Raw genomic sequence first — 71,280 nt, 5'->3', positions numbered from 1 at the left:
TCAATCAGAGCTATCATTTATTGAAAGCTTACAATGCACCATGTTCTAAGCAAGGCCGTTCAAGGGGGCCCTTCACAAGCCACCCCCACCAACACAAAACACACACACACAAACCATGGGGTTGCGGTATTCTCTTCATGACAGCAATGAGACATGCCTAGAGATGTGTCTCTAGCTCAAGTCACAGAACAAGTAGTGATGAGCCGGGATTCAACCTTGGGCTCTGGATGGGGGGTGGGGGCTGATAGTGACCCTCATTTGCTATTAGGAATACAGGGTCCATCTGACTCCAGAACTCTTGGCAGAGTATGTGATGGGGGAAAATGCAGGCAGGAAAATGAATGCCAGCCAAAAACCTGTCCTGGCAACTGTCCCACTCGCTGTCTTTTTATGCCCTCTCCTTGGTCTGTAACTGGGCAGAAAACAAGGGTGAACCTGAGGGGCACTTGAGTGATGTACTGGTAAGTATTTAAAAACTGGCTTTGTTGGGGGGAATCCTCATTCGTGGCATTTTTCAATGTCTGTGGTATAAATATTCTCACTGTGGCCAATTTCAAGCTACCAACTTGGCATCAACTACTTCACAAATTTCCTAATAATTTAACACAAGCTTGTTGTCTGAACTGGCTCCAATATACCTATGGAACCGATTTGGTCGAAGAAAATAATACTGGGCAGTTAGAAGTAGGGACCACCCCATCCCCCGGTTGGTCCAAATAACCCACAGTGTTTCAGCACCCTTCAGTGATCTCATTCAGGTTTCTTCTCACAAGGGCTAATGTGTAATTTACTTCATTTTGGCAGACCCACACAACCGGGTTTTGCGACTGGCATTGTGCACAGAACACTAATGAATGAAAGCTCTGAGGTGCCTGGGTGGTTCAGTGGGTTAAAGCCTCTGCCTTCGGCTCCGGTCATGATCCCAGGGTCCTGGAATCGAGCTCCGCATCGGGCTCTCTGCTCAGCGGGGAGCCTGTTTCTCCCCTTCTCTCTCTCTGCCTGCCTCTCTGCCTACTTGTGATGTCTGTCAAATAAATAAATAATATCTTTAAAAAAAAAAAAAAGAAAGAAAAAGAAAAGAAAGCTCTGGGTTCCATAGGCTGAAAATCCAAGTGAGTGACATTCCAGACCAGAGGAATAGGTTTCATGAATCAAACTGGAGAAAAGATCCATCCAAGTCAAGACTGGGTTCAATGGATGAAGGAACAAATTAGAACCCTTAAAAATGAAAAAGCAGAGTGAGAGTGGAGATGAACTACATATGTATGTATGTATGTATGTATATACTCTCTCTATATGACTCTCCCACTAGGGGAGAGGAGGTCACAATGAATATTCGTCTTTGAAAATCAATATAAACCTAAACAGATAATAACAGGATTTCTATAAAAGAAAAAGGAGTAAGGGGCACCTGGTGGCTTAGTCAGTTGAGCAAGCAACTCTTGGTTTCAGCTCAGGCCATGATCCTGGGGTCATGAGATCAAGCCCCACATGGGACTCCTACACTCTGTGCAGAGTCTGCTTGAGATTCTTTCTCCCTCCCCCTTTGCCCCTCCCCCTGCTCATCCTCTCTCACTCTTTCTCTTTCTCTCTCTCTAAAGTAAATAAAATCTTTAGAAAGAAAAAGGAAGGAAGGAAGGAAGGAAGAGAGGAAGGAAGGAAGGAGGAAGAGGGCAGAAGGGAGGGAGACAGACGGACTATGGTAACCGGGAATCATGCTTTCCTTTGGATTCAGATTCACTTTGCTCCTTCTTAGAACACTGGGTTAAGTTTGGTCTTCCTGGGAGGAAACAGTGGAATGCCTACCTGCACAGGCTTTAGAGGGATAGCCTGTGACACTGATCAAGTCACATGACATTTATAAACCTCAGATTCCTTGTCTGTAGAATGGTGGTATTGATGATACCTTCAAACCCACTTCTTAGGTAAATCAAGTGTGAACATTTATCCACATTTTATTTCAAATTGTCGGCAAGGGAAAATACTTCAAGAACACTAGTTCAAAGGTTTTCTTTGCGGAGGAACACAAATGTGATTTAATAAACATTACTTGACTGGAGGTTTAAAAGATGAATGTGTGGTTTACAGATTATTAGAATAGCATCAGGCTTAAAAGAGCATTGTACCTTTGAATATCTGGTTAAAAGTTATTGCATGTATCTAAAGAACAAGAGTTAGCAGAATGGAGTCAATCTAACTTCCCAGAAGGACTCTAAATCACATTAAACTCCATCAGAAAAAAACACCAGCACTTTATCAGGAAGGCTGGAGCCTTCCCAAAGGGGCTAAAAATCACATCAGCCCACAAAGTTCTGCCCCAGATCAGATTTGGAGTGATTTCCTTTCGTGGTAACCATCACACTGGGCTGGTGTGAGGATTAAATGAAGTGCTAACAGCAGTTAACTTCTACTAAATGTGTGTCCTGTGCCTGGACCAGTGGTGAGCACTTGACGTCCATTAAAAAATCATGTCATTCACCAGTTTAAAATTCTCCAGGGGCCTTTCCTTGCACTTAAGAGAAAACACATCTCCTATCCTTGATATCAAAGCCCTACATGGTCTGATTTCATCTGCTATCCCTTTACCCCTTGCCCAATATCCTCCAGCTGCAAACCTTGTTTCTGCTCCTCAAACACAATAAAGCTGAATCCTGCCCCAGGACCTTCACACTAGCTGTTCTCCCTGCCAGGGCTGCTTCTCTTCCTTTTCTCATGGCTGGCTTCCCTAGGACCTTCAGATTCGAGAAAGACCATCCCTAACCTGAAAGCTGCTAGTCCCTCACCCTCGAGCATATGGCTCTACTTAATCTTCTGTAGGGCACTTATCTCTGTCTGAAATGTTATTTTTGCATTTATTTGATGACCAGCTAATTCCACTGGGACAGAAGCACTGTTAGGACAAAGGTTTATCTGTCTGGCTTACCTGCATTCCCTCCGACATCTAGAACATCTCCTGAGAGGGCACCTGGGTGGCTCAGTCAGTTAAGCTTCTGCCTTTGGCTCAGGCCATGATTGCAGGGTCCTGGGATGGAGTCCTACATTGGGCTCTCTGCTCAGCGGGGAGTCTACTTCTCCCACTCACTCTCCCTTTGTGCTTTCTTTCTCTCTTCCTCAAATCAATAAATAAGATCTTTAAAAAAAAAAAAAAAAAGAAGCATTTCCTGACATGTAGTAGGAGCCCAAAACATACTTGAGGAATGAATGAATGATATCAATCATATCTTCTCCTAAACCATATGGTTGCTCTATTATTCTTTGCATTAAACAAATAATAAAACAGCACAGAGAGATGTGGAACAATTTTCCCAGTCAGACTGCTAGAACCAGCAAAGCTAAAAATGCAAACCCAGCTGTTGCTCCAAAGCCCCCAGGCTCTACCCGTCCATAGTCATGCCTGTAAAAACAAGCTTCTTCACTCATATAATCTATTTTATATATTACACATTTAGTCTAGGAAATTGGTATAGATCTGCCCTTGCTTTAGACTTTAATCTGTTCTTCTGCATTCATTAGTCAAAGAGCTATGTACTGTTTTATGTTAATCAAAATTAAGAAACAAGCTCACTTCAGGGGTGAACATGCCCCTAACTTACTTGCTCATGCCTTCCACACCCCCTGCCCACCCACTGACTATCATTTCTTTTAAAACCAGGTTCAAGGCTGCCTTCCTACAGACTGCTTGCTTCACCTCTGAACTCAGCTTACCCCAGCACCCTTCCATATATGTACACGTTCATTTTATTCCCATGTTGTCCTCATTTTTTACATGATCTGACTGCATTTATTTTACTTCAAATATATATTATAATTTAAATTGAAGTTTAAAAAGTAGTTATTGTTTGTACCTGTCAAGCATGTTTTGTCTTTACAGTGAGCACTCTGGCTCCTTGGGAAAGGGGCCCATGCCCACGGGGCTTCCTGTATTAGGCAAATGTACATGAGACCAACAAGATAGTGGAGAACATCTCTTCAGTTGCCTATTAACAGAAAATTGAATATATAAATAAAAATGCACTTTCTTCTCTCTTCCTTCCTTGTTGAAATGTCTAGATTTAGGGAACAACACAGATATTTTCTTTATTGCAAAACTCACTGTTTAACCATGACTGTAACTTGTTCAACATATTTACCACATCAAAGTATGTATTTCTGATCACCTAAAATAGTGGAAATTCAAGTTTACATTCAAGCTAAAAGAATCTTGAGACCTAGTGAGGCTTTTTTTTTTCTTCTTTGAGAAATGTGGTTGGGGAGGCACAGAGGGAGAGGGAGACAATCTTAAGCAGACTGCATGCCCAGCACAGAGCCCGATATAGGGCTGGATCCCATGACCCTGAGATCAAGACCTGAGCTGCAATCAAGTCAGCGACACTCAACCGAGCCACCAAGGTGTCCCAGCTACTCAGGCTTTTATTATCATTTTTTTAAATGGTTACCTGAATCTCACCTGTTAATTATGATCTCACTCTTTTTCACAGAAAGAGTGTGCAAAACATTTGAGTAAGTTCCTAACTTAAATCCAGAGAAGCACAACCATTGCTTTAGTATTCATTGCCAAAAATAATTACTGATGACTATTTTATTGTTTTTTTTTTGAAGTGAGCATTTGTCTTGTCTTTCTCTAACTAACTTTGATATATCTTGAGGCATATGGTTCAACTCCATGGAAATCATTATCTAGGGACACCTGGGTGGCTCAGATAGTTAAGCATCTGCCTTTGGCTCAAGTCATGATCCCAGGGTCCTAGGATCCAGTTCTGCTTCTCCCTCTGCCTGACACTCCCCCTGCATGTGCGCATCTTCTCCTGCTCTAATAAATAAATTAATAAAATCTTTAAAAAAAAAAAAAAAGAAAGAAAGAAAGAAATCCTTCTCAAGTCAAATATTTGTAGTGAGAAAGTTCCTGCATTTTAAGAGTTGTCCCCACCCAACCCATGGCCTCTCTGAATAACTGAGGCACTAATATGGAAAGAACAATTCATCTGCCTTGAAAAATATCACATTTGTATTGACACTGTGATGCACATCCGTATCGATTAGGAGGAAGTGTTGAGGTCAAGGTGGTTTACAAAGGGGTAAACACTGATGAACACTGGTGTTCATTAGGCTCCTGCACACCTGACACCACTTTTCAGCATCCCTTCTCATCTGTGGGAACATCTAGGGGAGTTCCCTCCCATAAACATAACACACATATTCCATACTAAACAATAGGATGTTCATCAGTTAGGATGATTTTTGCAGTTTGTCTCACATAATCAAAGATGACTAGGACAAGTAACTGGGTTGCAGGAAGATGGGGAATGTGGGCAGAGCCTTCGCCGCCGATCTCTCATCTGTGCTTCACTCGGCGGGTTCACCGTTTTTGTTTTTTTTTTCCCCCTCTCACAGACTGACTCTGTCCGTGTGGAACAGGACCTGGTGGTTGACTACTCCAGACGTGTGTTTACATCATGGCCACCAGAGAGGGACACCAGTTACCTTCAAATGTCACAAGTTCTAATTTGTGCAGTTCAGATCAACGGCTTAACCCTAGATTGTTAACGGTTGTCTATAAACCTCTTTATTTTCCTCATTGTCTATAAAGAACATGAGTCAGCAGTGTAATCAGCGCCAATTGAATTTAAAGCCAATAAAACTGGCCAATAAAATTGGATGTAACCTGAGATAGCCTAGCTGATCACCCATACTGCTCCCTATGGCAATGGCTCAATTGGTTCACTATAGTGTGGGGCGACCCTTCAGTCTTGCAAGGCCAGAAGGTGAATATCAGGTCACGAAGAATGGATGTGAATCCCAGTAGTTTGACAATTAACCAAACTCTTAGAGCTTTGTACATTAAAATAACTCCGGGGACTGGAATTGGATAAAAAATTAAAATCATTCATGGGGAGAGATACTTCCACCCAGTGGAGAGATTACTTTGAATCTCTCCAGGTGTTGACAGCATCTTTTCTTCCTATAGTAAACTACCCTCCCCCTTTTTTTAAAGATTTTATTTTTTTTATTTGACAGAGAGATAGTGCAAGAAGGGGTAGCAGCAGGCAGGAGAAAAGGGGGAAGCAGGCTCCCTGCTGAGCAGAGCCCAATGTGGGACTCAATCCCAGGACTCTGGAATCATGACTTGATTCCATGATTTGATTCCAAGGCAGACGCTCAACCAACCGAGCCGCCCAGGCACCACCACCCCCACTTCTAGTAAAATCCAAATGTGAAGCCAAATATGCCCCAAATGATCACAGAGTCACAAGAGGAACAATTAAGATCATCTAATTAAACTTAATGGCTTCCACCTAATAGCTGAAGGGGTTCAGAACAAGTGTTTCCAAAATATGCCACTTTGTCATGAGGATTATTTTGAACTAAAGGTAGTCAAGACCCAGCAGATTCAGGCAAAGCTCTTTACCTCCTCAGCTGCCTAAGCTTACACAGGAAAGGAAGCCTGTAACACGAAGAGAACTATTACCAGTTTTTTTGAAAAGTTCAGCTTTTTATTGAACATGTTACAAAAGAGGTTTAGTCAAAAAGACCGAAGTCCCCGTCATCATCAGACTCCTCAGATTCTTCTTTCCTTACTTCCATTTCTTCTCCTCAGATGGGACAGCAGGGTTGAAAGGGGCAGGAGCTCCTGCTAGGGCAGTGCCAGCTGATGGGGCAGGTCTACTAGTGCTGACACTGCAGCTGTGCTGACATTGGCCAAGGTCACTGCAAACAAGCCTGGCCAGAAAGCTTCAACATTTATACCCGCTGCTTTACAGCGGGCATTAATCTTATCTTCTGTGACTGTCACCTCATCATCCAGCAGAGTGGATGCAAGTGAGCTCCAGGGGGAGGCCAGACTGCAGGTAACTGCTGGATGGGCTCTGCCAGGCACCATGCTAGTCACTGATGAAGGAGGACCTCACCCCAACATGGCCTCACCTTCCTTTGAATAGCTGAGCACCTTAGTGGCAGCTGAAGAAAGGGGTTAGAGATCCCTTCTTTCCTAAGAAAGGTACCTGCAGAGCAGGGCAAGCTTTGTTTTCCAAACATCTCTAGCCTTTCCATGAATAGCCTTCCTTCCCTTCATATCCGCAGACCTCTACCACTTTTCTCAGCTGTTACCTGGCTGCCCTTCGGGTCTCATATGTTCATAGGGTTCCTGTATGTACAGAATGATATTTGTTTTTCTCCTGTTAAATCTCATATCCATTTAGTTGTTTGACCAGCCAAATAACCTAGCAGGGAAGAAGGGATAATTCTTCTGCCCCTACATACCAAACATATTCTCTCCATAGACAATGCCAATTCTAGACACTTTGGATCCCTTCCTTTCACAGATGCCTGTCAACCATCTCCCCTCTGAAAATATTCCTTACTCTAAGGTCAAATAGTCTTATTACTTAAGTATGCAATTTCTTGCTTAAAATCACTGTTTTCTCCTCCTCAAAATTTCTACCTAGAATTTCTACCTAGATTCCACCTAGACCTGAATTGGATTTAAGGTATTCAGATAATATCACATAATTTCCACAGATCTTCCTTTCATTTCCACTTTCCCTAATTTCCTTCCAGGAGGTGTGACTTTTAGTTTTCAGGGCACCATCTATCATCTAGAATATTCAAGAAACATATATATACACTAGAGCTATTTTTAAGATAAAAACAACTGGGTGCCTGGGTGTTTCATATCATGATCCCAGGAGTCCTGGGATCGAGTCCCACATCATAGTCCCACATTAGGCTCCCTGCTTAGCAGGGAATCTGCTTCTCCCTCTGCCCCTCCACCCTGCATCCTCCCTCTCCCCCCACCCTCTCTGTCTCTTTCTTGCAAAAATAAATAAAATAAAGACAACCATCATGAAGACTAATTCTTATTACTGTAAAGCTCTTTTCTATCTTTATAAGCACATATAGAATATCTTTTATTTAAGCCATCTGCTATGTCACCCCAGTTGTCAAAATAGCCAGCAACTCAGCAACATTAATAGATACTGGCTCCTTAACTGCATAATAAATCTTAGTTTTGTTAATCTGATCACTATCATTACCAGTTTAAATCTTAAAAGCTGAGTAATATGAAAAAAGTGATGTCATCTGCGTTAAAGGAGTATCTTCTTATGAAAAAAAAAAAGTGTTCACACCAGAAAGCATGGAACAAAAATATGATAAAAATACTCATTTAAGGGAAAGATAAATGGCCATCAGAGTTCCCCAAACACAGATGAAAAATTCATATTCTAAAATTCTATCTTGGTATACCCACCATCTCCTTCCCCCAAGGCTAAGAGCAATTTTTTCACAAAGTAGCAAATCTGCATGTATCTTAATGGACAGTTTAATGTTAACTGATGGGCTACATCACAGAATATTTCTTACAGAAATGAAATAAACATCCCATAATAAATTAACATCTATTATGCATATAGTATATACCCAGTACCATACTAAAGACCTTGTTTTCTACCTTGATTATATTCTCATTTATGGCACACTTTGACCTTTTACTTTATACCCTGACCTCTGCTCAACATGCAGAGCTTCCCCCTTTCTCTCTGTCCAAATTCCACCCATTCTGTTGGGGAAGGGGGATGCGGCAGGGAGGCAGAGGAGAAAATCCCAGATGCCAGGCTTGATCTCACGACCCTGAGATCATGACCTGAGCCGAAATCAAGAACCAGAGGCCGAGAGGCTCTTGGGTGGCTCAGTTGGTTAAACGTCTGCCTTTGGCTTAAGTCATGACCCCAGATTCCTGGAATTGAGCCCCAGGTCACATTCCCTGCTCAGAGGGGAATCTGCAGTTCCCCTAGCTTGTGTGTGTTCTCTCTCATGAATAAGTATCTTTACAAAAGAGAGATGCTTAACCAACTGAGCCACAGAGGCATCCCACAACTCCAACCATTCTTAATGATTTACTTCATATGGGATGCATTATTACAAACCACCGTCATTTATATGACTTGGCTACCCTGTGAATTAAGCATTATTTCCTCTGTTCAGAAAAGTAACTTGTTATCTAGTGAATGGCACTTCTTCAATACAGACTTCCCAACTGAAAGGTCTCACAACCACACCTTTTGCTGCCTCCTTCCAGCCCAGGGATTGGCAAACATTTCCTATAGATTGCCATATGGTAACTCGTCTTACCTTTGCCAACCAGTCTCCATCTCAACTGTAGCCTTGCAGCCAAAGAAGCCAGACAATTGAAACCAAGCAAACCCAACAGGTGTGGCTATGTTCCAATTAATATTTATAAAGACAGGTAAACAGGATTAGGTCCATGGTTTGTCTAGTCTGATGTTTCTCAGATGGTGATCCCTCAGCGTTTGCTGAAAAGTGAATCTCGGGTCATGACCCAGACCTACCAGATTAGACTCTGGGCATGGGGCTGGCACTGTGTGTTGACCAGCCCTCCAGATTTGTGAGGCATGCTAAAGTTTGAGAGCCACTGCTAATGTTCCTGATTACCCCCACAGGACTCTCCTATTGCATAAAGTATGAATAACTAAGGTGACAGATATGTCCCACTTCACCAGAAAGTGTCCATTCCCTGCCTCCCACCCCTCCTGACTTCTCTCCTCCTCTGGATTTCCTGCCCCAATATTCCAGGGGCTTATGTTGCCCAATCCTGGTTCTCTGCAACCATTCCCACTATCTTCCCAGTTCCATCATCCATTCTACCAGCTAGGTCTCAGCTGCCTTCTTGAATTCTGCAGCTCTTCCAGCCCCCATTTCCAAAGCACCCCTACTCTTGAGCACTCCTAGAATGGCAAGGAATGAGGTTTCCAGTGTCTGCCAAATGTTGCCCAGGAACCACCCATCCCCCTCTCTAGCTTATCATCCCCCTGCACCGCCCCACCTCCATATTCTGACCCCAGAGCAAGAAGGCAATTCTTCCAAGCTCCTTCAAGACAAAAAGCAATCCCCCTTCCAGATTCACATTTGATAACGCTCTGCCCAACTATTACCTCCACCTGTACTGGTGATTTTATACTGCAGCAGAAATAAAGAGATAGCTGTGAGCTTGGAGTTTGCTATGGAAAGGCAAATAATACTTGTCCTCTCCCATACAACCTTACAAAAACTGTCACAAGAACTTAATGGGAGTTTGAACCCCACCTAAAAACGTGTTCTATTCTCACTGAAAACATGAACTTTCGAGGTTTCAACTGGGATCAGTGTTGATGGAGAGTCATTTAGGAAATGATATTGGTCAGTCTTTTGATTATGAAAGGCAAGGCCTAGGGCCTGATTTGGAGTGGAGAAGCCCTGGGGAGGGGAGGGAAAGGAACCAATCCTGCCCAATAAGCCAATGGGCTTCGTAGGGGGTTAGGAGATAGCCATAAACCACTGACCTTCACTGGATTAACCCTCAGAGACAGAGTTTAGAGGATGGGGTAGAGGTGAGCGGTCAGGCAGGCTGGTCTGTAAAGAGGGGGAAATCACAGGGCCCTGTAAGGGCCTATTTAGCCAGAGCGATTCCATCCAGTTAAACAGTGATTTTGTTGTTTATACAGTAGAACTTAAACTGTCCCTGCCCCCTCCCTGCCCCACCCCCCGGGGGACTTAAACAAGTCCTAGAAACCAGTCCCAGGTAACAAAGCCCATATACAAGGATGGGTCAGGCCAAGTGGAGGTATCCAATCAGTGGGGGCCCATACTGTCTCCCTAGCAACCAAGGAGTATGGGCCCTGCCCTTTGGGCACCTTTTGGACACCAATTCTGACTAAGGTGATAGGCTAGTTCAAATATCTACTACAGGGTAAATTGTAATTCAATTGGTCACTTATGTGTGACCTAGCATGACTGTGTAGCTTTCTCTGTGTGTTACAATCTCATTGGCCACCTGTGTGTGGCCAGGCCCAATCACAGAGCCTTTACCCTTAAAAGCTAGTCTGTAAGGCAGAGAGAGGTCACCTCTTTGTAAGAGATGGCCCCGACCGGTCAGTTTGACAGTCAGTTTGATTCTCAATGCTTGGCGTGAAATAAAGCTTTGCTTCACCCTTTGCTTTGTATCAGTCTCACTCCTTTGATTATGGACCCAACAGCCCAGACACCTGGCAGGAGTATGGTGTCCAAGGATATAAATGGCGACCAATGAGTTGCTGCCATAATAAATAACATACACTTAACAATATATCATTCCCCGCATTCCCAAAGTACTCATAAAATTTGTTAACCATCATCTTAGCATCAGACTAAGGGAATAAAATCGCAATCATGTTCTTTGAGAAAAGCAATTGATCCTTATCAGAATGTTCCAAATTCCGACACAGTGGGGTAGGGGAACAATGGCATTTTTTTTTAAGACCTCACATCACTATTGTCAAAAATTATATAGACAATTATATTGTCACAAGAGATATCAAAGCAAAGAGGTCATGGTAAGAAATGATGACTGCTTAAAACAGATTTAAAAAAAAAAAGATTTAAATATATGCCATTTCCCCTCCAGGTATTCACAATACTCATCTCTAGGACCTGTCTTCAAGAGTAAAGAAAAGTACCTTTGAAGAGCCAAAGCAGTGAGGATTAGCGACCCTCATTCTTTCAATGTAACTAGTTGACAAGGCTGCAAAATTTTCAAGTTACACTGTATCTAGTATGTGTATACCCAGTGTAACTTGAACCCATGGATACAAAGTTATTTTTTTAGATTCAATGTGTATTATTGAGTAAAACAGTTATTTCTTTTAGATTCAATGTGTATTATTGAGTAAAACAGTTAACACACATTTTATAAAATTGATTGTGAATCATCTATTTAGATTATAATCAGTTCTCACCTTATTACATTTTAGAAAATATTTAGGATTTTCTATAGGTTACTCACAAAACAAAAACAAAAAAAAATTAAGATTTTATTTATTTATTTGAGAGAGAGAGAGCACACACAAGTAGGATGGAGGGGCAGAGGGAGAGGGAGAAGCCACTACCCACTGAACCAATTTATTTTTGCCAGCAAATGCCTTATTGTCTCATTATATTTTTAAAACATAGATCACTATGCCTAATTAAATTTATGGAATTTTGCTGAATGTTTATGGGTGATTCTTAGTTATTCCCCAAAAGCTGAATAAATTTGATACATGCACATAAATATACCAAACAAATGCCATGTCTTTTATCATACTATACACGTAGTAAATAACACATATTTAGCACCATATTGTATTGCATTGTTGATAATTAAGGGAAACATCATATTTGCATCTTATTTTCTCTAATTTTAAAAATGGATAAAACAATTATGTCTTACACTATTTTAATTTTCATTGCTTCTAGTAATCTTTTAAGATTCATTCCATGACTTTTTCTCTCTGCAGTCTTCATTATGATCCTCAAAAAGCATGACACTTTATTTGAACTGAAACAATGAAGCCAAACTGTTTCTCAGAGAAAGTGAATCCGATTTGGCTAGTTTTATGTTGAAAACAGGCTCTGTTAACAATGGCCACAGTCGCCAAACTGTGGAAAGAACCAAGATGCCCTTCAACAGACGAATGGATAAGGAAGATGTGGTCCATATACACTATGGAGTATTATGCCTCCATCAGAAAGGACGAATACCCAACTTTTGTATCAACATGGACAGGACTGGAAGAGATTATGCTGAGTGAAATAAGTCAAGCAGAGAGAGTCAATTATCATATGGTTTCACTTATTTGTGGAGCATAACAAATAGCATGGAGGACATGGGGAGTTAGAGAGAAGGGAGGGAGGAGAAGGGAGTTGGGGGAAATTGGAAGGGGAGGTGAACCATGAGAGACTATGGACTCTGAAAAACAATCTGAGGGTTTTGAAGGGGCGGGGGGTGGGAGGTCGGGGTACCAGGTGGTGGGTATAATAGAGGGCACGGATTGCATGGAGCACTGGGTGTGGTGCAAAAATAACGAATACTGTTATGCTGAAAATAAAAAATAAATTTAATAAAAAGAAAGAAAGAAAACAGGCTCTGTTAATTAGGGTATATGACACACTTTCCATGGTTGACAAAGTTTCAACCTGAATGAGCTGTATCATTAGCAGAAAAGTTTTGACTATAACAAAACTGAAGTATAGGATAACAAAACAAAATTTAAAAAAGCACTTTAACTGAAACAATTTATGAAAATTAACAATGTCTAGATTTTCCCCAAACTTTGGAATATATCAGGTTAAACAATGTACATCTCATTGGAAAAAAAAAAAAAAAAGTCTCATTTATAGCCATTTGATATTTTAATAAAGTCTATTTGGTTTATTTCCCAGAAACTGAAAAAGTGAACAAGGACTAGATAAACAAATCCTTTGGCAAGTCAGGTGGTTTTCAATTCTTTTGCTTTGAAGGAAGGTTGAACAGTGAATTCATAAGTCATCAAATCTAATTTTTTGATACCAAGAATTGAACGGCATTGCTACAATAAAAGTCCATTCCCGGATATAGTGCCTGTTTATACGAATACGGTTTTTCAGGGCATACAGATGTAAAAATTAGAAATAAGAATAAAAGCTAAAAAAAAAAAAAAGAAAGAAAAAAACAGAAGTGATGCTCAGCTTTCCAGAAACGAGACATACTCAACCATACACATATGAATTTGTAAAAGTAAAATATCCACTTCACCAAGAAAGTATTTTCCAATAAACTTTACATTCCACTAAATAATTAGGAAAAATACTTATTCTATTTTGACCACCTACAACAGTAATTAAAAACAAAAAAACAACAAAGAAAAAAAACCTCAGTCCAGAATCACCCGATTTGCCTGCTGTCTGTATAATCTTGGCATTTTACTTAATGTCTCAGTTTCCTGATTTTGCAAACTGAGGACAGTACTTACTAAGACGTAGCTCAGTGTTGTTCTAAAGACTGAACGAATTAATGCGTATAGGAAGCGCTTAGCGCCATGCCGGGCACAGAGTGCGAGCTTTATAAGCGTTACCTGTTACTACTATTAAAATAATCCATAGCAAACCCTCAAAACTATAAGCTTGTGGGTTTGTCTTCACCGTTAGGAAGATGCTGGAGGGATGGACCAGAGGCACCCTCGGAGAATTAGAGGGGGATGTCCCCGGGAAAGCAGGACGTAGAGAGGGGAAGAGAGACAGGAGGCCCCTGGCGCTCCCTGCTTGGAAGAGAACGGGAGCGGGTCACAGGCTGAGAGCGCAGACGGGTAGGAGAGTTGAGATAAGCAGTTCCACCTACGGTTCGCATCATGCCAGCGGATCGCGACTGCTCCGTGAAACAGGAGCAAGAGCGTCAGGCCTAAATGCCACCGGGAACCCGGCCAGCTCCGCACCGGCGCCCCCTCGGCCCCCGGCCCGGGGAGTCGCTTGGCTCACGCGCCAGACCACCCCCGACTCCGATACTGACCTTTGGCCCAGACGCCGCGGCTGGCTCGGCTTTGTCGCCGCCACTTCCGCCGCAGCCCGGCCTCGCGAGGGCGCCCGCGGGCAGCCGGAACTGGCCCCTCGCGGCCCCCGTCGCCGCACCTTCCTTGTTATTGTCACCGCCTTTACCCCCACTCTTCCCCTGGTTCCCTTTCACTTCCGGGGTTGCTCTGGATCCGCTGGTTCCGTAACAACATCCCGTTGGCTTCCCTCAGGCGGCGGGACCGGTGCAGCCGCCGCCTACCAGGAGCGCCCGCCCGCCCGGGCCTGCGCCTTCCCTGGCCCAGGCCTCCATGGCCACCAACCCGCAGCCGCAGCCGCCTCCTCCGGCGCCGCCGCCTCCCCCGCCGCAGCCGCAGCCGCCGCCACCGCCGCCGGGCCCCGGGGTTGGCCCGGGTGCGGCGGGCGGCGCGGGGGCCGGTGCAGGTGCCGGAGACCCGCAGCTCGTGGCCATGATCGTGAACCACCTCAAGAGCCAAGGGCTCTTCGACCAGTTCCGCAGGGACTGCCTGGCCGACGTGGACACCAAGGTTCGGGGCGCGCGGGGGCTGCGGGGGAAGGGGAGGACGCCGAGGGCCGTCTTCTCCGCCACTCACTCTCATTCGTTCATAGGCAGGCTGCGCTTTGACTTCTTCAGCTGGGGCTCCTCCTGAGCCCTCCCCAGGTTCACTGTGCCACTGCTTCCTCTTTGAGAGGCTGCCAAGCACCAGGCACTGTGCAAGTCTCGGTGCGTTCATTCATTCGCCGATCCTTTCGTTCGTTTAACCGACTAGTGTTAATAACCTACTACGTGCAGGCACTGCTTAAGCGCGTGGAATATAGTGGTGAGCAGCACTAAGTCATTGTTCTCAAGGAGACTCGTCTGAAACACTAACGCTAATCGGGCTTTCATCTCGGATTCCCCCCCCCCACCCCCCTGCGCCTCACTTTGTATCCAAGTTATTTTTACCTCCTCTTTTGAAGACTTCTGGGCGATAAGAGTCTTGTCTTTGTCCTTTGGGAAAATGTTTAAGTGATAATGAATCAACTTAACTTGCAGTGTGCCTTGCTGTACACTGTGGGGATGCAAAGGTAAGGAGGCAGACCTAGATGGCTGGAAGGTGGCTTAGGGAGATGGGGACTCTTGTTTCTACCAATGACTACCTGATTAAGGTAGTTTAGGTCAGGTCACTTCTCTGAAGTGGCAAGGGGTTGGGGATACGGTGAAGGGTTGGAGGAGAGGTGACAGCAGGTACTGAAGGGGAAAAAAGACAGGAAAGAAGAGTGAGTTCTGGAGAATAATGGGAAGAGGGGGAATGGTCAGCAAAGTGCTTCCGTGTATAGAAAGAGTTAGGGGCTAGAAGGGGAAGGATTTTGTACCAAATGTCAGAGTGAAAGGGGTGGTAGCAGGAATGGGTACACTGAGCTGGTTCTGCGAAAAATGAGCAGAGAACACCAGGACAGAACAGTCAGTGAGACAGATGGAAAAGGGAGTCTGGAATTCTGGAAACTCTTGAAAGAAACAATTAGAAAATTGGGGATTTGGTCTTATATTTGGTTGGGTCCATGAGACTGTAGTTTTGATGGAGTGAGGGTTTTCTCAGCAAATTCAGCTTTTTTGAGGAACCTCGTTTCTTTGAGAAAGTGGTGTTTGCAGCTTTCATAGATGCTTCCTTGTGACTTGGAGTTCACCTGGATTTGATGAGAACAGCACACAATTTCGCTGTCTCCTCTGGGAAAACCCTTCGGACAGTCTGGGGGTATCTTCTCTTATAAGGGCTCTGGTCCACCTTATACACCAGGAGTAGAATTCAGAATTGGGGTCTTTACATCACAGAGAATTAAGTATACTTGTGGATGTTTTTCTGTGTAGGAAGTATATAGTTTTCTTACTTTGTTGTAGGGAATATGCACAGCCATCATTTTGAAAATAATCCCTTTTGCTCCTTTTTTTCCCCCCCAATGGGAGATTAGACAAGTCCAGGTAGATGTTACCTAAATAAAGCTGGTTATTTGTATCCATCAAGTAGAGATCTCAGTTTGCTGTTCCGAAACTTAAAGATCCGTATGTTATCCTTGTGTACCCACATTGGAAATTTAAATATGCTGAAAGGGGCGCTACATTATCTAAGACTCAACTTTTTTTTTTTTTTTTAAGATTTTATTTATTTATTTGAACAGAGGGAGAGAGATCAGAAGTAGGCAGAGAGGGAGAAGCAGGCTCCCTGCTGAGCAGAGATCCCAGTGTGGGCCTTGATCCCAGGACCCTGAGATCATGACCTGAGCTGAAGGCAAAGGCTTAACCCACTGAGCCACCCAGGCACCCTAAGGCTCAACTTCTTCTTTCCCACTAAATGTTATTGTTGCATGTCAATAATGTCCCTGCCAGATCCTCTCAAAGTAGAATTTGAAAACCTTTATTGGGGGGAAGGAAGGAAGTACTTTTGTCTTGACAATCTAATGAAGCTAGGACCTTCTCCCAAGAAAAATGCACGTACATATTAAAATACAGTTTTTGTAATTCAGAAATGGTCAACTCCAGACAATTACATGTGGCTTAAACTAATACATAGTTTCAAGGAGTTCAGCGGCCACAGAATAAGGTCTCTTGTTTTAATGTTTGATACTAGGGAAGAGTAGAACCGAAATGATACCCCTTCCCTGGCAGAAGAGTTTGCCTGGGTATGGTGGAAATTCCGCAGCCCTCACGTCCTTTCTCTTTCTTTATTCTTGATGGCTGCCTCCCTCTTTTTCTCTTTGTCTTTCTACCTCTGTGAACTGCTCTTTCTGGTTATCTTGCTCCTCTCCCTGTGACTGTCTCCCTCTTCCTCTTCTTAGCTTTACAAATAATTATGTCAATTTTAATTTAAGGTATTGCTTCTTATTTTATTATACTCCCTTTTCTTATTTAAAAAAAAAAAAGGTCTTAAGTTTGAAAGTCTCAATAAACATACAGAAGGGGCGCCTGGGTGGCTCAGTGGGTTAAGCCTCTACCTTCAGCTCAAGTCATGATCTCAGGGTCCTGGGATCGAGCCCCACATTGGGCTCTCTGCTCAGCAGGGAGCCTGCTTCCTCCTCTCTCTCTGCCTGCCTCTCTGTCAAATAAATAAATAAAATCTTAAAAAAAAAAAAATACAGAAGCCAAGGTTTTCTTTGGTATGAGTTTAACATCTTCCCAGTGTGCTGAGTGGACCAGAGTAGGCCTGAGATGCCTCATGCAGAGGCACATCACGAATAGAACTGTTGAGTCTCAGCTGTAAGAACACCTTACAATTGAGACCTCTTGTGGTATGGTGCTTTTGGTCACTGAACCCAGAAGACTGACCTGCTTTGTGTCAAACTCTAACCTACAGTATATACTTTGTAGGGTTGTAGCAATAACTGAAGTGTCAGTCACATGCATATTTAAGAATCAAGACATTTGATACCTATCAGGTGCTTTCCAAGAGCTGAACTGTCATCCAGCCCAGTGTGTTTAAAACAAGGTGAGAAGTACCAAAGTCTGTCTCCATTCCAGAAGACTGTAAAACCTTTCAAACTGTCCTGGGGTCCTTAGCCAACCAAGAGAGGGATCTGACCATAGCAGACCAAATCTCCTACCCAAAGAATTGGAACCTTGGACATCCTAACTAATGCTAAGGCTCCTGTGCTGTAGATTACAAACTGTCAGATCGCTGGAGCAAACCGAGAGGTTACAAAGTTATTCTGACCTTTTGCTCTGAGGTCACACTGGAGAGTATGAAGAGGGAAGATCAAGAGAGGCCCATCATTCTATCCCAGGCAGGGAGCTCACCAACCAAATAAATGTAGCACCTTTCTCCCCAGGTAATAAAGGTCAGTTTTGGATACTTTCTCAGTTACAAGTGTCTCCTGCTCACTGTGATTATTGCCTGTCTTTTTCCTTTTAGATTTGAAAGGAATATCAAAGAGCATATAAATTTATTCACCCAACAAATATTTGTTACATACCAGGCACTATGTTAGGTGCCAGGATACAGCATCCCTGCTGTTATGGAGCTTGCATCCCAGCAAAGAGAAACACAGGGAATAATGTGTAATAGGTTCTGTGGAAGAAATAAAGCAGGGTGAAGGTGGAAAGGGATGCTGATTTGTTTTCAGTAAGTTGTCTGGGGAAGATTTCAGTAAGATGATACTTGAGCCATCACTGAATGAACTGAAGAAGCCATCTAGCTATATGGGGCTGAGCATTCTAAGTAGAGACCACAGGTGAGGGGGAAAGTGATAGAAGATGAGAGAGAAGTGGCCCTCCTGTCCTCCCTTCACAGATCTGACAGGCCCTGGAAGCTATCATAAGAGTTGGGCTTTTACTAGAGCAGAGAAGCCACTGGCAAGTTTTGAGCCTAAGGGCATGATCCAACTTCTCTGTTAGTAGATGGATTGGTTTTAGGAAATTATTAGTAGTCCTGATATGGTTTGGATAATGAATTATATGATTACCCTGATTTTAGAAGATTTACCTAACTGCTGTATGAAAAATAGACTTCAGTTGTTTAGGAGTAGAAAGAAGCCAGGAGATCAGTGACAAATCTAGACAAGAGATGAGTGCCTTGGACCAGAGTGGGAGAAGGGGGTGGGTCTGCCCAGATTCAGACTGTATTTTAATGCTAATGATGACAATTTGCCAGAGGTGTGAAGCTGGGGAGAATCAGGGATGACTCCAGGTCTTTTTACCAGAGAGCACTGGCAAAGAAAGAAAAGAGAGAGCATCTCAGAGGAAGGTTGGAATCCAAGATACTGCTGGAATCACTAGGCTTTTTATTGAAAGGAGAGTGTGGCAACAGGAAGAATTACCTATTATCCTCCTTCACATTGGAACTTGCCATGGAGCCACTAGAGGGCTAATATGCTGTGATGTTTGAGCCCAGTGGGAAGGATTATGTTTTAGAATCACTGGGTGAAAAGAATTAGTTTTAGTTCACATTGATGTTGGTTAAATGGAGGGGGGTGTGAGAGATGATCATGAGTGTTTCTTGTAGGATAGAAAATAGGTATCAGCAAAAGTCTGGAACTTGGGGAGGGATAAGCTGACATAACAAAGGGATGAAACCTTACCATCTGTGCTGGAGATAGTTATCTAGCCATCTCCTCTAACAACTGCATTTTAATTGCTTATCTGCCAAGCAATGTTGTAAACTATGTGAAAGCAAAGATTAAGGGAGTGGGAGGAGGAGGCTTCCATTCAGTGGAGAGAGAAATGCCGGCCCCAACCACCTACAGTAACAAGAGTTGTTGGAAAGATGGTATATATAGAAGGAACTTGGGGGAAGGCTAGGGGAGCCTAGTATGGGTGTCGGAATGACATCGCAGAGCTTACCCTTGAGCTCTGAAGGTGAGAAGTTTGCCAAATGGAAACAGGGAATGGTAAGTATAGAAGATTGAAAGGCATGAGAATTTATCGCAGGAGTATAAGCTTTGAAGGATAAAGAGAGCAGCAAATGGCAGAAGATGAAGCTGTAGTGTTGCTGAAAGTCATTCAGAGATGCTCAAACTCATCTACATAAAAAGCCACATGAAAGATAGAACATGAGTTGGGGGGGGGCAGCCTCTAGGAATGGAGTGTGCAGCCTTGCTGGGGTGAGCAAACATTCCTTCTAGGCAGTGTCCTTTTAAGAAGTGACACAAATATGGGGCACCTGCCTGGCTCAGTCTGTTAAGCATCTGTCTTTGGCTTAGGTCATGATCCCAGGGTCCTGGGATTTTGCTCCCTGCTCAGCAGGAAGCCCACTTCTCCCTCTCCTGTTTCCCCTGCTTGTGTTCACTTTCTCTCTCCCTCTCTCTCTCTCTCTCTCTGTCAAATAAATAAATAAAATCTTTAAAAGAAAAAAACAAAGAAGTGACATAATCTGTGTCCTCTCTTCTGATTCCCTTATCTTAGGGGTTCTCAGCCTCAGCACTGTTGACATTTTGGGCTAGATAATTCTTTGTTGTTCTGGGTTCCCTTCTGCACTCCAAGATATTCAGCAGTATCCCTACCCTTTACCCACAGAATGCCAGTAGCAGCTTCCTGAGCTGTGACAACCAAAAATGTCTCTAGACATCATCCAATGTCCCCTGAGGTGAAAGTAGAGGGCGAAGTTGCTCCCAGTTGAGAACCACTACCTTACATCAAATTAATGCCCAGTTCTAGTTTTGCCCCTTTGTAACTTCTCTTGGTTCCATGCCTTTCAGCCTATTTCTGCCACCCCAGTACAGACCTTCATCACTCGAGTACTGCATCCTTTCCTATATATATTTTAGGTCTCTTTACTCTCTCACTCTTGGAAGATTAATCATCAGAAAACTCAGCTGTCACATATCACTCTGCTCATGTGCACTCAGTTCCTCTCCTCAACTCCATAATTTCAGGCTTCGTTTTTTGGTTTTTTGTTTTTTTGGGTTTTTTTTTTTTTTTAGATTTTATTCATTCATTTGACAGAGATCACAAGTAGGCAGAGAAGCAGGCAGAGAGAGGAGGAAGCAGGCTCCCCACCGAGCAGAGAGCCTGATTCAGGGCTCGATCCCAGGACCTTGGGATTATGACCCAAGCCGAAGGCAGAGGCTTTAACCCACTGAGCCACCGAGGTGCCCCAATCCCAGACTTCTTATACAGGTACCCAAAGTGCTCCAGCCCCCAGCCCCAACCTGTTTCCAACCTCCTATCTCTGCCCTTTTATATTCTCTTATCCAGACAAATTGGATGCCCACAAATGCTCCTGACCCCACATTTTCTCATTCAGTTGCTCTTTGCTTCTGTTGTTGGCTGTTTGTTCAGGGCCCACCTTTCCAGTTGCCGGTTGCATTGGGGAACCTTGAGGGTCCAACTCAGATGCCACGTTATCAGCAAAGACTTCTTCCTTTGCTCTTCTCCCTTTCTTTGCTCCAAATCATCTAACATTAATATTTATTTGTGTCTTATTTTCTAGTCCCTTGTCTACAAATAAGACATGTCTTTCTTCTTTGTGTTCCTCCCATCTCCAAACATCTTGTCTTAGGCAAAGAAAGTAGTATTTGAATGTCTAGGTTATCCTAAAGCAGCATAGGCATAAGCTGAGAAACTTGGTTGCCACTATGTTTGATACGGTAATCTAAAACACATTGACACTGTTAAAAATACTCAAATTCCTAAGGCTATTAATACTGATATTGTATAACATTGAAGATTTTTAACATTTGTGTTTTTTTTTTTCTTCCCTCTCTAGCCTGCCTATCAGAACCTGAGGCAGCGAGTTGACAACTTTGTTGCGAACCACTTGGCAACTCATACATGGAGTCCCCACCTCAATAAGAACCAGCTAAGAAACAATATTAGGCAGCAAGTGCTCAAGTAAGTCTCAGAAGGGCCCAGCCCCTGGGCAGGCCTGACAATGTCCATCTACTCTGTGGAAGGCAGGGATGTTACATGGAGGTCTGATGTTATTTTGTCAAGTTTGATTGGCTGTTGCATATGTGATGCTGTGTAATTTTAGAGCGAGCTGTCTTATCACTGCACATTCCCCATAAATTATAGCAGTCTGATTTCTCTGTAGACCTGGGGAACTAACTGAAGGAAGAGGATGACAATGTGACTTTAAAAAAAAAAAAAAAAAAAAAAAACCCTAGCGTAAAATATTAATAGATGGTAAGTGCCAGAATATTGCTATACCATTCATTCACAACTATTTTCTTGACCCTAAAAGATCAGGCTTTTTTATTCCTCTTTGACAAATAAAAAGACATTCTAGATTATTGCAATTAAGATAATTGCCTCTGACTTGACGTTGTGTCTTGTATCTTCTAATACAGTACTCCCAGCACCCCCCTCTTTTTTTTTGCACTTTACTATGACTTTTAACTCTGTTTTTAGTGATGATATGCCCAGTAAAGGAAGGAAAGTGTGTTTGGACCTGTCAGAGCCACTTTTGGGTAAACATAAGATAAAGAGAATGAAAAGAACTGGAATGTTTAGAGGGACCTTTAAAAAAAAAAAGAAAAAAAAGGTGTTCCTAAAAAAGCAGATTTACAATACTATCTTGTTCTTGAATATAAATATTTGACAAGACAAGAAGACCTCGACCCTGTATCTTTGCTTCACCACCCCTGCAGCCTGCTCAAGGGGTTACTGAGTTATTTAAAGAGTACCATTTCTTCCTCTCTTGACAAATATTTACATTCAAGTTCATCTTTTAGAATGAAATGTGACTTCCAAACCGTTAAATCCATTTTCTACCTGCCACCTTTTCATACCCTCTTGTCCTATAGGAACCTCACTAACCTAATAGTGTGCATACTCCATTGATAGTTCTATCTGCAAGAAACCCCACAGAACTTCCTACTCTGACTCAAAGACCTATTTAGGTCCAGGTAATATGAGAAACCAGGAGCCTGGGGGCTCTTACTAGCTTCTACCACAGAAGAGAGGGGGGAAATAGAACAATAGTTTTGTTGTCTACATTTTATAGGAAGTTTAAGGAACCTATAAAAGAGCCTAGGAGAGATCATAAGATGCCAGGGAGGGCTGCATAGTAAGATCTGATGAGAGAAGCCAAAGCCCTTCCTAAAAACCTGAGGCAGCAGGGGTACTTATTTCCAGGCTTTCAAGAAAACAGGGGGAAGGGGGAGAAACCTATTGACTATTTCTACAGAGTACTCCTAATTACTGAGGGCTCTCACCCTTTTCACAAATGATTACATAGCTTTAAAAACAGAGTTTTTCTTGGGTTGGAAGGGGAGGTGCTTTCTTTTTTTCATATATTGAGAGACTAAAGTAGAAGGCAGATTTCTTTGTATTGCATTTACTCCTTAGCATACAAAACCTAGAAAGGATGGAAGCTGTCAGTTATTCTTTTCTTGCTCCTGTAAAATCAGGCACTTAAAACTCTTAGGGCACCAATATTAAGACATTTTCACAGACTCTTGTTTGGTGAGGGGTGGCTATACCCCATCAGTAAGGGGTTCTCATGACTACTAATAGTTACTGTTGTAGTGTGACTGGCTTCTAGAGACATTTTAGAACAAGGGAAACAGCTGTGTCTTGGATAGCTTAATCATTACTCTTCTTGGGACATTTGTTAATTTTCTTCTAGCCATGTTATTTATTTTTAAATAAAATATTATTTTATTTAAATTCCATTAGTAAAGTCATATGTTACTGATTATAACATTTTCAGGCTTCCTTAAAGAAAGAGTTGTGTCCAACTACTGTTGTAGGGAGAGACTAGTCCCTATAAATAGAATTTCAAAGAGTTTTTCATACAAAGACGTTGAGAAATATTCAGTTGACCATTAGCTTGAACCATCTACAGTTGCCATTTTTGTAGAACAAAAACCATCTAATTTCAGCAGTTTCAAATAGTTGAACTTAATCGTTGCTATTCTGACTCAGTAGTATGCTTTTTATGCATTTATTTGAATAACAAAGTCTAAAATGCTAGTTAGCTCTAAATAATGATCTTAACTGAGCAATTTAAAAGAAGACAATGAAGTAGCTTCAATCAGGAAAAATACCACCTGCTGGCCTTTTGGCCTTGCCCTTGGATGGATACAGGGTTGTGGCTTCTCAGGTGAGGCAGATGTGACCACACTGTGATTGAGTGAGCCCACTAAGAGCCCACAGTGCTCTTAGTGGGTTTACTTGAGCGCAGTGTGGTCACAGGACTGGCCTCCACTTTAAGAGCAGAGCTGACCTTGGTGGAAGACTAGCCTGAAGTAGACGAGGACCTGGAATATAAGCAGAGAAAGAAGCTGCAGCAGTAATTTTAGGGAGGGTGGGTTTTATTTTTTATGTAACGCCTTTGTATTATGCCTTAAAACATTTTTTAGATTCGTTGTCCTTTTCTTTTCCACCTGCTACATTTTGAAGGTACCTCTAAGATGTAACAGTGTTTGCAGGACTTGCATTTTTTTTTAATCTTAGAACTTTAAAAAGCAGGTTACCTACTTTATATGGTGTTGACTCATTTTTCTCTATGGCCCACATAAGTAGAATTATAGTATCACAAGGCTGCAAGGTGCCTCAGGAAATGGAAAGCTAATCCATCCTCTACTCCTGACTGAGCTGCACTCAAAAATAGCATTGTAATGTAAAAGAAGAAACACCTCCCCCATTCTGCAGAGAGCCTGAGGCCTAGAGGCTGGAGGGACCAGCACCCTGCTCTTGCAGCACTCTCCCGGGAACTTTGGCTCCTTGAGTGGTTTGTTTTGTTTTGTCTTAAGGAAGAAACACGTTTTAGGTACATTTCTTAAAATCCTTGTCCTCTTCTCTATCGCGTGCTCTCTCTCTCTCTCTCTCTCTCTCTCTCAAAAAAAAAAAGAAAAGGAAAAGAAGGAAAAAAGAAAATGCTTGTCCTCTTATTTTACTCAAGGTTTTGTGATTTTCTACAATTTCAGACTTAGTTGCTCCCTTTGTTCCTGTATCTCTAGTGTATATTTCTCTGAGCTCTTTCTTCCTCTTCTGTGGAAATCAAGGCTCAGTGCAAATGTCTTCTCTTTGTGACACATTCCCAAATGTTCTTAAATATATCTAATAATTCTTTATTCCACTTTTTCCCTACAGTAGATAGTGTGTTGTAGTGCCTATCTGGTATTTTAATTGTTCGTTTCTATTTCTCCTGCCAGCTGGGGACCAGGTCTGATTTGTAGTGGACAGTGACCAGCATAGTAACATTCATAACATAATTGTTGAATGAATAAATCGCCAGTTTTTATAGAGGAAGATAATAAAAAGAAAGCCTGAAGTCTTAAGTTTTGTTTTTGTGTTTCTGAATTTTTCTTTCTTTTTTTGTAAGTTTTAATGAAATTACACGCTGTGTGTTCTTCAGTTTTCCTAAAGATCCTAATACTTACAAAAGTTTTATATTTTTCTGTTAAAAAAAAAGTTGTGGAGTACATAGGTTTATTTTATACCCAGAATTCAGCTTTAGTGAACATTTATTCTCATATGCCCTGCCAGGGTTGGAGTAAGATAGGCATCACCTATTAAGTGTGGACTCTAGATAGTCTATTATGTCTAGCTTTCTCTTTTTTTTAAGATTTTTTTTATTTATTTGACAGAGAGACAGCAAGAGAGGGAACACAAGCAAGAGAGTGGGAGAGGGAGAATCAGGCCTCCCGCCAAGCAGGGAGCCGGACGCAGGGCTCAACCCCAGGACCCTGGGATTATGACCTGAGCCAAATGCAGATGCTTAAAGACTGAGCCACCCAGGTGCCCCTATTGTGTCTAGTTTTTAAGGATTTGGTTTTTGTTTTGTCTGCTTTAGTATTTCCACTAGTGATACCAATGATAAAAAGCATACCGACTTTCTTGTAGTGTGGTGTATTTCCCACCGCCTATTCTTTCCATATATTAAGATGAGTGGATCAGGGCAATTTAAGGTTGCACATAGATGTAATAGATACAGTTTACTTAAAAGTAATTAATGCAAATAATTTGAAATTGTTTTTTACCTTTCTGTAAAAATTTTCTTGTGTTTCAGATCAGGAATGTTGGAGTCTGGTATTGACCGAATTATTTCTCAGGTTGTGGATCCAAAGATCAACCACACATTCAGACCTCAAGTAGAGAAAGCTGTGCATGAGTTTTTGGCCACACTAAATCACAAAGAGGAAGCAAGTGGCAGCACAGCCCCCGACGATGAGAAACCAGACTCTTCCATCATTACACAAGGTGCCTTGCTTTTCCTCTTGGTCAGTTCCATTGCTTTGCTTCTTGAACCGAGTATAAAGTTAGGGATATGTAGTTCCTTAAAACATCTATCTCTGTGGCAATGCTAGTGAAATTATATTTATTTTAAATATCACCTATATTCCTTAACTGACAGAACGTTTCTTTTTTAGATTATCACAAAATAATAGACATTTTACTAATGTAGTGAGAGTGTATGCATGTGTATGTATGTGTGTGTGTGTGTTTATGTGTGTTTCAGTAGAGGGAATAATTGAAATAGCTAAAGGGAATTAAGACTATTCTCAGTATGGTGGCTTTCCTGTGATTCAGTAGAGAATTTAGAATGTGCTAGGTATTGACAATGGTATCCAAAAGTCTAAAGAAATATGAATGGTGTGTATAGCATATGTGTCTTATAAAGATGGCAGTGGCTTGTAGTGTTAATTCAGCAGAGGGGCTTATCTTCTGCATAAATGTTTTCTTTCTCTTTTTTTAAAGGATTTATTTATTTTAGAGAGAGAGTGCAGGTGCATGAGCACAGAGAGGGGCAGAGGGACAGGGAGAGAATCCTCAAGCAGACTCTCTGCTGAGTGCAGAGCCCCGTACAGGGTTCAATCCCACGATCCTGAGATTGGGACCTGAGCCAAAATCAAGAGTTGGGCACTCAACCAACTGAGCCACCCAGGCGCCTCTGCATCACTTTTTTTTTTAACACTTGTCTTTCCCTCAAAGGTGTCCCAGTTCCTGGACCCAGCGCTAATGTAGCCAATGATGCCATGTCAATCTTGGAAACCATAACTTCTCTTAACCAAGAAGCCAGTGCGGCCAGGGCTTCGACAGAAACGTCAAATGCCAAGACCAGTGAGAGAGTATCCAAAAAACTCCCTTCTCAGCCAAGCATTGACACTAGTACTGAAAAGGAAAAAACTTCAGAGGACATAGCTGATAAAGAAAAACCTACACCTGATTCTGCAGGGGAAGGACAGGAGACAGCTCCCAAGCCTGAAGAATTTACTGATCTCCCTTGTCCAATTGAGGAAATTAAAAATCACACAAAAGAGAGCAATAATTCAGTTCTGCTGAATAAGGATGTTCAACAGGAAAGCAGTGACCAAAAGAACAAATCAACAGACAAAAGTGAAAAGAAGCCAGAGAGCAATGACAAAGGAGAAAGAAAAAAAGAAAAGAAGGAAAAGACTGAAAAGAAATTTGATCACTCCAAAAGGAACGAGGACCTACAAAAAGTAAAAGAGGAAAAACAAACAAAGGAAAAAGAAATAGAATGTTCAAAACTCCCTTCAGAAAAGAACAGTAATAAACCTAAAACCACTGAAGGGACAAAAGAAGGTATATAAAAACTTGCAAAAATCTACAACTGTTTACACATCAGAAAGTGTCCATCGGGGACGAGGTGTCAAATTTGCCTTCAGATTTTAGTAACTATTTCAGCTGTTTCAAAAGCCTAAAAAGTCATACCCCCTTTGCTAAAAAATGAAGAATTAACATTTGTATATTTTCCATGCCAATGTACCAACTCACAAAGTAAATGAAGAGAAAAAGTCTAAACCTTATAATTTAACTTGTAATTTATGCACATACATTATTCCAAGCAACTTAATTTATAGTTATATATCCTAATCTTTAAAATATTAGTAAATAATTCACTTTCTTAATATTTGCTTTGGTATATGTCATTTACATCATAAATTAGTAGTTATTTTTACAGAATACTAGTTTGTCTTTGTATTTTCTCAAAACAGCTCTACCTTGATACTGGTTACAAATGATGAGAGATTTCTATTTTTTTTTTTTCTATTTTTTGAGAGATTTTTATTTCTAAAGTTGAAGATTTTTGACATGTATTTAATGCAGGAATTATAGATGTTATTTAGGAATCGGGTGCTGAATATGTTTTTGTAACAATGTGATTTATCTTCGTGTTTTGTTTCCTTCTTGAAGATTGCTCTTTGATAGATTCTGATGTGGATGGACTTACAGACATTACAGTTAGCTCCGTCCATACCAGTGACCTTTCCTCTTTTGAAGAAGATACCGAGGAGGAAGTTCTAATGTCTGATAGCATGGAAGAAGGAGAGATTACATCAGATGGTAAAGCATTTTACTTAATAATGCCTCTATGAAGCTTTCCGTGGAATATTATTTGTATATTCAGATCGCTGTTTCGTGAAAGACAGTGTGGTATAGTGGCAAGAGCATGGGACTTTGTAGTTGAAAGATTTGTTTCTGAGTCCCAGCTCCGAGGTTGTCTGTCTGAGCAAGCTTGGTAAGTTACTCAGTAAGCCTTGGTACTCCATCTTTTAACTCCATTCCTCAGGTTTATTAGACGGTGTAGATGAGACAGTGTACATGAAGATGCTGTATGTGTAAGTGTATGTGTCTGGGTTTGTACAGGTGATGTTGAGGGAACACAGTCTACAAGATTGCCCTTACTTCTGAAACCAGTTGCAAATTTGGGATCCCCAAGCCCACTGTTAGGTTTGATAATTCTCTAGAAGGACTCACTGAAAGCTTAAAATTTATGGTTATGGTTTGTTACAGCTGAGGGACACACATTAAAATCAGCCAAGGAACAGGCATATAGGTCAGAGTCCAAGAAAGTTCCAAACATTGAGCTTCCAGTTGGCCTTTTCATGTAGAGTTATGGAGAGCATTACTTTCCTGCCATTGATGTCAGACAATATGTATGGCTAATCGCCGACTAGGGAAACTCACATAAGCCTTGATGTCCAAAGTTTTTGTTGGGGCTCCATCATGTAGACATAGTGTCTGATCTCAGTCCCCAGCCTCTCTGAAAGTCAGGCTGATACCTCATGGCCCAAATCTTCCAACCCAGATCATACTGTGATATGATTTAATTTGACCCAGGAGCCCCAAGCAAACAAACACCTGTCAGACACGACATTCCAGAGACTCAGAGATCACCTCCCAGAAGCTAGACCACAGTCATGCCTTGTCCCAAGACAAAACCATACTTCTCTTTACAGTTCGTTTTTCAGCTAACCCTTATTAAGCACTTACTGTATTCTAGTCATTGTGTTAAGTTCTCACATTCCTGTGTGTATGAGCTTCTGTAATCCTCACAACAGCCCTGGGGAGTGGGTCCAAGTGAGGAAACAAAGTTACCAAGAGAAGGGTTCCTGTCCAGGGTCACGCAGCTGTTGAGCTCCAGGGCCAGTTTCAAACCTGAGTCAGGGCTTCTAACCAGCATTTTGTGTGGCTCTGTATCACACGATTAACTTCTGCTTATGACCTTTTTAAAAAATCAAATATTTGCAACTATTTGTAAGTAGCATCTTGTAAATTTGCTGTTGGCTTTTGGATAAAACACTGTAAAGAGAAAATCCTAGAGGAGAAAAAGTAGATGCTTTTAATTCCACAGATATATTTTTCAGTCTCTCCCATTCTGCATTCTTAGTAGCCCCAGGATGACCAGCTCAAAAAGCAACATCAGTATTCAGCCACTTTTCATATCTCTTCATGAGGTCAGTTCTGTAGGCTTTATGTAGGATGATGAATGCTACTCATCCTGTGAGCACCCCACTTTCTGAAGCTGACTAAAATTCTCATTCTGGGTGCTTTTGTGGGGCTCTTCAAGTTTTTCCTAGACAGGACTCCTGGTTTTCTATGTATGAGATCCAGAAAGTAAGAAGGTGATTATTTTTAAAGTACTAAGTGGTAGGAAATGAAAAACTTGTTTATAAGTGTTCTACTTGACTGTGTCATGGGGCAACATACCCACCTTCCTAGAGTAGAGGTGTTTTATTATTATTTAATTTTGTTTATTGATTTGAGAGAAAGAGCATAAACAGGGCGAGGAACAAAGGGAGAGGGAGAAGCAGACTCCACACTGAGCAGGGAGCTCAACTCCGGACTTAATCACAGGACCCTGAGATCATGGCCTGAGCTAAAGTCAGATACTTAACCAACTGAGCTACCCTGGTTCCCCAAGGTAGAGGAGTTTTAGTGTATACTTTGTGTAGGGCCTCTTGTGTAGGGACTCTTGTATCATTAAAATCTCAAATTAAAGAAAAGAATTTCAAGCCCACTTTAAAATGTGGCTTCAAGTAAATTTATTCAGTTTTACGGTGGTAAAATATTCATACCAGGTCCACTGACCTACAAATGAGAATTAACTATTTGTCAAGGAACAATAAATAGCAATAAGATCTGATTTTTCTTTGCTTTCTTTATGTGTGAGAAGTTAGTTGTAAGAAATAAATGAAGATTTGGATTACAGCCATTAAAATGTTTATTTCTGATTTTTTGCATACTGATATTTCCTGTTGGACCTCAGAGGTACTTGAACTGTTTTGCCCCTTGATGTGGATCAAGCATAATGTTAATTTTAATTAGTCATTCACAGAAGCACTCCTTTTTCTGTTGGCTTTCTTCCAGATGAGGAGAAGAACAAGCAGAACAAAACAAAAACTCAAACTAGTGATTCCAGTGAAGGAAAAGCAAAAAGTGTACGGCACGCTTATGTTCACAAACCGTATCTTTACTCAAAATATTACAGTGATTCCGATGATGAGCTTACTGTAGAACAACGGCGCCAGTCGATTGTAAGTTCAGACTAGATCTGTTGCTATTTTAACCTATTTGACTGGTCTGTATGCAGAGTACTGGACAGCACACCAAACTGACATGTCGGTTCTACCTTCAGGAACTTGACATTTAATTAGGCAGTACAGACATAAACATGGAATATGGGTCTTTGTGTCTTGATCAGTAGTGAGAACTTGGTAACAATGCTTCACAGTATGGACATGTTTGAATCCAGCATGGATCGAACCATACAAAGAGGATGTGCAGCCATCAGTCTAATATGAAGAGGGGGTACAGTCTGCATATTTTCTAGTTAAAGATGGGTGCTTGGATTATTAACAGCTGCTTTTTTTTTATTTTTTTAAGATTTTATTTATTTATTTGACAGAGAGAGAGATCACAAGTAGGCAGAGAGGCAGGCAGAGAGAAAGGAGGAAGCAGGCTCCCCGCTGAGCAGAGAGCCCAATGTGGGCCTCGATCCCAGGACCCTGGGACCATGATCTGAGCCGAAGGCAGAGGCTTTAACCCACTGAGCCACCCAGGCGCCCTATTAACAGCTTCTTAAAGAAAATGTGTACATCTGTTTTAAGATGACTTAACAGTTTTAGAAACATTAAAATACGGAATTACACATTTTAGAATAAGGAAATATTGCATAGAAAAATTATTTGAAAGAAGTGGGAATGCTAATAATGACTTATCTCTTGAGAAACTGGCTTCATCAGGATTTATGCCAATACCTAGGATTTTTGGCACTTTGAGACTTTGAGTTCTGAATGGGAATGGGGTGGTGTGAGTAACCCACAATAACTGGATTCTTGGCTTTTTTAAATAGAAAGGCAGAAATTCCCACATTTAAAACCTGGGTTTCCAAGAACATAACCAGCCAGTTGTATTTGTTGTAGCACTAGCCTGTCTCTTAAATCTGCACAACTTTCTCCTTTAGAATAATTTAAAAATTACGATATATTTGCCTATGTATACTTGATGTTCATACATAATTTCCAGCTTTTTTTTTTTTTTTTTTTGAGGGAGAGAGTGAGCAGTGGGGCAGGGGGCAGAGGGAGACACAGAGAGAGAATCTTAAGTAGGCTCCATGCCCCAGCGCAGAGCCTCACATGGGGCTCAGTCTCATAATCCTGAGATTATGACCTGAGCTAAAATCTGGAGTTGGATGCTTAACTGACTGAGCCACCCAGTGGCCCCTCACAGCCCTCCTTTTAGTTAAACTAACTGTTTTATTAAATCACCATTTCTCAAAATGATACCTTTCCCATTCTTTAAACTAATGGCAATCTGAAAGAGTAATTAAAAATTTTCACATCTGTCCCTTATTCTTCTGGTAGCTTCCAAATGGTATAATGAATATGCAGCATTGCAAAGCCCCTTATTTGTAAGAACATCTGAAGGGTAAACATATTTTTTTTCAGTGTTTTTGCTTTTTCCTCATGGTCAGGATAATTGTGACTATTTTGTGGTTTTAGGCTAAAGAAAAAGAAGAGAGGCTTTTAAGAAGGCAAATTAATAGAGAGAAACTTGAAGAAAAACGAAAGCAGAAAGCTGAAAAGACAAAGTCTTCAAAAGCTAAGAATCAAGGTATAGGAAGTGTTAACTTTAATATTTTAAATGTCTTATATACTTCATTAATTTTAGATATCCATATTACTTCTGAGATGATTATAAAATATAATTATCTAAATTATATCTCAAAAAACTGTGTTAAAAAATTAATCTATTTTCAGGTATGGGAGATTCCTTTTTAATCTGATGTGTTGAATAACTTTTTAAATTCTATTTCTGTATCTAAACATTCTGTCAGGTGCCAGCTTATACAACCCACATTTTAGCAATTTATTTTCTGTGATTGTGGAATGAATTATCTCTGGAAAATCAATTGTTAACCCATGAGTAATCAAGCCTTGATGGTGATATGAGTAGAATTAATCAATGCTTTATGTTATCTAAAGTTTCAGACATTTATCTGGAATATTTCATTGACCCAAACTAAACTTACTCTGGGCAGTGATCCTATATAATATACAAAAACATATATTTGCAATTAAAAAAGTATGGCTCCTCCATTTAAAATATTTTTTTTATCCCAGCACAACTTAAGGATATTAAAGCTATCTAGCATTTTTACAGTAATTAGAAAATCTTAATGAAAAAGAAATACTAATGTTGTTTATAAACTCTGTTCTGAAATACAGTTTATTGATTATTTCTTTCCTAGGCAAAAATAGTGTGGATTTAGAAGAATCATCAGCAAAGAGTGTGGAACCTAAAACCCCCAGAATTAAAGAAGTCCTTAAAGAACGGAAAGTTTTAGAGAAAAAAGTAGCCTTAAGCAAAAAAAGAAAGAAAGATTCGAGGTACATATTTTATCTGGCAGCATTCCTATGGTAACGTTCCCCCAGCATGCTTTCAGAAGAGAGGCATTGATAGGGTTAATAAAGAGCCATACCTTGAATGTGTGTGTCTTTATCAAATGTTTATGAAAACCATAGTGTTTCACTTCTTGTCGCATAATTCATTATGTTAATATCTATATTTCAAAATAGTGTTTCTTAATCATTTTTGGAGGGTGGTCCCCAGAAAAACGCACATGCATAAACAGTTGTTTCTAGAATTTCAGAGTTCATAGCCCCTCTAGAATCTCAGGAAATATCTCCACTGTGGACATTCAATAACCTCTTATTTACAGTGACTGCATGCATTTTCCAGGCTTGCTAGGCATTCTCTTCAGTAGTATTCATGCATCTCCCCATAATTCAGAGGGCTGAACCAAATTCTTACTTATCTTTGTGTTATCATAGTTAATTCTATAAGAATTAGAAAGCTGAAGAGACTCTGAAAGTGACTTTGAAGTCCTTGGAGCCATAAGCTATGACCAGGTTGCAATTACGGACATTTATCACAGACTTCAAGGTAGCAGAATCAATAATCTGCAGAACTCAGAGAAGTCTGCTCTCAGTTTTCTTATTGTACCTCATTACTATTGATCTGAATAAATACGACTACCATATTTACTCAAAAGACAGTAAGACGTTTGAAATCTAATTATAGCCAATCAGGTATTCATTTTCAAGCAACAAATTAGGATTTTTTTTTCAAGTATACTTAACTTTAGTGCCAAGAGTAAGTTAGTCACAGTGGGGATTATATTTGCTTCTGTTGACTAAGATAGGAATTAAACTGAAATGCAAGGAGGCTTCATTTATGGATCAAGTGTTTATAATAAAGAAAAATGAAGCTTTTTTTTTTTTTAAACCTTCCTGAGAAACACTTATATTTGATTCAAATCAAGTTAATGTATGACTCTTCCCTCTCACTTAGGAATGTTGAAGAGAATTCTAAAAAGAAACCACAGTCTGAAGAAGATTCAAAAGAAACTCTCAAGACAAGTGAGGTGTGTCTTAATTAATAAAGCTTATTTTAAATTCTCTTTTGTTAGATATAGGCCATTCAGTCCTTTGGAATAAAACTTAGAAATTCAATTTGCTCTTTTCCAAGTTAAATAAAAAATCCCTCATCTTTAGCATTCTTGAACTCCCATTCTATTATGGCCTGAATTCCTCATTTTAACTAGTTGATTCATGTAATCTTTTATTTAGTTAACAGCTACTTTTTCCTACTTTCCTTTCCCTTACCCCCTAACTCCCCATCCCTATTTCTTATACTGACAATAACAAAATTGCCAGTAATGATAATAAGAAAAAGGGTGGGGGAGATGGCGCCTGGGTGGCTCCATAGGTTAAATGTCTACCTTCCACCCAGGTCATGATCTGAGTTCCAATATCAGCCCCACATTGGGATCCCTGCTAAGTGGGGAGTATTCTCCCTCTACCCCTCCCTCTACTCATGCTCCCTCTCTCTTGCTCACTCTCTCTTTCTCAAATAAATAAATAAAATCTTAAAAAAAAAAAGAAAGAAAGAAAAGGGAGGGCTCTAAAATCCCTCCACCATAGCGGACCATCCATTTCATTCTCACACACTCTTCATCCATAAATGTATGTAATTTTGTAGAGTGGATATAATCTTGCAAAATGATTTTAACATTCCTTCTTACTCATCTCATGTTTCTTTGTAGGCTTCTAACTTATATTTAACGATTGCATAGTGTTTGATTGAATAGACATACCATGATTTAAGCATTTCCTTAGAGTTGAACACTTAGATTACTTACAAGATCTGATCAATTGAAATAGTAAAAATTATGTTCAATGAATGTTTGGATTATTTTCTTGGGGTAAACTTTTACTTTCACTGGATTTAAATCCTTATTTCCCCTGCCATATTTATAATTCTGAAGCCAAACTTTTTTCTTTTTCTTTTTCTTTTTCTTTTTTTTTTTTTTTTTTTTTTTTTTTTTTGAGTAAGCTCCACACCTAACCTGGGGCTCAGACTCATGACCCTGAAATCAAGAGTCATATGCTCTGCCAACTGAGCCAGCCAGGTGCCCCTAAACCCTAACTATGTTAGGGAAAACTTCATAGCCAATAAATAATCTTCATTTCTTTATTTAGAAATTATAGGTATATTTATGAGTATATCCTGATGTATTAATGGCGTATTTTTAAATATTCAGCTTAATTTTGTGATAAATTTCTTTGAAAAAGTATCTCATAAAATTTTATTCATGTTAATTGGTTGAAACTACTATAAAATTAGGTTGATAAAATCCCTGTTCTTTCTTTGATGAATTTTAAAGTGTTTTTTTAAAGATTTCACTATGCCCTACTCCCTGAGTTAGTAGAATTTCATTAATCTTTGTGTTAAATGCTAAGACAGTACATTGATAAACTGACCCAGAGACACAGAAATCTTTCTGAGAACTTCACCCCATTATTTGAATAAGAATAATTACAGGTAGTAGTGAGACTGTACTAAAGTATATTTCATTCATTAATACTAATAATCTCCTCAGTGCCATACCTTGGGGCTGGAAGGAAGGTCAGATGTGCTCGTCCATCAGAGTCTTCCTTTGGTTATATAAACATACACATGCTTGGGGCACCTGGGTGGCTCATTGGGTTAAAGCCTCTGCCTTTGGCTCAGGTCATGATCCCAGGATTCTGGGATCGAGCCTCGCATCGGGCTCTCTGCCTACTTGTGATCTCTGTCTGTCAAATAAATAAATAAAATATTTAAAAAAGAAAAAACCATACACATGCTTTATATGTGATATGGTTAGTGTTACAGTGAGTTATCATGTGCATTTGAAACTTCCTAAGTAAAATGTCCTACAAGTAGCCTGGATTCATGAGGTTTCCATAAATAATTCAGGCTCCTAAATTAAAATGTTAGGAAACCTTTATTTATTTCAGTATAAAATTTTTAATTATTTTCTTTGTCAGATATGCTTTGGGACTAAAAAGAATATCAGACTGTCATTTGTGCAGCTTATATTTATTAATGGCTACTGGGTATTAGTGAGCTTTAATAATTTGAAGTTAAAGGCCTCCCAAATGCATGGACACATCTTAGGAGAAATAACTAATTGTGCACAGATGTCTGTGATAGAGTGGGAAGAGTCCCCAACTGAGAATGAAATCCTCTCAACTTGTTGCCTGGGTATCAAGTTATGGAGCCACTCTGACCTTCAGTTTCCTGGTGCATAAAATGAGGTCACCCATACCTACCACAGGCTGCTGGCTGAGATTAAGTGACATGTCATACATGACAACATTCAGCATATCCAGTGTACCCAAATGTTAAGTTTAAATATAAAGGTCGATTTTAGTATTGCTCATATTTTAACTTTTATTTTCTTACAGCATTGTGAAAAGGAAAAGGTATCTTCTTCAAAGGATCTGAAGCATGTTCATGCAAAAAGTGAACCAAGTAAACCTGCCCGGAGACTTTCAGAATCTTTGCATTCAGCTGATGAAAACAAAAATGAATCCAAAATAGAAAGAGAACATAAAAGACGCACATCTACCCCTGTTGTGGTGGAAGGGGCACAAGAAGAGCCTGATACAAGAGATGGGAAAAGGCAAGCAGAACGGTCGGAAATTGGCCCAGAAGAGCCCCAGAAACAGAAAAGCACACTTAAAAATGAAAAGCATCTAAAAAAAGACGATTCTGAAACAGTACATGTGAAAAGCCTACCTAAGAAAGAGACAAAATTTTCCAAGGAAAAGCCTGAAAAAGACAAGACTCTGTCAGAAGACAAATTATCTACAAAACATAAATATAAAGGGGACTGTATGCATAAAACAGGTGATGAGACTGAGCTTCATTCTTCAGAGAAAGGTTTAAAAATGGATGAAAATATCCAAAAGCAAAATCAACAAACGAAACTTTCTTCAGATGAAAAAACGGAACGAAAAAGTAAACATAAGAATGAAAGGAAGTTATCAATTTTGGGCAAAGATGGAAAGCCAGTTTCTGAATATATTATAAAAACAGATGAGAATGTTCGTAAAGAAAACAACAAAAAAGAGAGGCACATATCAGCCGAAAAGACTAAGGCAGAGCACAAATCAAGAAGATCAAGTGATTCTAAAATTCAGAAAGATTCTCTGAGTTCTAAGCAACATGGAATTGCATTACAGAGAAGAAGTGAAAGTTATTCAGAGGATAAGTGTGATACAGACTCAACTAATTTAGATAGTAATTCAAAACCAGAAGAGGTGGTTCACAAGGAGAAGCGAAGAACTAAGAGCTTACTAGAAGAGAAACTTATGTTAAAGTCTAAACCAAAAAGTCAAGGCAAACAGTTAAAAGTAGTTGAAACGGAATTACAAGAAAGTGTCACAAAACAGGTGGCCACTCCAAAACCAGATAAGGAGAAGAACACAGAAGAAATCGACACAGATAGACAGCGGAAGTCTAAAGTTGAAGACAAACCTTCTGAGGAAATTGGTGTCGAAGTTGTATTGGACAGTGTCGCTTCCTCAGCACATGGTACACAGAAGGATTCTAGTCACAGAACCAAGTTACCATTAGCAAAGGAGAAATACAAAGCTGATAAGGATTCAGGTTCCTCCAGACCCGAGAGAAAGTTATCAGATGGGCACAAAAGCAGAACCTTAAAGCATGGTAGTAAGGAAATGAAAAGGAAGGAAGAAAATAAATCAGATGACAAGGATGGTAAAGAAGTTGACAGTAATCATGAAAAGGCCAGAGGGAATAGTTCAGTTTTGGAAAAGAAATTAAGTAGAAGGTTGTGTGAAAACCGAAGAGGAAGCTTATCCCAAGAAATGACCAAAGGAGAAGAAAAGCCAGCAGCAAACTCCTTGAGCACTCCCAATAGTTCCTCTGTTCAGAAACCAAAAAAGAGCAGTGATACCACAGTAATGCCTGAACAAGAGCCAATGGAAATTGATTCTGAGCCATCTGTTGAAAATGTATTTGAAGTATCTAAAACCCAAGATGGCAGCAGTAATAGTTCTCAGCAAGGCAGTGACTCTGAAAATGTTATGAAACAAAAAACCAATATCGTTGTAAAGGATGAATTAAGAACTTCCACAGTAGATTCAAAAACAGCAGCTCCAGCCTGTAAATCAGGACGTGGAACAGGAGTTACTGGTAATTCTGAAAAGCACACTGACCATAAAGGCACCCTTACCAAGAAAGTGCATATCCAAAGTGCTGTGTCCAAACTGAACCCTGGGGAAAAAGAACCCATTCAACAGGGAACTCATGAAACAAATACAGACTCTGAAACTAGTCATAGACTATTGTCAAGAGCCCCATCAGAAAATGATAGGACACAGAAGAATTTGAAAAACACAACCACACTCACTGAAGAACATGTTGCTCAAGGAAATGCTGATCGTGAGCATTCCCCAAATTTAGATCCTTCACCGTCCTTAAGTTCAGTAACTGTGATCCCTCAGAAGGAATCTTGTGATGCAGATGTAAGTCCTTTGATTGACAAAAGGACTGTTTTAGAAGGTGGCACAGCTAGCACTTCCCTTGTAGAGCACTCTGATATTCCTAACCAAAGTTTGACTCTTAGGGAATCAGAAGTCCCTAGGACAAGTGACAGCAAAGAAAGTGGGGCAGTTTCCACAGTAGATACACTGGCAAAAGCAAGCATGGATAGCAGAAGACACATTCCAGAAGGTTTCCAGCCTACTGTGCTGCACACTAAACAAGGAAAAGTAATTGTGCCTGTTGGTAGCAAGTTAATGGATGTCAATACAGAAAATGAGAATGCTCACAAAGAAGGCAGCTTTATGGACATGGCCAGAAAAGAAAGTGATTTCAACACAGAGCCCAGTTCAAAGGAGACAAGAGTGGTACTAGAAAATGGCAAAAAGCATGGCATCACTGTTGACCCTGTGGTAGGCATGAGAACAGAAAAAGATGCTGAGACCGTCAAACTTAAGTGTAGTAGTGGCCCAGGTGAAATGGAAAACAAATCAGTTGTGTTTGAAGGAAGGACTGAAAGTAGCGAGGTCGACACCAGTGCTGGAAATAACGCTGCTTCCTCAGTTTTACAGCAAAGGAATGGAGAAACTGCTGATGGCACAACCAGGTCTGGCAGAGCAGAAAAGACTTCTTTTGCCACTAGCACTGCAAGGAAAGACGAAGGTGTTCCCCTAAATACAGTAAAGGCAGGGGATGCCACGACCACTTCCTCAGAAACAGGAGAGGGTGAGGTGGCTGTGCCCTGCACAAGCATTGAGGCAGATGAAGGCTTCATAACAGGTGCATGCTCTAAAAACAATCCTCTTCACACTGGGGCAGAAGCCAGTGAATACACGGTTTTTGCTGCAGCAGAAGAAGGCGGCAGCGTTGTCACAGAAGGATTTGCTGAAAGTGAAACCTTCCTTACAAGCACCAAGGAGGGAGAAAGTGGAGAGTGTGCTATGGCTGAATCTGAAGAGAGAGCAATGGGCCCTGTGACTGCTCACGAAGTTACGGTTGAAGATGATGTTAACAGTGGTGTGACAGAAGAGAAGGATGACGCTGTCACCAGTGCCGGCTCTGAAGAAAAATGTGATGGTTCTTCACGTACAGACTCAGAAATGGCTGAAGGAACTGTTACCTTTATTAGTGAGGTTGAAAGTGATGGCGCGGTGACAAGTGCTGGGACAGAAATAAGGGAGGGCTCCTTAAGCAGTGAAGAGGTGGATGGATTCCAGAGAAATCTGACGAGAATGGGCCCCAAAAAAGAAACTGAGGGAACTGTGACATGTACTGGAGCAGAAAGGAGAAGTGCTACTTCTATTATGTGCCCAGTAACAGGCGCCAAACGACAGGAAGAGCATGTGGTTACAGGCGCAGCTGTGGCCCTTGTCAGTAATGACACACCACCAGGAACCAGTGCCCCCCAGGAAGGAAATGCTTCTGTGAATGACGGGGCAGAAGGCGAAAGTGCCGTCACCAGCACAGGGATAACAGAAGATGATGGAGAGGGGTTGGGGAGCTGCACAGGTTCAGAAGAGGGCAGTGAGGGCTTTCCTCTAAATTCTGAATCAGAAGACAACGGAGAGAGTGCAATGGACAGCACAGTAGCCAAAGAAGCCACTAACGTACCATCCGTCGCTGCTGGGCCTTGTGATGATGAAGGAATTGTAACCAGCACCGGTGCAAAAGAGGAGGATGAGGAAGGTGAAGGGGTAGTGACCAGTACTGGAAGGGGAAATGAAATTGGGCATGCATCCACTTGCACTGGGACAGAGGAGGAGAGTGAAGGGGTATCAATTTGTGGAAGTGCCGAAGAAGGTGACAGTCAGATTGGTACTGCAGCAGGGCACGTGGGAGCAGAGGCTGGAGCCACCATCACCAATGCCAACGAGAGCAATGTTGACAGCATGAGTGGTGCAGAGAAAGGCATGAAACATAGGGAGATCTGCTTCAGTGCAAAAGGGATTGTAGAAAGCAGTGTAACCAGCGTGGCCTCAGGGAAGGGTGAAGTGGCACCAGTTCCCGAAGGTGTTGAGGGTCCCATGACTAGTGCAGCTTCAGGTCAGAGTGACAGTTTGCTCACCAGAAAAGAAAAAGTTGATGATACCACAATTTCCACCGGCCTGGTGGGGGGCAGCTACAAGGTGCTTGCATCCAGGGCAGTCCCAGAATGTGAAGCTGGTCACACATCACCCAGTGGAAAAGAAGACGAAGGTATCATCACCTCAGTGGACAATGAAGAATGCGATGGCCTTATGGCTAGTACAGCCAGTGACAGTGTTACCAACCAGACTTGCTTAGCTGGGGGTAAAAGTCCAGGCAAAGGCTTGATGATTTCCACCAGTACCACGCATGACTACAGCACTCAGTTAAGCACAGTTACAGGCGTGGAAGAAGGTCATTCAAGTGTGCTGAGATCCGGAGAAAATAAGGAAGGCACCAGAATAAGCATGGAGGAATTTGAGGCCCCCATGCCCAGTGCAGTGTCAGGAGATGAGAGCCAGCTCCCTGCTATGAGAAATGAAGAGAAAGATGAGTGTGCCATGATTTCCACGAGCATAGGGGAGGAGTTCGAAGTGCCCATTTCCAGTGCCACAACCATCACGTGTGCAGAAAGTCAGCAGCCAGTGGCCACCATGGAAGAAGGCGCTCAGGACTCCGGCCTAGTGAGCACCGACGACTTCGAGGGGCCCATGCCCAGTGCGGCCACAGCGGTTGAGAGCCCTCTTGCCTCAACTAGCAAGGAGGAGAAAGACGAGTGCGCGCTCATCTCCACCAGCATAGCAGAGGAGTGCGAGGCTTCTATTTCTGGCGTCCTCGCTGAAAGCGAAAAGGTGCGACCCACCACTGTGGGTCTGGAAGAGAAAGACGGGAGCGCCATCATCTCCACCAGCTCGGGAGAAGACTGCGAGGGCCCCGTGTCCAGCGCCGCCCCACAGGAGGAAGTCCAGCCCTCCGTTACCCGAGCAGAGGAGATCAGCGACACCACCATGATTTCCACAAGCACCTCCGAAGGCCGAGAAGCAGTCATGATGGGCGCTCTCCCGCAGGACGACGAGCCACCTGGCGCGGCAAGGATGGAGGATTTGAGTGACGCCGCCATCATCTCCACCAGCACTGCTGAGTGCGTGCTGGCGCCCGCCCGCCTTGACAGGCTGGATGAGAACCCGCGGACTGCAAGTAGCGTGGACGGGAAAGCACAACTGTCGGCTCACAGGATGAGCAAGGGCGAGGCCCCGAGGCCCTGCCTGATGTGCGCAAACAGCTGTCCACACCCTGGGCCGCCGGCAGGGGGCAGAGCCGCGGGCACCGAGGACGGGCGCCGCAGGGTGGCAGTCTATGAGCCTTCTGCTGCTGGCGGCCCGCCAGGGGCTGCACAAGCATCGGAGGAGGGGTGCAGGCGGGACGGTTCCTGCGAGATGCCACTAGTGAGGAAGGGACAGAGTGAGAGCAATTTGGGCCTCATAAATGCGGCAGAGAGGAGTGTGTGGCTGAGCTCTGTTCCGAGAAGACGGGGGAGCCAGGAGGTGGCTGCCGCAGGCCCTAGCACCTGTTGGGCAGGAAGGGATCTGCGGAGGGGAGTGGACTCACCTGAGAATCTGGCGGGACCAGAGCAAAGGGCGGGGCCAACGACTGAGGACCCCTCCCTCGGGATCTGCTGCTTGCCAGCAGTAAGTCCTGGTGCTAAGAACACAGATGACGTGCTGCCTGCCAGAGACACTGCGGTGGAGCCGTCCTCCCCTGAGCAGTCCTGGCCCACGGCCCCCGTGAACACTACCACTGAATGTATTAATGGCCAAGAATCAGAAATTGGCCCTTGCCACACGCTAGTCCTTCCAGCTGCCTACAATGTAGCTCTGTCTGCTCCAAACTATGACCACGGCTTGACTGTAAAGGGTGATCACAATGGCAAACGGCTGGTTCAAGGGTCCATTGAGAAAACAGGAGATGGTAATGGCATGAGGAAATCATCCCAGGAGGAGGTAGACCTCAAGGTTCTTCCTGAAGAAAATTTGCATGACATAGGTGAGAATCTCTGTAATTGCACATTTTAACATCTTACAAAGATGATTGCTTGTAGAGTACATTTTAAACAGCCTTCCAAAAGAGGATTTTGATTTCAGAATGTCGCAAAATAACTTCTCAAATGGGAAGATTGGGCTTAGAAACTTGAGTTTAAAAACTGAAAACCTTAGACCCATTTTTCCTGTGCTAGGAGAGCAGAGGCAGGAAGCTGGGGGAGGGGAAGTCAGCCAGCTAGCTATGTGCAAGTTGCTAAACCTTTGACCCTCAGGTTTCTTGTGAGTCAAAATGAACACTACCTTACAACAGCCCTGCAAAATGAGTATTTTTTTATCATCCTCATTTTACAAATGAGGAAATGGGTTCTGATTGTTTAAATAACTTGCATAGTCCTTCGGGCCTGTTAGAAAAAAATTACCTCAGAACTTCAGTTTTCTGTTGTGTAAGATGGGGACAATAGTTACAAACACCATTCCAGCCTTCATCTGATGTCCTATTGTCTTGTGGTATATGTCAGTTTAGTTCATCTGGCTACTTAAAATCAGGGAAGCACTTTTTTTTTTTTTTTTAACTGAGTTTTATGTTCAGGTAAAATGAGTTCTGATTTGAAATTTGAAAGAAAAGAAAAATGTTTCCTCCTGACAGGCTTCAAAGAGTGTCAGTCTTGCTAGACATACTTGATAACTTTCAAAGGGGTAAGCTTTTGGGCTCAGTCATTCACTATGCCATACACACAGTAGTGCCAGCTACTATTGTGCTAGGCTCTGGGAATGCAAAGGTAACTCTTCAAAATGGGGAACAGCTGTGAATCCAGCCTTGTATTTTAAGTAGGCAGTGACACTCTGGTGGCAGGTGCTTAGAATCTTTGAGAACTCAGAGGGACATCATGGGCTAGACTTGAAGGGTCAGGATGTTGACTTTTCTACTCTGGCTGTATAAATTTTGGTGTCCTGGACTTTTAAACTGGAACAGACCTTGAATGTCATCAAATACAGCCTCAGGAAGCTGAGGCCAGTAGATTGAGTGCTGTTCATTATAGGGACTTAAGAAAGTATTCCAAGGGTTGAAATAACTTGAAATTTTTCCATTGAATTTAGCCTGGGTAAATTGAATGCTTTGCAGATTTTTATGACTTAACCCTTGCTACAGTCTGTTACTCCTTCCCCTCCCCACCTTTGTTTCCATGAAGGAGCAAAAAACAGAAGAGGTTTTACCAAGGAAAAGCCTGCAGCCTCTTAGAGAAAAGAAGGATTTTCCCTGGAGGCTTCTGTATGGGTGGGTGAAAGAACTGGAAGCCACAGTCACAGAGGGACAAGGGAGAGAGAAAGAAAGGACTACAACAGGGATAGGATTGAGTCTCCACGAGAGAAAATGCCATTTTCCTTTTGTCTGCCTCACGGCTTCCTAATTTGATTTTCAGCTTTGCTATGTCAGAGTGAAGCAACAAAGTGTCTGTTCATAAACATTTTCTTTGTTGAGAATATATATCAGTGGCCCAGAATATTTTCTTTTAGGGCCAAACTTGATACAGAACACTGTAGAAAAATATTTGGAAATGTGATGTCTCCAGAAATAATCTTTTGTTATTCTTTCTGGGCCGCCGTCTTAACAGCAAGAAACAATTTCACTCCCCAAAATGAGTAAATGACCCCTGCCTTTCATCCAAGATTTTTCATCCATATTCCTTTTATTGTTTTCTACTGATGGCAAAATAAAACAGCAGAGGAAGGGGTCATGGCATGCTAGATAATAGCATCCTGTTACCTTTTAATTCAGCGTGTATTTTGTAAGCAAATTCTTTAATTGGTTTAATGGTCTGAATTTCATTAGGCAATGAAGAATCTCCACCGAATGTTCTGGGAGGACGGGCACTGAAAGGCACCTTGAAAACTGAGGTATGGCTGATAGTCCAGTTATGCTGAGCTATAGGTCATATGAGTGCCATTTGACTGCACGCAGATGTATGTGTCCTTAAGCATCATGTGGCTCCTGCTGCCAGTGTACTTAATACACTTACACATTGTTTCTGTCATATCATGAGGCAGGAAAGCTAAGAACCTCAACAATCTCGGTAAATAGTGCCATCATATTTCCATTTTCTCAAACCAGACAGCAGGAGTCAAGTTCAGTCTCTTCTTGTCACCCCATATTTAATCCATTGCCAGTTCTTGCCCGATCTATTTCCAAAATATAACTTGAATCTCCACACCCCCTTTGCAGCCTGACTTCATGGCACCCTCTTGAGTATATGAGAGACAAGGTAGCAATGTACATGCAGAGGAGACTCCACTTACTAGCCAGAGCCATGGGTACACAGACAGGAGGGTTTGCAAGGAAGATATTGGAGTGGGGTTTTACAAGTAGAGTAGAAGTTTACCAGAGGAGAAAGAAACAAAAAGAGCCTTGCAGGTAAAGATGCATGTTCTAGACACAGAGCAGGAGGGCCAGTTGTAAGCCATGGGCACTGCAGCGATAACAGCATTGTGTGGACAAATGCAGACCTGATGAGGGAAGGGACATGATTAATGAAGATCATGTGTGTCATTACTGATTTGGAGTTTAACTTTTAAAGCAACAGGAGAACCATTGATGGATGAAATATGAGATTAGATTGATTTGGTTTTTGTTTTAGAAAGTTGGCATGTATTCATTTTCAATTTTGCACAGACTTGAAAGTAGTCTTTTATGTTGTTACAATATGCTAGATGTTTTAATTAAGTTTAGGTTAGTCATGACTTCTTGTTCTAAAAACCTCAGTTAACTTAGTTTTTTATGGTGCTTTGGTCTTTTTAGACATTTGTACCATCAGAGGAAGAAAAAAACCATGAAATTCTAACAGCACCAGCAAGTCCATGTGGGAGAAAGCCAAGTGGAGTAGGTAAGTAAGCTCCTTTCCGCAGTGGTTCACATTAATTTCCTGGCCTATGGTTTTATCTTTCATTAACAGCTTAAAATCAATAGCTGAGAGGTGCCTGGGTAGCACAGTCAGTGAAGCATCTGCCTTTGGCTCAGGTCATGATCTCAGGGTCCTGAGACCAAATTCTCCATCAGACTCCCTGCTCAGTGGGGAGTCTGTTTCTCCTTCTCCCTGTGCCCCTCTTCTCCACTCATGTTCTCTCTCACTCGCTCTGCTCTCTCTCAAATAAATGAATCTTAAAAAAAAATAAAATAATAGCTGATTCATAATAAAAACCTGACAGGCTATGTGAATTTGCCTCTCACTTTTTAAAATAGGCTGGAGAGGATTCTTTACTATTTTATTTTTAGCATATACTTTTTCTCATCAGTTATCAGTCAGTTTTATGTAAGGTAATGTGTAAATCTCTTATTTCCAAATAAGTACAGCAGAAAGCAAGTTGCTTTGAAGCAGACTCTTGCTCTTTCCCCAAAATGTGTCTCCATGCACCTTCCTGCCCTTCCAGGTGCTGTCACACCTCCTTTCCAAAAGCTAGCTTACAGCCCATGCACCCATTCACACCTCTGCCTGTTGGCCTTTGGACTCTAGCTGGGCCCCAGTGACCACTGACGCTGCTACCAGTTTGTACAGGCTCTTCCCAGTCTCTGTGTGCTGTCTTCAGTGTCTACTTCATGTTTTGTAGGAGAGAGTCTCTTAAGGCAGCATCTCCCAAACTCAGGACCACTTTATACTCTTAAAAATTATTGAGGATCCTAGAGAATTTTCGTTATGTGGATTATACTTGTTGACATTTACCAAATAACAAACTAAAACTGAGAAGGTTATAATATACATATCCGTCCAATATAATTAACTCACTGTAGGTTAACATAAATAACACTGTTTTTCATGAAAAGTAGCAGATTTTCCCAAATGACAAAATGCAGTAAGAAAAGCGACATGGTTTTGCATTTTCGCAAATCTCTTTAAATCTAGCATAATAGAAAGCAGCTGGTTACTCGTGCTGTTCCTATATTCAATATGTTGCTGTTGTTGCCTTGGTTGAAGTATATGAAGAAAATTCAGCATCACACTTAACATGGTTGATTTTAATAGCCTTTTCAGATAATTCTGGGAACATCACATGGCCTCTGGAATATTGCATTGTGTACTCATGAATTTAGGTGAATAACATCTTAGTATTTTGACAGTAGTGTGGACCTCGTGGAGCCCTTGAACGACGATTTCAGGAGCCCCAGGGGTCTTTGGACCACACTTTGAGAACCACTGGGTTAGGGAAATAGAAATGAGAATTGTGACAATGGACAATTATTTCTGGTTTGTATTCTAGTCATTATGGTATTGTCTCTTCTGATCTGCATGTTAACTAGGGGGGGAAAGTAAAAGCAACTTTAGAGCCTGTCACCAAATTTATGCTATTTCTTTCTCCCCCCAACCCATGTTAAAATGTCCATGCAAGCTGCGTAGAGCAGTCAGGGTGATTTTAGTTGCAAGTCACAAAAAAACCTGCAAATGTTTACAGGAAATGTATTAGCTCACCATCTTAGGCAGTTTAGGCTCTTAGAACAGAATTCCACAGACTAAGTGCTTAAGCACCAAATACTTCTTTCCCTTGGTTCTGGAGCCTGGAGGTCTAAGTTCAGGGTGCCAGCATGGTCAGGTTCTTGGTAAGGAAGCTCTTTTTGGTTATATTTTCACATGTATGCATGTAGAGAAAGAGATCTCCTTTCCTTATTTCCATAAAGACACTAATCCCAGCACAATGTTTCATGATACTTAAACATCCCAAAGGCCCCACCTCCAAATACTATCACACTAGGGACTTAGGGTTTTAATATATGAATTTTGGGGGGACTCAAACATCCAGTGCATTATTCACAAAATTGCAAAGTTCAGGCAGAGCATGATCCAAGAGCATGGTGATGTCTCCAAAGACCCATCTTGCAAAGACCCAATTTCTTCCCTTTCCCTTAGACCCCAGTTGAGGTAATTGCTTTCTCATTTGCAAGTCTCTAGAGAAATGTCTTTTTCCTCTCATTCCTGGCCAAAATCCCAAGACTTATTCTGATTCAGCTTAGGTACCTTTGTCCATCCTAAACTAATTACTTTGGCCAGATGAACGTACTTGCTGGTTGATTAAAAGTAAATCAAGTGCTCTGTTCCTGGGGTGAGAGTAGAGCTGGTATCCCTGGAAACACATTGTACCCCAGACCACAATCCAAGTTCTTGGGGAAGGTGCTAGGAGAGCAACTATATGTTTACAATGTGATCACCTTGGTTCTTTAAATTATTCCCCCAACAAACATTGGTAAGCAAGGTAAGGGAAATTGAGGTAGAGAATGAAGTCCCTGTCTGCGCTCCGGGAGTTTGCAGAAATAACATGCCGGGAGAAAGGTGCTCTCTGTAATAAAGATACTTTCATGTCTGGTGGGGTCAGCTTTGCTGGGGAGGGCTTTGGGGAGGACAAGGTTTAAACTGAACCAATCTCTCTCTCCCCTTTAATTATAGAAAGTAAGACACATAGAAGCGCATAATCGTTTTCCCACTTCTCATGATACCCTCCTTAAATACAACCCTATATTCAAACAGAAATGTAATCATAGTATTTGTAGTGTTTTCTAATTTCCTTTTTTTTTTTTTTTACTTAGTGTATACAGATCGACTTCATTTGTTTTAACAGCTGAAAGTAGTCTGTAACGCCTTTTCCCACTTGTTAGATCTTCAGTGGTCTCATTTTATAGTATTTACTATTATAAATAAAGCTGCAATGAACTTTCATATGTGTGTAGTTACGTGTTTCCCTAAGTATTTCCATGAAAGAGAATTGAAGGCTCAAAGAATATGTAAGTTTTGAATTTTCATAACACTCGTCACTCCCCCTAAGTTGGAACCAGATATGGAGGCATGAATAGGGTTGCATTAGGTGGACACAGCAAAGGGAAGGGCAGTGTGTAAGGAGAAGTGTGTATAAATCCTCACCCAGGACTATCTGGGGTGATCAGGGCAGGGACCTTCTAAGGCAAAACCATCTGAAGGGATGACCTTCAAAGTATGTGATCTCAAAAGCCTTATAAACAGAAGTATCAGGCAGTCCTGGAAGACCACCCCAAGGCCTGAGAAATCATTCATGCTGATGTGTTAAAACCGTAATGATGACGGATTTATTCAAAACCTAGATATGTTAGTTAAAACTTGTATATATGTGTTAAAGTACAAATAATTGAGCACCTAGGTGGCTTAGTTAAGCGTCTGCCTTCGGCTCAGGTCATGATCCCAGGGTCCTGCGATGGAGCCCCACATCCAGCTTCTTGCTCAGCAGGAGTCTGCTTTTCCCTCTGTCCCGCCCCCCCCACAAGCTCTCAAATAAATAAATAAAATCTTTATTTTAAAAGGTACAAATAATTAATAACCCCATTTGTTAATTGTCAAGAAGGTAGCATTTTTGGATTCTGAAGTCCTTTGTTCCCACAGTTTATTCCAGATGACTTCACTGTGTTTAGGTACGATTCAATAAGGGATCTACTTACGTAAAAGGAAGTTGTTTAAAAGAAAAATGTGCATTCTGTCATTGTTGAGTAGAAACAGTAGACCTCGTACTTCAAGTTTCCAGAGAATATAAATAGACCATTGCTGTTTGAAGGAATAGAATCTAACTTTTCACTTGATGGCATTATTTTTAAATGAACCAGTGTCACTTTGCTGCTGAACAGTTACAGCAAAGGTCTACCTTTCTCCTAAGCTTCAGATGATCAACATAGTTAAATAGGTGCAGGGATTTAATGGACCATTGCCATTATTATAAAAATGCAGTTAACATTAATTTCGGTTGTTTTTCTGGAATAATGGCAGGCACAGTTTATAGAAAATAATTGGTCAGAATTTAATAGTTCACGGGACGCCTGGGTGGCTCAGTTGGTTAAGCAGCTGCCTTCGGCTCAGGTCATGATCCCAGGGTCCTGGGATCGAGTCCCACATCAGGCTCCTTGCTCGGCAGGGAGCCTGCTTCTCCCTCTGCCTCTGCCTGCCTCTCTGTCTGCCTGTGCTTGCTCGCGCTCTCTCCCTCTGTCTCTGAAAAATTAATAAAATCTTTAAAAAAAATTAAAAAAAAAAAGAATTTAATAGTTCACAAGGCAGCTAGGCAATAGCGACATAGTCCTGCTTTACCTTAAAAAATTCTAAGTTAAAAAATTCTAAGTTTATTCTCTGTGGTTCAGAAACAATATTCAGTTTCCTTATTTATCATTTTTGTTTTCGAACAGCCGAACTACAGAGGGAGCCCTTCTTGGTGAATGAATCACTTAATAATGTAAGTCACCATAATGGTTTGAGTTTTGTTATGGGGCTTGGTGTTTTGAGAGCAAATGTAAAAGGGACATCTAGCAAAGGTAGTCTGTGCATTCTTTAGGAGACAGGAGGCTATTTGTAGTATGCTCTCCACTCACGTGCAGAATACCAGCTGAGATACTCAGGCCAGTGTACAATTGTATTTACTGATGTTAGGAATTTTAGTTGTTTTCCCCAAGAAAAAAGATCACTTGTGAAACATTTAAGGAAACAGAAGAAGGTCCAGATACCTCAGACTAGGAAACTCACCTCAGAATTACTAATGAAATCCTTCAAAGAACCATGAACTTTCTATTTTTTATTACTGTAACAAGTTTGATAATTGGATCACAACATCTGAAATTATCCTGGTGCTATAAACAAAACATTTTATTTTGAGAACTAAAGTTCTTTTTGTGTTTCTGGAAAGCCTTTATGAAGATACTACACTCTAATTGCCACATATACTTATTCTTTCCCAGCTGTGGCTGTCATAATGTCTTTGGTGCTTGAAAGAAATTTTATGTCTTTCTTAATGCACAGGGGACCTGATACCAGGAGAGAACATTCTGTAAAATGCCTGCAAATTGCAAAGAGACACATTATTTCTAGTGTCCCAAGAGAACTCCGGGGAGCTCTGTGCACTGCCAGACATCAGAGGGCTATCTTCACCCCTTGAAACATCCTGCTTTATGGCTAGAAACTCATATACAGTCAGCTGAGTAAGAGGAAAGAGAAAAACCCACTTGGTTTGGTTCAGATTTACTCTCCAACAGGATTCCAAATGTGGAGCCAGTGCTCCTCCACACCTCATTACCCTGAGGACCCTGGCAGCTGCCTTTCCCTAATCTGAGAATATCACTGGCCTTTCCAAATACGCATGAAATTCTGTAGTTAGGATTTAGAATGTTGTAGGAAACTCTAAGACTTCTCCTCAGTTAAAAAAATAAAAGTACAGTTGACGAGATTTGCCAGAGAGATGATGACAAAATGACAGGATCCTTTAGCATTTTTAAATGAAGAAAAAAGTCATGAGGATATGGGATGGGAAGAAAATTCATAGAATTCAGAATTTATTTATTTATTTTTTTAAATTTCTTACACTTTTATTATAACTGTTTTAAAGACAAGGAGAATAAAACATAGTAGGATGATAATTTGTTAAACCGAAACTTCTTCAAAAGGAAGATTCTCTGTGCTCTACCTCTTGTAGATGAAATTTAAAAGAGCATGTATTCCAGCCCATTTCCACATTTCCCATAAACAACCAGGTTATGTCAGTTCTCTTACTTGTTTTTTCTGCCTTTAAGACTTTGGTGATATTATCCATAAATAACCTTTTCTGTGGTATGTTTAGGCCAAAAATATGGGCTCAAGAGCAAATGAAGAACTTTGTAGCAAATCTCCTAACACAGAAGGTAAGTTAATGAATTTTATAGTATTAATATTAGTTCTAATTGTAGTTCCCATTTGTTGAATGCTTTCTATATGCCAAGCCCTGTGCTAATTACTTCACAAATTTTCTCTTAATTCATATCATTTGGCAGGTATTAATAGCATTACTTCTGTAGCTGGGGAACCAAGGGTGTGAGGGGTCCACTGCCTTGTTCAAGGTCCTGCAGCTATTAAGTGGCGCCTTGATGTAAATAGCTACTAGAACTTTCTCAGTAACTTCACTGTGGACTTAATTTAATGTGAATACAAAATGTGTAGCTGCCTGATTTTTGTACTGTAGAAGTTCTGTGTTTACTTCTGACAGGCAGTCTCTGTTTGGTAGATCAAGTGTATCACATTTATGTCGATCTCCTGGGAGTCAGGCCTCATTCCATGAAACCTGTGGAGCCTACCTACTCCAGAGGGATAATTCTCCTCTCAAAAAGAACATAGAATGTTGTTGATACCTTATTCCAAGAGTGGGGAAAGAAGTCTTTTTATAATATACCATATTTCAAACCAAAGTAAAGCAGCAATAATTATAAACAGTCATGTACTTATCACCTAGTTTTGTCATATCTTTAAAAATGTAGTATATTTGCTTCAGGTGCTTTTTAAAAAAATATTAAAATCACTTATGCCTCACTGATCCCAATCTCTCTTATCTCACTCAAAAGGGAGCCACTGTTCTGCAATTGCTATATATATTTCCATAAAAAATATGTAGCCTGATGTTGCATAGTTTAGGAAGAGGGGATCATGTTAGAGAAACTGTCTCCACCTTGTTTTTTCATTTGGCATTATGCTCTGAAATTGTGTCATGTTGATATGTATAACTCTGATTACTTTATTTCAGTTGCTCTTTGGTATTCCATTGTGTGAATATACTACTGTAATTCTCTTTTGCTTTTGTTGGTGGACATTTGGGTCTTTTGCAACTTTTCCCAATTGCAGAGTGCTGCCGCGCATGATCTTGTACCTGTCTCCCAATGCATATGTCATTTACCTGGAACTTAAGTGTGGAATTGCTGAGTTGGTGGGCACCTCTTCAGGGATGTGCCAAATTATCCCCAGGTGGTGTACCAGTTATAACTCCACACCTTCTCTTTTTTGGTTTTACCAGACTGGTGAATGTTTGCTAATCTGACAGCTATGAAATAATACCTCTTGTTTTCCTTGGATACATCTTCACATTGTATTGCTCCATGAGCTGGAGGAAACTGGCTGTGAAGTCACTGTGCAGAGTCCAGTGACCTCATCCCTCCATAAACCCATTTATTTACATTCTTCAAATGGGAATCACGGAGCTTACGTGGTTGCTCTGAGGACCCCGTCAAAATGACTTATAAAGTGTCCTTCCAGCTGCCATGCACACCCTAAAATAAGTATTGGAATGAATAAGTACTTAACTTTTTTTTCCTCTTTTTTGTATTTATTAATCAGAGATATCCAGCGGCAGAAAAGACAGTACAGAAGCCTTAAGAGATCACAGGGTTGAAACAAATCCTAAAGAGGTGGGTTTGCATAAGAAACTCAAGTATTCATGTTTTGTATATAGTGCTTTTGTACAAAGGCCTTAGTTCTTTGTATGAATTAAAAATTAAGTGGCTCTCCATATCACTTTTATCTGTTTATACTCTCGTGTAGGTAATTATTGGTAACTGTCCACATTGTAGTCAGGAATGCTAAATGTTATTTCTTACACTGTCTTTCCTCAGTTCTTTGCTAGGCCACTGAAAGAGGAGAACACTACCAATTAATTTAGGACATACCACTGATTGTAAGACATATCTTGACTTCAGAGATGGGAAAAGAAGCAGTATGTTGTTTGTTTGTTTTTTTAAAACATATTTTAAAATGGTTGGAATACAGTGACTAACCAGAAACAGGTTCTAATGTTTTGTATGGATTTACATTCAAATACAATACAAAAAAAAAAGAAGACTCAACCTTACAAAATAAGGGCCATCCAAATCTAGATGCTGAAAGTGTTATTCTAGATTTTTAAAAAACTTATTTCAAAGACTAAAGCTAATAAATGTACTGTCATTTTAGTAGATTTAGTTCCAAATTTTGTTGACGTTAATATATAGTCATTCTTGATTCCAGGATGAAGAGGAAGAAAGGCAGATGCCTAAAAGAAAAAGAAAGAAGCATTACCCCTCTTCAGAAGATGAACTGGGTAACATATTTAGACCATATATATTCCTTTTTCAGACATCTTGGAAGATCATATTATTTTTACATCCAAAATATTGGGCCAATATCAAAAATTTTTGAGAGGAATAATTGCTTACTTGTACAGCTCTGGAATCCAGTTTGTATCCAGACTGGCTTGACATCTACAGGGCTTTTTTTTTTTTTTTTTTTTTTTTTTTAAATTTTATTTATTTATTTGACAGAGATCACAAGTAGGCAGAGAGGCAGACAGAGAGAGAGGGAGGAAGGGAAGCAGACTCCCTGCTGAGCAGAGAGCTGGATGCAGGGCTCTATCCCAGGACCCTGAGACCATGACCTGAGCCGAAGGCAGAGGCTTAACCTACTGAGCCACCCCGGCGCCCCTCCAGGGCTTTTTCTGAAGTTGATTTAGAAACTACATTTTTACCTGCAGAAGACCCAAACCCTGGAACTCAAACAGACCCACACTCCCTCTGTAGCCTGTGCCTGGGACCCAGCCAGATGCCATCTAACTCCTTATTTTATATCATCAACAGATGCCCCACAGAGCTAGTGAAGCATGTTAATAAAAATTCATGTAATAGCTCTTGTGTGCTTCATACTGTTGATTTTCCCACAGTCTGTAACAGTGCTATCCCACAGAACTTGCCACAGTGATGGAAATGTTCTTTTGTCTAGTACAGTAGCCACTAGCCACGTGTGAGTGTTGAGCAATTAAATGTGGTTGGTGTGAATGAAACACTGGATTTATAATTGCATTCAATTTTAATTACTCAAATTTCAACAGCCACATATAGCTAATGGCTACCATATCAGATGATACAGAGACTTATACATTGATACCTGGCGTAAGGTGCAAATGTAACAAATATTTATTAAGTAATATGTGAGAAAGAAAGGATAAATACTTTCCCTTTTTGGTTAGGAGTATGTAATTATTTTTTAATTCTTGAGTTCATGTTTTAGGTACTATTCATGTTATTTTATACACATTCATAATAACTGTGTGAGTTAGGAATTATTACTGTTTTATAAATAAAGAAATTAAGATTCGGCAAGATTATGACTTTATTCCCACCAAGTAAATCTGATTCCTAAACCCATGGTCTCAATCACTATGCTGTACCTCCCAGATGGTAACACATTCGGGAAGTTAAACAGATCTCTGGGAACTTTGTATGCCCTAAGCCCTTACCATAGCGTCTTCTAGCATATTGATATCAGCTAAGCATTTGTGGATTTTTTATTTTATTTTTTATATTTTACTTTCTTGGTTTTGCAGGGGCCACAGTCAGTGTTTAGTACTTAAATCACATAAGTACATTTAGAATAACTTTTCTCTTCACTGTATCACAAGACTAAAAAAGAAGTCTTAAACTGTCTTAAAATAGAACTGTGCATTTCATTTTTCATTTAGCTTTTATTCCTTTGTGATTCTGTCCAAACTGATTTACAGATGATAATCCAGATGTCCTAGATTCCAAAATAGAAACAGCACAGAGGCAGTGTTCTGAAACTGAACCGCAAGATATAAAGGTATTCTTTCCACGTATTAATTTTAAGTTTTGGGGTAACCTAATTTCATCACTGTGAACACTTAATATTCTTTTTCATTCTAGTATTCTTTTTACTTTATGTATCTCTAATATTCATTATATTATAAAATGTATATTTTTTAGGATCCTGCAGGGAAAAAAAACAAGTACTGCACTTTATTATTTTATACTGTGAGAGTGTAATAATTTCAGTTTGTATATAACCATTGCTTAGGTTTCTGTTCAATGATGTCATTGACTTCAGGCTTCTAGATGCTTCCTTCCAAAGTGTCAGATGCTTTACCACAGATGTGCTTGTATCAAAACATTAAAATACAGTGATACATATTATGTTAAAGTTTTAATAACCTGCCTTCTCTCTTCTTTACTTCCTGCCTCTAAAATATAAGTTGTCCAAGGATTGGCCTCACTCATTGCCTTTTTTTCATATGGTCTTATTTTCATCTGATGACTCAGGGAAGTGGCTCACAAATTTTATTTCTGTTCCTGCTCTCTAGGTTCCTGCTCCATTTCCTGCTAGATAGCTCTTCTTAGGCATGCTTCCATTTCTGAGACTCAGTGCTGCTCATTGTCTATTCCAAACTAGTTCCATCTCCTTTCTCTGTCTTTCCCTAATTTATTTTTTTTCACCATGTTCCAGAAGTGTTTAAGTTAGCTTATAGAAATATATGCAGTTGAATTCTAGCTTACTAAAACCAGTTCAGAGTCTCTGTTTTCTGCTAGTGACTGATGAACTAAATAAAAAGTAGTCAACGAATTTTTAACAACCAAGCAGAGAGTCATGTATCGTCATGAATTTCAATTGGTCATGGTGAGGGAAAGAAACAGGATTTTAACCCCATCCTTCCGCCTGCCCTATCTATCTAGAACAAGAATCCCGAGACAGTACTCTTTAATTTGGAGAGAGGCAGGAATATTGAAGGGGTATCTTTTTATTTTCCCTTCAATATCATGAAAGTTTTTTTTTTTTTTTTTAAAGATTTTATTTATTTATTTGACAGAGAGAGATCACAAGTAGGCATAGAGGCAGGCAGAGAGAGAGAGAGGAGGAAGCAGGCTCCCTGCTGAGCAGAGAGCCCGATGTGGGACTCGATCCCAGGACCCTGAGATCATGACCTGAGCCGAAGGCAGCGGCTTAACCCACTGAGCCACCCAGGCGCCCTCATGAAAGTTTTTTAATGCAGAATTTAACTAAAATATACCAACCATTTTCACTAAGAAATCACATCTAGATAATGTTTTCAGTGTTTATAAGACAAATGTTTAGAAGACAATTCTAATTTTATATTTTAATTTGTGTGGGTTGGGGTTTGTTTTGTTTTTTACATACTCTATCAGTATTACAGTACAACATTTTGGTATTTCATGCTGAAAACTGTTTTGCAACTAAGAGTGAATGATTCAACTGTTGAGAGACCGTTGCTCTAAATCAGCCTACCCTGATACCCTGAAATTCTCATAGGTGCTTTCCCTCTTTATCCCTTCCCCCTAGTCCCCTCCTCCAACACCCAATAAAGAAAAGAAATCTGTTGCAAGTTCCTATCAGTTCCTTCTTTGGAGTTTCTCTAAGAAAGATAAAATACAGGATGAGGGAGGAAAAGACCGATTCTATTTTGCAGGGAGGAAGATAGTGCCCTTGTTGCTTTATGGTTGAGTTTTATCTCATTCTGTTCCACCTTCAGAATTTGTATCTCTTTGTATAGCCTCACTAGCTGCAAAAAAGAGTTACTTTTTAAAATTCTGCAACAAACTTATTAAAAAACAGCTAGAAATTTGTTTTTGAGATAAAAAGGAAAACCTTGGGGAGGACCAGTGAGGCAGGGTTAAGAAGCTTCTTGTATTGTTTAACTTCTCCACAGGAGGAGAACACTGGAGATTTGGAAGGATTATCTAAAACAAGTTCTAAGACAAACAGCACTGCTTCAAGGGCCATGGATGAAAAAGGTGAGTATACTATGCAGACTTGGATGAATTGTTTTGAGACAAGACTCCCCTCTCACCAGGCTTCGTAGCCTAAACCTCGCCAACTTGTTTGCCCTCCCTTGAGAATGTACTTTATACTCACAGGGCTTGGGAATCATTTTGAATTTGGGTCTTAACCCAAAGTGTGCTTCTTATCAGTTAGCCAGACTCCTGCTTGTTAACTTCAGTGGCATAGGCCCGCGGTGACGTACATGTGCATGTGTGTCTGGGGCCGTGCAGGACACCTGGGCAGGTGTGGTGGCCATGTGGCTGACTGTGGTCCCCAGCCCTGAACAGAGCTCTGCTGTCTCTGCAGACGAATACAGCAGCAGCGAAGCTGCTGGCGAAAAGACAGAGCAGAATGACGATGACAACGTGAAATCTCAGGAGGTAGGGGATGTCTTTTTTGTATCTTCCTGTTCAGATATTTAAGTACTAATGGCAAATAAAATGCATTAAGTGCTATTACCTAAAGTTTTTGTCAAGTGCTTTTGAAGTAGTTCATTTTTTTAGTGCAGTGGGACACCCTTTCACACTGGGCATTTTATCAGTGTCAGTTTGATTAATTTTGGTCTCTTCATTTTCATTTCATCCGTACATTTGTTTGAGACCTATTTCTGTCAAGACTGCATAGGATAAGCCCAGAGCTGTACCTCAGTTGTTAAGTCACGTTCCTGTCCTGGCAGTGGGGCATGGCCGAGTCAGGCAAGTGTTTAGGTCAGAGAATCGGGCTGCTGTGCCCTGGAGTGTGGACAGGACAAAATGGGCGCAGCACAGCAGGGTGTGCAGAAGGCCTGCAGCTGATGACCAGTGGAACCCAGTTTTGTGAGGCCCCGTGGGGGATTCCTGGAAGGCAGCAGGAGCAGGCCAACCTCCAGCCCTGCCCCTCCCTGCCTCAAGGGATTTACAGGGAGCCCAGTGAAGGGAGGAATCCACTGGCCTGAGACAGGCCCTAAATCAAGGGAGACAACCTATACACCAGACACATCTAGATAACCATTACCAAGTTTGTCTGACACCCTTTTTTTAATTTTATTTTTAAATTCAAGTTAGTTAACATGTATTATTAGTTTCAGAGGTAGAATTATGATTCATCAGTTGCATGCAAAACCAGCACTCATTCCATCAAGTGCCCTCCTTAATACCCATCCCCCCAGTTACCCCATCCCCTCACGCACCTCCCCTCCCACCACCCTCAGTTTGTTACCTAGAGTTAAGAATGTCTTCTGGTTTGCCTCCCTCTCTTGTTTTTATCTTGTTATATTTTTCCTTCCCTTCTCCTGTGTTGATTAGTTTTGTTTCTTACATTCTACCCAGTACAACTTCTTAATAGTTCCTATTGTTTTCTCACACTTCTGTATGAGAAGTTCAGTGGCCTCCTTTATTTTTCGTAAGGGATAACATTTGGTCACAAGTGACTAGGACTAAATCCAAATTTAAATGTGCGTGCATACCGATTGCCGAAGTCAAAGTGGACACAAAGTGCTCACTTCGATTACCTCATCATAGATTCACAGTACAGTTCTCAGTGTTTGTCAGGTGATGGAATGCACAGAGAGAAATGAAGCACAGGGGTCATGTATTTTTTTAAATACAAGTGACAGGATCGGAGACCTCTGAGGAGGGAACTCTAAATTTTTATTGCTTTTTTTCCCTCCCTTTCCCCCTTAGGAAGATCAACCAGTAATTATTAAAAGGAAAAGAGGAAGACCTCGTAAACACCCTTTAGAAACAGCATTAAAAACAAGTAAGTATTTGTTGTGTTTTCAGTTCATATGCAAGACATTTTCAGGGGGTGCCTGGCTGGTAGAGTGTGCAGTTCTTAATCTCAGAGTCGTGAGTGCAAGCTCCATGTTGGGCATGGGGCCAACTTTAAAAAAAAAAAAGACATTTTCAAACTGATTTTCTAAATGAGATTTTTATTTTTTGTTTTTTAGAAGAAGACTGCAAAACAGATACTGGCATTGTCACTGTAAGTAATTGTAACAGACGAGAACTCTGGGAGTTCTTGACCTGGATAGTGTATACTGCAATATTTGTATTTTCCACTACTTTATTTTTTCAAATATTAGAAAAGTATTAAAAGAATCCCTTAAATAAAACACTGAATAACCATTTAAATAATATTTCAGTTACTAATGTTTTACATAAATAGTCTTCAGTCTGATCCCATCCTCACTTGTGAGTTTGCTTATATAAAAATTATCTAGGGACTTCGCTTCTTGTCATCCTTGATTACAATACAGAAGATGGTTGTTTTATACGGTTTTTAGGTAATTACTTCTTTATGGAACTCTCCTCTTATTACTCTCTGTAGAGTTCCTCTCATAACAAAACGTACACTGATTTCAATGCAGGAGAATCCTCAGTGACACTTTATCTTTTTAAGCTTTATCTTTGACTCTGAACTGTATATTCAGCAAAAATCATTGTATCAAGACTTTATTGCATGACAGCATTAATAGAAGGACAAATATATGTCCAGTGTCCTAAAAGCAAATGAAGTTTCAGCCTCAGCTTTGCCACTTACTCCCAGAACTATGATGCCGAGCTGATCATGTGACCCTCTTAAAGCTCCTATTGGACATAAAGTAGCATAATAATACCTATAGTGCTCATCTCAATAGAATTATTACAAGACAGCAAAACGAAAGCGCCATAGGCAAACACATTTGTCAACACATAAGACATCATGGGGAATATGAGCAGTGCCCTGGCTGTGTCACCTCCTGTGCCCCCTCCCAGGGTTGCAGTGGAATGGCTAGGGAAGAGGCTCGTGGGAGCCCTGATTGTCTTGTTGAAAGACCATGTGTTCAGAAGCATGGCATCTATTTTTGCTTGGTATTCTTAATTAGCTGCAAAAGATAGGTTCCAAGTACTCTGCCTCCATAATAGAGGTCCTAAACCTGCCTTGCAGAACAAATGACTTTCTTTGTGATGATGACTAACTGCTGACTTCAGTTTTTTGTTGGTTTAAATTTAGGTAGAACAGTCTCCACCTGGCGGCAAACCAAAATTAACACAGACAGGTGTGTACCTAGAGCATTGTTCTGCATTGGATCCAAGGAAGGGGTGGGGGCAGCTGGCTATTGGGGAAGGTTTTAGTTTCATTGTTTCAACATGAAGTGGATTAGAAGGTTGTCCTTTTAACCCTGGGAGACTACAGCTATTGGCTTTTCTTGTGATCTGAGCTCTTCTTGGTTTTGGAAGTCTCTAGGAAGCCTCCAGAGAGGAGGATAAAGGCATCAAAAAGTAAAATGGGGATGACATTGCTGTGTCCAAATTATAATTTACTGGATATGTTTAAGGGAGAAATCGATCAGCCTGGGAACTAGGGACTCTTACCAGGAAGTCGGGAATTTACTCAAGAGCCTATTATTCTCAGAAAAATAAGAATTTTGAAAGCAGCCTGTGTCGTTTCTAAAGCCAGAGTGCAAGAGATAAAACTGTTTCAGTTATTTTTTGTCCTCATTCCAAGGAGAGAAATACTCCAAAATGTTGACAATGATTGGCTCTGGGTGGTTAGATAATGGGAACATTCCATGTTGTTAACATTGCCTAAATTTTCTGGAATTTTTACAATGTGTATATGTTAATGTCTTGGTTAAAATTTTTTTCTACATGAAAACAGCAAGACCGGGGCACCTGTAGCTAGCTTGATTAAGCATCTGACACTTGATTTTGACTTAGGGCATGATCTCAGGGTTGTGAGATCAAGCTCCATGTCAGGTTCCACACTCAACAGGGAATCTGCTTGAGATTCTTTCTCCCTCTCCCTCTGCCCTTGCCCTCAGCACACACACGCTCTCAGTCTCTCTCGTAAAATCTTTTTTCTTTTTTAAAAGGCAACAAGGCCTTTTGGTGAGTTTTAAAGTGTTGGCATAGGCAAAAAAGATGAATGTGACAACTGTTTTGGATAAAATAAATAGCTGAATAGATCAGGAAAGTATGTACATAATCTGACCAAGGTAAAGCAAATATGTAATTTAGAAACCTTTCCACGTAGTTAACTGTGTGTGATCTTGTGATCATATTTCAGTTTTTCTTGTCTCTTGGAAAATTAAGGTTAATTTATTATTTTTTTTTACAAGGGGGAATTCTGCTTATGTTTGGATTTTAACCAGTTTTATTCATAATTTTATAATGTTTTGAATCAATACAACGAGAAATAATTATAAAGAAACCTTTATAATTTGATTGCCCTTTAAGGATTGTAATTTGAGCTGTGTGATTATGTTTTGAGGTTTGGCAGCAATTTTCCAAGTCTGGGTAATGATGACCAGTTATGACAGGCTTCTTTGCTGTAAGCCTTCTTGGTATAACTCTTCTGTCTACATCAGTGTACTGAACTTGCAAAAAGGGTGATACATGGACCTCGCCACCAGTGAGAAGTACCTTTGGGTTGTCGAGTGTCTAGGGAGCATCCCTGAACTCTAATTTCAAACAGTCCATTAAACTAAACTTCATTTTCCCCCAAGATACATTGTCAGAAAATTGTAACTTCTACAGAAAGCAAATATATAAAGAGTAGGCATACACAGCCTAAAATAACTTAAATATGTACTTTTCTAATTGCTCTGATGGAACTGTTTATAATCAAGAGAACTCTAGCTATTGTACACTTATTAGTCCTGTGACTGAACAAATTACTTAAATCAAGTTACTTGAGTCTCATTTTTCCTAACTACCAAAGGGGTGTCATAATGGAGAAGGAGCTATATAAGTTATCAGCAAGATCTGTAATCCTGACCTGTGGGTCCTGGTGTGGTTTGAGGGCTCCGCAGATGTCCCTTTCCCTCCTCTCTTTCTGGGTGCAGAGCATTTGATCTGAAAGGGACCATACAGGTGTTCTGACCCTTTTATCTTATGGATAAAAACTGAGGCTTGAAGAATTTAAGTAATTTTCTCAGATTGCATAGGTTATTTGTGAAAAATCTGAAGTACAAATCTGGAGGTCCTGACTTGTATTCGAATGTACTTTCTGCTAGGTATTCTGACTCCAACTCTGCTTGCCTGATATAAAATAATGTTGAATTGTTAAACAGTACATTAATCAGCACTGGTACATTCAGAGACAATAAGCCAGACTGTTGAAAAGTTAATTTTATACTAAGTGTTAATGCAGACATTTTCCTTTTCTTAAAGATGAGTCCAATAAAGAAACCACTACCCTACAAGAAAGAGGTATAAGCAACGTAAGTGTCAGTTTTCTTATCAAGGTATGTCCTTTAGGTACTGAACAAGGTATGTTCAATTAACCATCCTTTCAACTTTAATTTTATTGCTTCCAGGACGATGGTGAAGAAAAAACAGTAGCAAGTGTGCGTCGGAGAGGAAGAAAGCCCAAGCGTTCACTCACTCTGTCAGATGATGCTGGTGTGTTTCTGGCACATTTCTTAATTGCAGGGTCTTATCATTTCAAAATCCCCTTTTTTAAGAGTTTTTCTCGGGATGAGGAAAAAATCTAGTGGGGCACAGTCAGTATTAATATTACATAAATATGTGTGAAATGACTCTAATCCCATGTCAGAAATGGTACATCCCAGATGCTTTTCTGAGTACATGTGAATTTTTCATGAATGCTGGCTGTGAACTGCCTAAGTAAACTATCCCAAATGTGTTTGAGATTAAGTTAAACAGTTGTGAATTGCAAGTGCTGAAACAAAAGGAAATGGAAAACCACTTCTTCTGCCTCCAAGTCCCTAATATCCTACATTCTGAACTCCATGACTCTCCTTTGGAAGTGTCTTGGGGAATTGTACAATCCAGGTGTTACCCTTCTATTTGAACAGAATCTTCAGAGCCAGAAAGAAAACGCCAGAAATCAGTTTCTGAAGCCACTGAGGACAAGAAAGACCAGGATTCTGAGGAGGAAGAGGAGGAGGAAGAAGAGGATGAGCCCTCAGGAGCCACTACAAGGTCCACCACCAGATCAGAGGCTCAGAGGTAACGGGGGCAACAGAGAGCTTCCAGAGGCCTTCACCACCTTCTCCATCAGACAGCAGCTTTGGCTTTCATTGATTCTCTTTTCATTGACTCACTCGTGCCACAGTGTAAGGAAAGCCATTTCCTTTCATTTTATCTTAAGCAGAGAGCACATGCTCTTAGCCTTTGGACACTGCAGTTCTTCTTGGAGAAACCTGCCTTGCATCTTAAACAATTGTTGAGGATCACACCAGGCTTTGCCAGGTTCAAAATGCCTGTTCGGTAAAATGCATTCAGTTCCTGTACAGATATTTATTGAGCCTCAGTAGCTATCTCAGATACTATTCTGGGCCCGTGGGTGAAAACAGGTCTTGTGTATACAGAACAGTCCCTACGTGTAGTACGCCCGGGTCAAGTGCAAGAGAGAAGGCAGGCATACCCATCACCATCATAGGATGCTTGGAATTCCATAGGAATGGAATGGATGCTATGGTATAGGTTGACATGTGAAATTGCCCATATGCAACCATGTTTTACTAACATAAATTAATTTCATGTTCCCAAAGTTTATTCTGCCAAACCCCAGTATGGCCAGAAGCCCCTGGAAAAAAATGCCATGGTCAAATGAGTTTCAGGAATGCTGGTGAATTCCTTTTCCTTCTTAAGTCACAGCGCACATTAAAATATTAAGAGCCTGGCATAGTCCTAAAAGAAAGAAACCTGTTAAACTTTGAACAAATATTATTTGCCAGTTATACCCCAAACCTATTAATACCAGTGTTCCTTTCCCCACTGCACATTTTGAGACATATTACATCCCTTTACTATTTATCAGTCTACTAAAGCAAAAATATTTTCCATTTCCAAGGTGATTCAGAAGTTGTTGATTTGGTATCATCTTTTGTCATTTCATTAGCCATCATTAATCAAAAAGTTCAGGAACATTTATTTCAAGAGTATCACTTACTATACCTGTCACCGAAGTGTAACAGTAATAATGTCTTGTGTTTATATAAAGACTTAAAATCAGCCTATTTCTGTTCACTTCATACTTGCATATTATTAGCCATTCATGCCATGGTTTGATTTCTCAAAAGAGTCAGATTTTAGAGCCACAAGACTTTAAGAGCTCCCACAGCTGAAGGTAAGGTGGGGTCCCATAATTTGTTTTTAGATGGAACAACTCAAATAAATGGAAGAGACAGAAGCAAGTTTCCTGCTGATGGGAGAGGCTGGGGGTGCTGGAGCACACAACCCCAGCACCACCACTCCTTAAACACCCACACAGAGGTCACCCAGGACAGCAGGGCCCCACTTCAAATTGTTTTGTAGGTCAAAAGGCCCCACTTCAGATAGTTTCGTAAGCCAAAAGTAGCAGTGAGGTTGCCCTTTTAAACTTCGTTCTTTGAAAACAAATCTTATTTGACCTGTGATTCTGTAAATACCTAGACTGTCAATATTCCTCCTTAACGGACCTTGAGAACTGTTGATTTACAAATGGATCCTTTTCTCTTTGTGTAGATTCGTCAGCATCACTCTCGGTTCCTGGGCTCTGGCATCTTCCTCATTGCAGATTCTTAGGGTTGGCTGGGGTCTTCATGGGTTACTGCCTCACTGTCTGCAGCAGCAGCTCCTCTGCGAAGGTCTTTCTGCTTGCAGGTTCCTTGGGGACAGGGAAGCCTCCTTCTCCTCAGCATTCTCTTCCTTGTGTCCAGTAGAAGTCGGCCTCCCCGAGGCATCTGCTCTTGTTCTAGTTCTGCTCTTGGGGCTTCTCTGCAGCATTTCCCTGAGCATTGGAGGGCAGCTTCCAGGTCTTCTGTTTCGATCCCCCTCCTCACCCCTGTTTGTTCCAGAATTTATCTGCTCTCCTCTGTAAGGTTCTACACAGAGCGTGGGCTGATGAACTCCGAAGAGGGTTGCCCCACCTTATCCTGGGGTACCTGCTTCCACATGCACCCAGTCTCTGTTCCCTCCGCTGGACCGGCACACTGGCTCAGCGAGTCCTTTCTCTTACAGTTTCATTGGCAAGCCTGCTCTTCCATCCCCTAGTCCTTGTGCAGTTGCCTGCCTGGACCAGTTGCAGGGTCTGACCATCTGGCCTTGTGAATTATACTATTTTTACTATCCTGGCCCCTTATTCTACTCTGGTGAGCACTTGAGGAATTGTCATCTTGTCCACCGGTGTATTGTTTATTATCACAGAGTCGTCTTTCTCTAAAATCATGACAAAAAACCCTGCATAGTAAAAGCAAAGACACCGTCATGCCGGCAGGCAGTTGTGGACCACATCAGACCTACTTTTTACCAACAGTCCAGAAAACCAACCATTTTCTGCTTTTTTTGTCCCCATTCTCTGACTCACCCATGAGGAGCGTCGTCCTTTCTGAAGTGGCCCTGGGCCTGGCGTGTTCAGTATACCGCTGCCCGGTGTTTCTGTCATCTGTTTCAGAAGGCATCATAGCAAGCCATCAGCACGTGCAGCATCCACGTTTGGCAGCCCAGAAACCATTTCTGCTAGAAATCGCCAAATATTAGCAAAAGAGAAGTTATCTACCCGCGAAAAAGTTAGTAAATCTCCCCCATTAGGAAGGTAAGTCCCTGCTTACACTTGAAGTCATCTTTAATCCCCAGAGACTATTTTTTGGTACGGTAATGTTTCCTTCCCAAATTCCTTTTAAAATTTTTCTCTTGCCACATAACTATCTTGGGATCATTGGTTTCCCAAATGGAAACCCACTCCAGAAGGCACTGGGGCCGCAGAAGGAATCTCAGGCCTCATTTCACGCCCTCCTCTACAGACTTGCCTTTGAGCTTTGTGAGCCTTACACATGGGCTCCTGTCCACCAGGACCAGAGGTGAGGCGTGTTTCTTCCCAAGTGGTCCCAGGTCCGAGTACTTGGCTAAAGTGGCGCAGCGTGGCCAGTAGAGTCACAGCCCAGAATCGTTTCTGTTTTAGCCAGCATGTTAGAGAAGCAGTGGGGTAAACAGAGTAAAACAGTCACTTCCAGCTCAGCCCCTGGCTGGCTCCCACCGTCTATAGCCTTGTTCATCCTACCACTTCCCACAGGCTGCGCCCAGCCCTCCTTTGTGGCCTTGGCTTGTGCTGGTTCTTGAGTGCCCTTGCCCCGGCTGCCAGCAGGCCAGGCACTGCCATCCTTCCCACTCCCTCTTTAGGAGGCCCCTGCTGCTTTAGTTCCTCTCTGACCTTCCCGCAGCACTACCAGCCTGCTGTGCACAGGATGGTGGTGTATGCCGTCTCTGAACTTTAAGCTTCTTCCTTGAGTCTTGTCTTACTTTCTGTACATTTTAGCATCGACAGAGCTAAAAGACTCTTCACAGTGTACAAAAACTGTCATGGTCTTCCTAGCATATGGGTAATGTAGTATGTGTTATCAGCCCCATGTTCTAGAAAGGGAAGCACAGTAAAGTGCCAGGTGTCTTTCATACGCATTCTCCCACTTAATCCTCATTAAGTGAAATGTCATATTTATCCTTATTTTATAAGTGAGGGAAGGAATCTCAGGAAGGTCTGGTCCATATTTCTCAAAATGGAATTGCAGACCAGTCAGGAAAACTCAGTGCTAAGATTCTGGGTAGGGCCTGAGAGTCTGCATTTCTAGTAGCTCCCTGGTGATGCTGGTGTCACTGGTCACAGACTACACTTAGGGTGCAGGAAAGGGCTTGGGTGACCCCCTGAGCTCAGACAGCCCAGAGGACGCACCGTGACTCCGAGCTGCTGTCCCCTGCTACATGGAATCTTGCACAGCACTGGCGTGCCCACTGCTCTTCCAGCCCCTCTCGGTACATACATGTATGTCGAAATTGTATCCTATGCAGCATCGAGCGACTCGGTTCGAGTTTACTCACTTGTGCCATCAAAAGAACAATAAGAAGACCTGTCTTATCAGTGCAGCTCCATCAGTCCATCTCCTGCAATCTTGGTTTTCCAGGCCTTTTCCTTCATGGATAGAACTGTGGCTGCTTGCTGATATGTGCCTTTGTGCAACATACTGGGGAGAGGAAAAGGAGTAATACCCAGCAGTGGCCCTGGAAAAGGATCCTAGCGAGGACATTTGTCCATGACTTGGAAGCTTTTTTGGCACCACCCACACTAAAACTCTGTTTTGCAGTACATTTGCAGAATGCTCACATTCTGCCGCTATCACTGCAACAAAACTTGCACGTTGTTCAAAATAATGACTATATCCTACAGCTGGCAAAAGCCATCAGGTAATTGACAGTGGTAAGCACTCTGTTGAAGACACAAAGTGCTGTGGATATCCAGAGAGCATCTTACTCTCTGGGGAGGAAGGCTTGGAGGGCTTGCTTTTGAACTGGGACTTAAAAATGAGGATGTCTGCTAGATGGGAGGTATGGGGTGATCTCTAAAAACTCACATGCCAAAGCATGAAAATGTGAAAGAATGTCCTGTGTTTGGAATGACCGTATTTTGGCAGGCCTGTAGCCGAAGGTGGTGCAGAAGCCAGGGCAAATTATAAAGGACTCCGTGAATTCTCAGGATGACTGATCCAGAGGGCATCCGATAATCAAGAGGAATATACGTATAAAAGATAAACAGGACAGTGACTTGATTCATTGGGGTTTCTGACAGATAATTCTGGCAGATGGGAGAGCAGGGATAGGCTGGTAGCAGGGAGATTGGCCAGAATGCTGCTCTGAAATTCCCATGCGTTTGCTGACATTGCCGGCTCTCCTCCATGACACTGTCCCATGAGACATGATCGGGCACCACTGAGACATAGTCCACAGTCCTCTACTCCCGCTGGTCGCCTCAAGTTGGGACAGCATGTGGAGGACTGACTGGCTGTTGATTGTTTTGTAGATAAAAGAACTAGGACCCAGAGAAGAAGGTAGATTTGACACAGGCCGGCACCGGGAGTGTGACCAAGCTGGAACCGGAGCACGGGCCTCCAAGCTCCTCTCGGGCCATTTGGGTGTGAGCTGGTCAGCAGATGACCAGTTAGCACTGTTCTTCTAGAGTCTCCTCTTCTATATAAATGTGACCCGGGTTTTCTCTTCCTGGCTCTCAAGTCAAAAACTTCCCCTGTTTTAAAGAATTCCCAAATTATTGAAGCCGCTCCTTTCAGCTCTTACCACTACCTTGATTTTTGTTTACTGCAGATCGAAGGCCCAGCTCTCCCCTTCTAGCAAGCGCAAGAGGGAAGCCAGCCCCCCCGGAGCCCGAACCAGAGGCCAGCAGAGGGTGGAAGAAGCCCCCTCGAAAAAGGCCAAGCGGTAATCCTGGCCTCCACTGCCCCTGGCTTGTTGGGGACACAGCCAAGAGAAGAGAATCAAGCCTCGGGGCCATAGCTTTTTTTTTTTTTTTTTTTTAAACCAGGGAAAGGACATGCATGTGCTCTAAGTTCCTAGGTGCAAGCTTTTTCTCGTTCTGTTTTAAACAGCTTTATAAACTATTGTTCATAGAAGATATTATGTACATTTATTTCAGATAAAGGAAAATAAGTTTACTTTGTATCTGAACTCAAAACAAAGTAGTTGTATATTTTAACATTTGAAATTGGGATTTCCCGATGTGACACATCACTAATGCAAACCCTTCCAGCCCATCAGACACCAGGCTGCCTACTGGTAATCTGTGTACAGTATATAAACATGTAAAAATAGGTTGTATTTTACTCTATGTATGATGCTAATCAATGAACACTTTATTTATTTTACAGAGAAAACTTATCTGTGAACTTTACTATATATCTGTTTATTTTATTTTATTATTTTTTTTTTATAAAAAAAGGGGGGGGTTTTAAATGCTATGCAGTCATTAGTAGAAATGTATTAGGATGCTGCCTGCCTTGTAACTCTCTGAATATGATCTGGCAGGAAATACAGAATCTTCTCGCATGTATCCAAGTGAAGTAGTTTAGCTCAAGAAAGGGTCTGCATTGCTTCTCTGCTCACAGTTGTGACTGTTTTTAAGAATGTAACTTGTTTTTAGATTATGCTCGCATCTGTGACTTTACTTCCAGCCCCACTGGTGTGAAAGGTTCTGGTTCAGGTAAAGTTACATCCTGTCACCTGCAGCAAACATGCCTCTGTCATTGTTCATTCTTCCCCTCTGTGCTTTTCTGAGGCTTCTGCCCATTCTCTTTCCATATTGTCCTTTTCAGTGAAGGGAAATGCATCGAGATTAGGTCACTCATGTCTATCGAGCTTCAGGATTTTATGTTGTTTTATATGCAATTATTTCAGGATAGAAACTGGCTTTATTGCCAGATTCTTTTTTAAACATGTTTTAACTCCCATATGAACAAACTGTCCAACTTAAGTTTTTCATAAAATTAAATTTTTCTTAAGATCAAATTTGTCTCTAGCAATGATGTGATGAGTTGCCAAATAATTGAGATTATTTTAAAATGTTTTGTTCATATTGTTTTATAATTAAAATTTACATTCAGTGTGTGTGAATTTTTTTTTGACTCTTAATGTAAGGTGGATATTTCTGTCATTTTACATGGTTTCTTACAAGATTTTATATATAAATTATAAAATGTTTCCAAAACTTGAGTGGTAAGAATTTTTTTTCTATATTTTAAATTTTCTCCCTGTGGAAACCATTTCTTCTCTCCAAATACTTGGTCTTAGGTATATTGTTCCATTTTCACGTTCAAATATGAGTCCATGATGGCCTCCTGGTAGAATTGAATGTTGGATCTGGAAGGGACCTTGGAGACAAGGAACAAGATGAATTTAACCAAAGCCCAAAACGCTAAAGTGATTTTTCTTAAAGTTGGTCAGGAGAAGCCAGAGTAGGTCCCCAGTAGGTTCCCAGGCTCCAAAGTTCCTGACCAACAATCTCTGCCCTGTGAGTGTGAGGTTGGTTACACACCTGAAGATGTGTTCTCAGCATGTTCAGTTTCATCATGCCTGCTCTGAGCATACAGGGACCAAACAGTTGGGTTGTGAAGATACGTTACCTCTTAAAGTTGGAACTAAATATTGACACTGGAATAATGAATTTTCTGGTGGGAACTCAACTAGACCATTTGGCTTCCAGTTGTTCTGAAACCCAGGTAGGAAAGAGATACCATCCTAGGGGGCACTAGAACTGCTGCAATTCCTGGTCATCATGATAACTCGGTCCTTCTAGTATTTAATAGAAGGAAGGCCGGGAAGGCTACACCCTCTACAGTGCACAAGACGGTCTTTGCCTCCACAGAAACATCTATGCCAAATGCCCATCACTTCCCCCTGCAGACACACTGAGAAACACTCCAGACCATTGCCATACTTGCCACTGCCTGGTCTCGGCTCACTGCTCCTCCATAAACAACCTGAATGCAAGGGAAAAAGCAGATGTGCTGTTCTTCGAGTTGTTTATGGAAGAGCAGTGAGCCGAGACCAGGCAGTGGCAAGTATGGCAATGGTCTGGAGTGTTTCTCAGTGTGTCTGCAGGGGGAAGCTACGGGCATTTGGCATAGATGTTTGTGGAGGCAAAGACCATCTTGTGCACTGTGGAAGGTGTAGCCTTCCCGACCTTTCTTCTGAGAAAAAAACAGGGTTTTGGAGGGGAGGGAGGTGGGGGTTAGGTGAGGCTGGTGGTATGTATTAAGTAGGGCATGTATTGAATGGAGCACTGGGTGTGGTACATAAACAATGAATCTTGGCACACTGATAAAATAAACTTTAAAAAAAAAAAAAAAACGTGATGGGACTAATTCCTCTTCAGCTGAAGCTGGTAGCCCACAGGCACAGTCCTTCCCTCCCTACCTCAGGCCTCTCAGCATTACGACCCTTGGCCACCACTGCCACCACACCACCTAGACTTGCTAACTATGGCTTGTCCTAAGCCCTCCAATTAGAAATGGCCATCATGTGACATTCCTCTACCTGACAAGATCTCACACTCAGAACAGTTGGTGGCAAAGTTGAGACTCAACTCTGAATGCTCAGGTCAGCGTTCTTTGTGTGAGAAATCTAACCAATTTGAGATTGGAGGTTGATAAGTCGAATTCGGAAATACTGAATAGATTCGCTTTCTGTAATTTTATTTTCATGTCTTGTATTCACCCTGTGTGCAAGAGCACTTTACCACATTTCCCAGAATTACTACTTACCTATCATTCTATGATTGAGTCAAGAACAAAGCAGTTTTCATTATTCACAGACAGACACTTCTCTCAGGGGAAGGAAATGGTTCTAGAGCCTCCATCTGACTGATGAGCTCCTGTGTCATGCCCAGCACAGGAATGCAAGTCTTGAGGGGTGACAGCTCCAAGAAGCAGATAGTTGTGCTGCACTGGGATTGGTGTCCAGTCACGGGGCACACTGGGGGAAGAAAATCTTCCTGAGGGAAGCCGATAAGGGACTAACTTCTGACAGATGAGGAAGACTGGGTTTTTGGTTTGGTTTGGTTTTAACGTATAAAATAGAGTTTTAAGCAAGGTTAGAACCTAGAGATGAGGACATTTTGGAAACTGAGGATCAGGGAGAACTAGAGGTAATGACATACAGATAATCACTGTATAGCTCTACATCATACAAAATACTAGTCCCAAGAGCTACTCCTCAAACAGCAGCCCTTCTGC

The 71,280-nt window shown here is 41.3% G+C and overlaps 2 protein-coding genes across 5 annotated transcripts; one reads left to right on the top strand and one right to left on the bottom strand.

Annotated features, from left to right (window-relative positions):
- Positions 1 to 12,891: 12,891 nt before the first annotated feature.
- LOC116582488 (AT-rich interactive domain-containing protein 1B-like) lies at positions 12,892 to 14,644 on the bottom strand. The gene is made up of 3 exons (XM_032329931.1): positions 14,594 to 14,644; positions 14,333 to 14,491; positions 12,892 to 14,191 (listed from the first exon to the last, which is right to left on the bottom strand). Exons 1-3 carry the CDS (start codon positions 14,642 to 14,644, stop codon positions 14,015 to 14,017), a joined length of 387 nt encoding a protein of 128 aa, XP_032185822.1. The 3' UTR covers positions 12,892 to 14,014.
- Positions 14,485 to 69,154, top strand: BOD1L1 (biorientation of chromosomes in cell division 1 like 1). 4 transcript variants are annotated; one of them, XM_032333861.1, is made up of 27 exons: positions 14,485 to 14,879; positions 21,528 to 21,652; positions 25,779 to 25,969; positions 26,702 to 27,316; positions 27,929 to 28,078; positions 30,386 to 30,552; positions 32,020 to 32,131; positions 32,769 to 32,907; positions 33,872 to 33,944; positions 36,313 to 42,424; positions 44,252 to 44,316; positions 45,215 to 45,299; positions 49,598 to 49,644; positions 51,019 to 51,079; positions 52,539 to 52,609; positions 53,205 to 53,277; positions 54,730 to 54,809; positions 56,689 to 56,773; positions 57,108 to 57,181; positions 58,463 to 58,538; positions 58,729 to 58,763; positions 59,775 to 59,820; positions 61,937 to 61,986; positions 62,083 to 62,167; positions 62,584 to 62,737; positions 65,169 to 65,306; positions 67,859 to 69,154. In XM_032333861.1, the coding sequence occupies exons 1-27, from the start codon at positions 14,643 to 14,645 to the stop codon at positions 67,974 to 67,976; spliced, it is 9,264 nt and encodes a 3,087-aa protein (XP_032189752.1). In that variant the 5' UTR covers positions 14,485 to 14,642; the 3' UTR covers positions 67,977 to 69,154. The 4 variants fall into 4 exon arrangements, with proteins under 4 accessions (XP_032189752.1, XP_032189751.1, XP_032189753.1 ...); XM_032333860.1 differs by having other exon boundaries at positions 65,166 to 65,306; XM_032333863.1 differs by lacking the exon at positions 14,485 to 14,879 and adding an exon at positions 15,228 to 15,323 and having other exon boundaries at positions 65,166 to 65,306.
- The last annotated feature ends 2,126 nt before the right edge of the window (positions 69,155 to 71,280 follow it).

The sequence above is a fragment of the Mustela erminea genome, chromosome 2 (genome assembly GCF_009829155.1).
Source record: "Mustela erminea isolate mMusErm1 chromosome 2, mMusErm1.Pri, whole genome shotgun sequence".
NCBI classification, from domain to species: domain Eukaryota; kingdom Metazoa; phylum Chordata; class Mammalia; order Carnivora; family Mustelidae; genus Mustela; species Mustela erminea.
The sequence above is the reverse complement of the archived record's forward strand: the minus strand, read 5'-3'. Positions and strand labels throughout refer to the sequence as shown.

Bases quoted from the DNA above. Each gene is read 5' to 3' on its own strand.
- BOD1L1 (XM_032333860.1), top strand. From the start codon at position 14,643: ATGGCCACCAACCCGCAGCCGCAGCCGCCTCCTCCGGCGCCGCCGCCT. The intron at 42,425-44,251 runs GTGAGAATCTCT...GAATTTCATTAG, and splicing joins AGAAAATTTGCATGACATAG to GCAATGAAGAATCTCCACCG. The intron at 58,539-58,728 runs GTAAGTATTTGT...TTTGTTTTTTAG, and splicing joins AGAAACAGCATTAAAAACAA to AAGAAGACTGCAAAACAGAT.
- LOC116582488 (XM_032329931.1), bottom strand. From the start codon at position 14,644: ATGGAGGCCTGGGCCAGGGAAGGCGCAGGCCCGGGCGGGCGGGCGCTC. The intron at 14,492-14,593 runs GTAGGCGGCGGC...AAAGGGAACCAG, and splicing joins CGGGCGGGCGGGCGCTCCTG to GGGAAGAGTGGGGGTAAAGG. The intron at 14,192-14,332 runs GTCAGTATCGGA...TTCACGGAGCAG, and splicing joins CCGCGGCGTCTGGGCCAAAG to TCGCGATCCGCTGGCATGAT.